The sequence below is a fragment of the Oncorhynchus tshawytscha genome, unplaced genomic scaffold (assembly GCF_018296145.1).
Source record: "Oncorhynchus tshawytscha isolate Ot180627B unplaced genomic scaffold, Otsh_v2.0 Un_contig_1839_pilon_pilon, whole genome shotgun sequence".
NCBI classification, from domain to species: Eukaryota; Metazoa; Chordata; class Actinopteri; order Salmoniformes; family Salmonidae; genus Oncorhynchus; species Oncorhynchus tshawytscha.
The window spans coordinates 132,501-184,449 of record NW_024609470.1 but is presented as its reverse complement, the minus strand read 5'-3'; the positions used below and the strand labels follow the sequence as shown (position 1 = coordinate 184,449).

The following is a 51,949-nucleotide window of genomic DNA, read 5'->3' as shown; positions in this document are numbered from 1 at the left end:
GAGAGAGAAAGGGAGGGAGGGATGGAGAGAGAGAGAAAGGGGAGGGAGGGAGGAGAGAGAGAGAGAGGGGAGGGAGAGAGAGAGCGAGAGAGAGAGGGGAGAGAGAGAGAGAGAGGAGGGAGGGGAGGGAGAGAGAGAGGAGGGAGAGAGAGAGAGAGGAGGGAGAGAGAGAGAGGGGAGGGAGAGAGAGGAGAGGAGGGAGAGAGAGAGAGGGGAGGGAGAGAGAGAGAGGGGAGGGAGAGAGAGAGAGGGGAGGGAGAGAGGGAGGGAGGGAGAGAGAGAGGCGAGAGGCGAGAGAGAGAGAGAGAGAGGAGAGAGAGGAGAGAGAGGGGAGAGAGGAGAGAGAGAGAAAGGAGGGAGGGATGGAGAGAAAGAGGAGGGATGGAGAGAGAGAGAGAAAGGGAGGGAGGGATGGAGAGAGAGAGAAAGGAGGGAGGGATGGAGAGAGAGAGAAAGGGGAGGGAGGGATGGAGAGAGAGAGAAAGGAGGGAGGGATGGAGAGAGAGAGAAAGGGAGGGAGGGATGGAGAGAGAGAGAAAGGAGGGAGGGAGGGAGAGAGAGAGAGAGAGGGAGAGAGAGAGAGCGAGAGAGAGGAGGGGAGGAGAGAGAGAGAGAGAGAGGAGGGGAGGGGAGGGAGAGAGAGAGGAGGGAGGGAGAGAGAGGGAGGGAGAGAGAGAGAGAGAGAGAGGAGGGAGAGAGAGAGAGAGTGGAGAGAGAGAGAGGAGGGAGAGAGAGAGAGGGGAGGGAGAGAGAGGGAGGGAGAGAGAGGGAGGGAGAGAGAGAGAGAGAGTAGGCGAGGGAGGGAGAGAGAGAGAGAGGAGAGAGAGGAGAGAGAGAGAAAGGGAGGGAGGGATGGAGAGAAAGGAGGGAGAGAGAGAGAGAGAAAGGAGGGAGGGATGGAGAGAGAGAGAAAGGGAGGGAGGATGGAGAGAGAGAAAGGAGGGAGGGATGGAGAGAGAGAGAAAGGGGAGGGAGGGATGGAGAGAGAGAAAGGAGGGAGGGATGGAGAGAGAGAAAGGGAGGAGGGATGGAGAGAGAGAGAAAGGAGGGAGGGATGGGAGAGAGAGAGAGGGAGGGAGGGAGGGAGAGAGAGAGAGGGGAGGGAGAGAGAGAGAGAGAGGGGAGGGGAGGGAGGGGAGAGAGAGAGAGGAGGGAGGAGAGAGAGGGAGGGAGAGAGAGAGAGGAGGGAGAGAGAGAGGGAGGAGAGGGAGGGAGAGAGAGGAGGGAGAGAGAGAGAGAGAGGAGGGAGGGAGAGAGAGAGAGAGGGGGTGGAGGGATGAGAGAGAGAACATGGTTATGATTGGAATCTAATCATGGCTTTATAAAGAAATTATCATAATTGGGCACACTGGATATGTTCAGATGTGTGTGTGTGTGTGTGTGTGTGTGTGTGTGTGTGTGTGTGTGTGTGTGTGTGTGTGTGTGTGTGTGTGTGTGTGTGTGTGTGTTCTTACATTGATGATAGCGCCAGTCTGAATGTAGTCTATGTCTGAGTCTCTGATGCCCAGCTCCTTCCCATCTCTCTGGGCCGTGCTCACTACACACATATACACACACACACAAACACACACACAGCTCTCATCAACAACACCACGTGTTCTTTTGACATTTCATATAACTTCTTGAATTGACTGAAGCCGTAGCAACTCACCAATCCCCGTGGTAACGGTGTTCTGAGGGCGAAGGGGCTGCCGATGGCAACCACAAACTCCCTGGTCTCAGATCAGATGACCGACCCAGAGACAGAACAGGAAGCTTCTTCTACACTCAGAGAGAGCGAGAGAGAGAGAATGAAAGGCATTGCTCATGAAAGTATTTCAGAGAGGTGCGAGAACACACATCATACCTCCATCTCTCACACACCCTCTCTCTCTCTAACCCTGTCTCACTCTCACCCTCTCTCTCACTCTCTGTCTCTCACGTTATCTCTCTCTCTCACCCCTCACTCTCACCCTCTCTTTCACCCTCACTCACCCTCACTCCCCACCCCTCTCTCACCCTCTCTCTCACCCTCTCACTCACCCTCTCTCTCACCCTCACTCACCCTCTCTTCAACCCAGAGACCCTATGTACACAAGAAGTATTGCTTGTTTTGGAGAAGATTCTGTCAGAGCTTTGATGACATCATCAGGTATCTATCTCTGGGTTGATGGGTTCTGTCAGAGTTCCTAGAGACATCAGGGCTCTATCTCTGGGTTGATGGGTACTGTAGTTCCTAGAGACATCAGGGCTCTATCTCTGGGTTGATGGGTACTGTGTTCCTAGAGATATCAGGTCTCTATCTCTGGGTTGATGGGTACTGGTTCCTAGAGATATCAGGTCTCTATCTCTGGGTTGATGGGTACTGTAGTTCCTAGAGACATCAGGTCTCTATCTCTGGGTTGATGGGTACTGTAGTTCCTAGAGACATCAGGTCTCTATCTCTGGGTTGATGGGTACTGTAGTTCCTAGAGATATCAGGTCTATATCTTTGGGTTGATGGGTACTAGAGACATCAGGCCTCTATCTCTGGGTTAATGGGTACTGTAGTTCCTAGAGACATCAGGTCTCTATCTCTGGGTTGATGGGTACTGTAGTTCCTAGAGACATCAGGTCTCTATCTCTGGGTTGATGGTACTGTAGTTCCTAGAGATATCAGGTCTATATCTTTGGGTTGATGGGTACTAGAGACATCCGGTCTCTATCTCTAGGTTGATGGGTACTGTAGTTCCTAGAGACATCAGGTCTCTATCTCTGGGTTGATGGGTACTGTAGTTCCTAGAGATATCAGGTCTATATCTTTGGGTTGATGGGTACTAGAGACATCAGGCCTCTATCTCTGGGTTAATGGGTACTGTAGTTCCTAGAGACATCAGGTCTCTATCTCTGGGTTGATGGGTACTGTAGTTCCTAGAGACATCAGGTCTCTATCTCTGGGTTGATGGGTACTGTAGTTCCTAGAGATATCAGGTCTCGATCTCTGGGTTGATGGGTACTGTAGTTCTAGAGACATCAGGTCTCGATCTCTGGGTTGATGGGTACTGTAGTTCCTAGAGACATCAGGCCTCTATCTCTGGGTTAATGGTACTGTAGTTCCTAGAGACATCAGGTCTCTATCTCTGGGTTGATGGGTACTAGAGACATCCGGTCTCTATCTCTGGGTTGATGGGTCAAAGCCATAGTTCCTAGAGATATCAGGTCTCCATCTCTGGGTTGATGGGTACTAGAGACATCAGGTCTCCATCTCTGGGTTGATGGGTACTGTAGTTCCTAGAGACATCAGGTCTCTATCTCTGGGTTGATGGGTACTGTAGTTCTATAGACATCAGGTCTCTATCTCTGGGGTTGATGGGTACTGTAGTTCCTAGAGACATCAGGTCTCTATCTCTGGGTTGATGGGTAAATCTAGTTCCTAGAGATATCAGGTCTCTATCTCTGGGTTGATGGGTACTGTGTTCTTATACCTCATTATAGTAATACCAAGCAGAGAGACATAATACCCATGTTGACCATCAAGCCACGTTGACATTGGCAGTTTGAAGTGACTCAAAGCCATTTTTTCGCTTATCCGGTTAGTATCTTTTTTGTTCCTGGATTCTGAAATCTGATCCCTGGCGATGTGACTCGTGTGTGAACGGTCAAATCTGATCCCTGGCGATGTGACTCGTGTGTGAACGGTCAAATCTGATCCCTGGCGATGTGACTCGTGTCTGAACGGTCAAATCTGATCCCCTGGCGTTGTGACTCGTGTCTGAGCGGTCAAATCTGTTCCTGGCGATGTGACTCGTGTCTGAACGGTCAAATCTGATCCCTGGCGTTGTGACTCGTGTCTGAGCGGTCAAATCTGATCCCTGGCGATGTGACTCGTGTCTGAGCGGTCAAATCTGATCCCTGGCGATGTGACTCGTGTCTGAGCGGTCAAATCTGATCCCTGGCGATGTGACTCGTGTCTGAGCGGTCAAATCTGATCCCTGGCGATGTGACTCGTGTCTGAGCGGTCAAATCTGATCCCTGGCGATGTGACTCGTGTCTGAGCGGTCAAATCTGATCCCTGGCGATGTGACTCGTGTCTGAACGGTCAAATCTGATCCCTGGCAATGTGACTCGTGCCTGAACGGTCAAATCTGATCCCTGGCGATGTGACTTGTGCCTGAACGGATCTGAATGTGATTTATTTACCCTCAAGTGTTTTTTTAGACTGTTATTTTGCACATCTTGTTGCTTTGCAGTTTGACAAGAACATGTGGTAGCTAACTAGTTGACTGCTGTAGCTAACTAGTTGACTGCTGTAGCTAACTAGTTGACTGCTGTAGCTAACTAGCTTGTTAATGTGCTAGAAAGTTAAACAGTTAGCTAGTTGACTGCTGTAGCTAACTAGTTGACTGCTACTATGTCGTTACTATGACAACTAGCGCAGCCATGTCAGCAAATGACCGCTGTCTGAGCACACACAAATCTGATTTGGTCATTTTGTAACTTGCTGTTCGGACAGTCAGTATTCAAACGGATTTAAACCAAACTGTGGTGTGAAAGCTTTGAGTCATTGGGACACAGATGTATGTCAGTTGATTGTTGGTTTGATGTTGGCGATATCAATACTTCCTGTCTACTTCCTCTTTGTCTCTCACCCTCTCATCTCTCTCACCCTCTATCTCTCTCTCTCTCTCACCCTCTCTCTCTCTCTCACCCTCTATCTCTCTCTCTCTCACCCTCTCTCTCTCTCTCACCCTCCTCTCTCTCTCTCTCACCCTCTCTCTCTCACCCTCTCTCTCTCTCACCCTCTCTCACCCTCTCACCCTCTCTCTCTCTCTCACCCTCTATCTGGCCACCTAACCTGTTAAATTAAGGGTAAAGCTACCCTACCTGAGGGTTGACTTTGATGGTGGCGATATCTGACTTCCTGTCGACGTCCCGGACCGTGGCCTCGTACGCTCCCCCGTCATGGAGCTGCACGCGGAGCTGCGGTCGGCCCGTTACCGTGGCAGCAGCGGTTACCACGTGAGCGTTGGTTACGATGAGTCCGGAGTGGCTGATGATGAACCCAGAACCACTAGACAGAGGACATGACGACCAAATAGAGGATGTCTGAGAGAGGAGAGAGGAAAGGAGAGAGGAGAGAGGATAGAGGAAAGGAGAGAGGAGAGGAGAGGAGAGGAAAGAGGAAGGAGAGAGGAGAGGAGAGGAGAGAGAGGAGAGGAGAGAGGAAAGAGGAAGGAGAGAGGAAAGGAAAGAGAGAAGCTGAATTTACATTCAGGATGTGTTCATTTCACACACCTATATACTTAGAAAAAGGTGCTATCTAGAACCTAAATCGGATATTCAGCTGTTCCCATAGGAGGAGGATAACAGTGTGTGTGTGTGTGTGTGTGTGTGTGTGACAAACACAGACACACACAATGACTGTGTGTGTCTGTCTGTGTGTGTGTGTGTGTGTGTGTGTGTGTGTGTGTGTGTGTGTGTGTGGCAAACACACACACACATTATTACACACACACACACACACACACACAGACAAAGGTGCTATCTAGAACCTAAAACGGATATTCAGCTGTTCCCATAGGAGGAGAACAGTGTGTGTGTGTGTGTGTGTGTGTGTGTGTGTGTGTGTGTGTGTGTGTGTGTGTGTGTGTGTGTGTGTGTGTGTGTGCGTGTCAAACACACACACACACACACAGGCAGTGACCTGAGGAAGAGCTCTATGTGAACCACAGCAGGAGCCATCTTTTCCACCACGTCAGCTATGAAGTTGAACTTGTATCTGGGGCTGTTGGGATGGCCAGGAGCAGGACCTATACTGGCAACAAGAACCCATCCTGTTAACACAGAAACACCACCTCTACACTCTACAACACTCAGTCACACTCACAACTAGCACAACCTTGTAGTAAACAGGGCTTAGAATGGAATATTGTTAGATGTTAAAATGGAATGTTTGAGTATGGTGGAATGTTTGAGTATGGTGTGAATGTTTGAGTATGGTGTGGAATGTTTGAGTATGGTGTGGAATGTTTGAGTATGGTGTGGAATGTTTGAGTATGGTGTGGAACGTTTGAGTATGGTGTGGAACGTTTGAGTATGGTGTGGAATGTTTGAGTATGGTGTGGAATGTTTGAGTATGGTGTGGAATGTTTGAGTATGGTGTGGAATGTTTGAGTATGGTGTGGAATGTTTGAGTATGGTGTGGAATGTTTGAGTATGGTGTGAATGTTTGAGTATGGTGTGAATGTTTGAGTATGGTGTGGAATGTTTGAGTATGGTGTGGAATGTTTGAGTATGGTGTGGAATGTTTGAGTATGGTGTGGAATGTTTGAGTATGGTGTGGAATGTTTGAGTATGGTGTGGAATGTTTGAGTATGGTGTGGAATGTTTGAGTATGGTGTGGAATGTTTGAGTATGGTGTGGAATGTTTGAGTATGGTGTGGAATGTTTGAGTATGGTGTGGAATGTTTGAGTATGGTGTGGAATGTTTGAGTATGGTGTGGAACGTTTGAGTATGGTGTGGAATGTTTGAAATAGAATGTTTCAAAATGGAATGCTAGAGTTAGATTTTAGAATGGTGGGATCGGAATGGAGGAGGAAGAGGAGGACTGAGGAGGGGGGAGGAGGAAGAGGAGGAGGAGAGAAGAGGTGGGGAGGGAGGAGGAGAAAGAGGAACAGTAGGAGGAGAAAGAGGAACAGTAGGAGAGAAGAGGAGGAGGAGGAGGAACAGTAGAGAGAAGAGGAGGAGAAGGAGGAGGAGGAACAGTAGGAGAAGGAGGAGGAGGAACAGTAGGAGAAAGAGGAGGAGAAGGAGGAGGAGGAACAGTAGGAGAGAAGAGGAGGAGGAGGAACAGTAGGAGAGAAGAGGAGGAGGAGGAACAGTAGGAGAGAAGAGGAGGAGGAGGAGGAGGAGGAGGAACAGTAGGAGAGAAGAGGAGGAGGAGGAGGAACAGTAGGAGAGAAGAGGAGGAGGAGGAGGAAGAGAAAGAGGAACAGTAGGAGGAGAAAGAGGAACAGTAGGAGAGAAGAGGAGGAGGAGGAGGAACAGTAGGAGAGAAGAGGAGGAGGAGGAGGAACAGTAGGAGAGAAGAGGAGGAGGAGGAGGAACAGTAGGAGAGAAGAGGAGGAGGAGGAGGAACAGTAGGAGAGAAGAGGAGGAGGAGGAGGAACAGTAGGAGAGAAGAGGAGGAGGAGGAGGAACAGTAGGAGAGAAGAGGAGGAGGAGGAGGAACAGTAGGAGAGAAGAGGAGGAGGAGGAGGAACAGTAGGAGAGAAGAGGAGGAGGAGGAGGAACAGTAGGAGAGAAGAGGAGGAGGAGGAGGAACAGTAGGAGAGAAGAGGAGGAGGAGGAGGAACAGTAGGAGAGAAGAGGAGGAGGAGGAGGAACAGTAGGAGAGAAGAGGAGGAGGAGGAGGAACAGTAGGAGAGAAGAGGAGGAGAAGGAGGAACAGTAGGAGAGAAGAGGAGGAGAAGGAGGAGGAGGAACAGTAGGAGAGAAGAGGAGGAGAAGGAGGAGGAGGAAGAGTAGGAGAGAAGAGGAGGAGAAGGAGGAGGAGGAAGAGGATGAGAGAAGAGGAGAAAGAGGAGGAGGAGAATGAGGAAGAGGAGGAGAGAAAGAGGTGGGGGAGGAGGAGGAACAGTAGGAGAGAAGAGGAGGAGGAAAAGGAGGAACAGTATGAGAGCAGAGGAGGAGGAGGAGGAAGAGGAGGAGGAGAGAAGAAGGAGGAAGAGGAAGAGAGAAGAAAAGCTGAGGGCGAGTAGGAGGAACAGTAGGAGAGAAGAAGAGGAAGAAGAGAAGAGGAGGAGGAAGAGGAATAGGAACAGTAGGAGAGAAGAGGAGGAAGAAGAGAAGAGGAGGAGGAGGAACAGTAGGAGAGAAGAGGAGGAAGAAGAGAAGAGGAGGAGGAGGAACAGTAGGAGAGAAGAGGAGGAAGAAGAGAAGAGGAGGAGGAGGAACAGTAGGAGAGAAGAGGAGGAAGAAGAGAAGAGGAGGAGGAGGAACAGTAGGAGAGAAGAGGAGGAACAGTAGGAGAGAAGAGGAGGAAGAAGAGAAGAGGAGGAGGAGGAACAGTAGGAGAGAAGAGGAGGAACAGTAGGAGAGAAGAAGAGGAAGAAGAGAAGAGGAGGAACAGTAGGAGAGAAGAGGAGGAAGAAGAGAAGAGGAGGAGGAGGAACAGTAGGAGAGAAGAGGAGGAAGAAGAGAAGAGGAGGAACAGTAGGAGAGAAGAGGAGGAAGAAGAGAAGAGGAGGAGGAGGAACAGTAGGAGAGAAGAGGAGGAACAGTAGGAGAGAAGAGGAGGAAGAAGAGAAGAGGAGGAGGAGGAACAGTAGGAGAGAAGAGGAGGAACAGTAGGAGAGAAGAGGAGGAAGAAGAGAAGAGGAGGAACAGTAGGAGAGAAGAGGAGGAAGGAGAGAAGAGGAGGAAGGAGAGAAGAGGAGGAAGAAGAGAACAGGAGGAGGAGGAGGAGGAACAGTAGGAGAGAAGAGGAGGAAGAAGAGAAGAGGAGGAACAGTAGGAGAGAAGAGGAGGAAGGAGAGAACAGGTGGATGAGGAGGAAGAGGAACAGTAGGAGAGAAGAGGAGGAAGAAGAGAAGAGGAAGAGGAACAGTAGGAGAGAAGAGGAGGAAGAAGAGAAGAGGAGGAGGAACAGTAGGAGAGAAGAGGAGGAAGAAGAGAAGAGGAGGATGAGGAGGAAGAGGAACAGTAGGAGAAAAGAGGAGGAGTAGAGAGTGAATATTGTTGTTGTAGTAACTCTGCATACAAAGTAAAAGAGTGAAAGGTGAATCACTGCCCTGGCATTTCTCTACTAACAGAAACCACAGAAGAAGTGGCTCAGCAGAACCGTTAGAACCCATTATTCACAGCCCTCCTCATTAGAACCTTACTTCTACATTCCATGGTGGAATACGAAACATGCTCAGATAAATCATCTCAAATTAGGTTTCTATAAAAGGCAATCTCATAAGCAAATAGCCTACAACTTCAGAAAACCAATGTTGAACATTCAAACTCAGCCCTGTTAATGACTGTAGGGCTGTGATAGGCTAATCAAGTATAGCCTAAGAAACAACAGTTCTGATTGGGCCAGAATCCATAGGAGAAATAAATGACATGGGAAGATTGGGTTTTTATAGGGCAAAAACAATAAGCCTAATTTATTGTTATAGTCCTTTAACTGTAGACTAGTTTATTGTTATAGTCCTATAACTGTAGACTAGTTTATTGTTATAGTCTAACTGTAGACTAGTTTAGTGTTATAGTCCTATAACTGTAGACTAGTTTAGTGTTATAGTCCTATAACTGTAGACTAGTTTATTGTTATAGTCTAACTGTAGACTAGTTTTATTGTTATAGTATAACTGTAGACTAGTTTATTGTTATAGTCCTATAACTGTAGACTAGTTTATTGTTATAGTCCTATAACTGTAGACTAGTTTATTGTTATAGTCCTATAACTGTAGACTAGTTTATTGTTATAGTCCTATAACTGTAGACTAGTTTATTGTTATAGTCCTATAACTGTAGACTAGTTTATTGTTATAGTCCTATAACTGTAGACTAGTTTATTGTTATAGTCTAACTGTAGACTAGTTTATTGTTATAGTCCTATAACTGTAGACTAGTTTATTGTTATAGTCCTATAACTGTAGACTAGTATATTGTTATAGTCCTATAACTGTAGACTAGTTTATTGTTATAGTCCTATAACTGTAGACTAGTTTATTGTTATAGTCCTTTAACTAGTTTATTGACTAGTTTATTGTTATAGTCCTATAACCGTAGACTAGTTTAGTGTTATAGTCCTATAACTGTAGACTAGTTTATTGTTATAGTCCTATAACTGTAGACTAGTTTATTGTTATAGTCCTATAACTGTAGACTAGTTTATTGTTATAGTCCTATAACTGTAGACTAGTTTATTGTTATAGTCCTATAACTGTAGACTAGTTTATTGTTATAGTCCTTTAACTGTAGACTAGTTTATTGTTACAGTCTAACTGTAGACTAGATTATTGTTATAGTCCTATAACTGTAGACTAGTTTATTGTTATAGTCCTATAACCGTAGACTAGTTTATTGTTATAGTCCTATAACTGTAGACTAGTTTATTGTTATAGTCCTATAACTGTAGACTAGTTTATTGTTATAGTCCTATAACTGTAGACTAGTTTATTGTTATAGTCCTATAACTGTAGACTAGTTTATTGTATTAGTTCTTTAACTTTAGGCCAATTTATTGTTATAACTTATTGGAAGAAGTTTTGACCCACTAAGACTCAAACACCAAGACACCAAACTGAGCAATCGGGGGAGAAGGGCCTTGGCCAGGGAGGTGACCAAGAACCCGATGGTCACACTGACAGAGATCCAGAGTTCCTCTGTGGAGATGGGAGAACCTTCCAGAAGGACAACCATCTCTGAGGCACTCCACCAATCAGGCATTTATGGTAAAGTGGCCAGACAGAAGCCACTCCTCAGTAAAAGGCACATGACAGCCCACTTGGAGTTTGCCAAAAGGCACCTAAAAGACTCTCAGACCATGAGAAACAAGATTTTCTGGTCTGATGAAACAAAGAGTCACGTCTGGAGGACACCTGGCACCATCCCTACAGTGAAGCATGTGATGGCAGCATCATGATTTAGGGGTGTTTTTCAGCGAAAGGGACTGGGAGACTAATCAGGATCAAGGGAAAGATGAACAGAGCAAAGTACAGAGAGATCCTTGATGAAAACCGGCTCCAGAGTGGTCAGGACCTCAGACTGGGGCAAAGGTTCCCCTTCCAACAGGACAACGACTCTAAGCACACAGACAAGTCAACACAGGAGTGGCTTCGGGACAAGTCTCTGAATGTCCTTGACATCAGCCAGAGCCTGATGGAACATCTCTGGAGAGATCTGAAAATAGCTGCACAGAGACGCTCCCCATCCAACCTGACAGAGCCTGATGGAACATCTCTGGAGAGATCTGAAAATAGCTGCACAGAGACGCTCCCATCCAACCTGACAGAGCCTGATGGAACATCTCTGGAGAGACCTGAAAATAGCTGCACAGAGACGCTCCCCATCCAACCTGACAGAGCCTGATGGAACATCTCTGGAGAGATCTGAAAATAGCTGCACAGAGACGCTCCCCATCCAACCTGACAGAGCCTGATGGAACATCTCTGGAGAGACCTGAAAATAGCTGCACAGCGACGCTCCCCTTCCAACCTTGTTGAATCTTGTTATGTTCATACACATTTTTACACATGTTAAGTTTGCTGAAAATAAACTTGTTTTTTTTGCCGAGTTTATTAGTTTGCAAAAATGTTTTTTTAAAACAGTTTTTGCTTTGTCATTATATGGTATTGTGTGTAGAGTTTAATCAATTTTAGAATAAGGCTGTAATGTAACAAAATGTGTAAAAAGTCAAGGTGTCTGAGGACCTTAACAATGCACGGTATATGCTAGCTCTGGCCCAGAGCTTTACATATGGACAGGGCCTTCTTCAAATACAGCTTAGAGCTGCCATGGTACTCAAAAATAAACGCAACTCAGGCCGCACGTAACGCCCTGGGTGAGAGCTAGACTATAGGCTAACGGATAGGACTTACCTGATGGACAGGGTCCCTTGTGTGCTTGGGTGATGGCCTCCCTTTCCTTCTGAAGAGCTTTCCGGCTGGCAGCCTTCATCCGACACACGTTCCCGCACGTCTTTCCGTCGCTACCACACACCTTATACCCCATCTTACACTGACACAGCCTCCGTTTGGAGCTCCGCTTCCCGACGGGCCTTTGTTAGGAGCGTTAGGAGCGTTAGGGACCTACACTCTAAGCCGTCCCCACACGGCCGGTCGTTTTTCCGGCCACAGAGTTCATCCTCGCCCGGGAACACACCAGGCAACAGTTGCACCGGTCTGGGACATACCCGCTGGGGCAGTTCGGACTAGGACACGCGCTCACGTCGCACTGGGAGGAACACTTTTTGGAGCTGGACTCGGCTACGGACCCGGTGAGCTTGTGCGTTAAAAATACCGTCGCAGCGAACAGGAACACCCGCATCCCGAGAATGCGGTAATAAAAAGAGAGGGAAACGAAAAGCCTGACAGAAAGAGATTCTCGGTAAATGCTGGAACGGAGTTGGGGAGGATTACAGGCACTCCTTTGGATAGTTAGACAGTTGTCTCTTCAACAAGCTTGTGATAGAGTCTCTTCGCGCTAAACCATTTTTTATCACTTGAATATTCTGTTCTTAAAGACTCCACAAATGTATTCTATGTATTATAATCTTTATACTTCAAAATAAAAAAGTAATACAATGTTATAGAAACAAATAGGACTACTGTCTGCGTTGCGTAATGAGGAGTAGAGAGAGCACATCGAAGACGGACAGAGCGACTGGTTCACATACCTGGACACTGTAACAGACGGATCATGATGAATCTCTCCCCCCCCTCCCCCACCCGAGAACTCGATGTGGACACTGGAGGCTGCCCCGCCATGGCAAACCTCCCTCCCGCACACAAACCTGTACGGGCACTGTGTGTCAGGCACACAAACGGACTGCCAGAGATTTGGACAAAGATTATAACTGAGCCGTGCGCCATCTAGTGGAGAATTAAGACAACTGTTACAGTTCTCTTTTCTTTCATTCTTCTTTCTTTCATTCGGTTCTTTATTCCTTCTCTCTAACATGTCCTGTCCATCTTCATGACTTTGAGGCGACTAAAAAGATTAAACAAACAACTGAAACAGTAGGTAGAGTGATGTAGACTGAAACAGGGCCTACAGTAGGTAGAGTGATGTAGACTGAAACAGGGCCTACAGTAGGTAGAGTGATGTAGACTGAAACAGGGCCTACAGTAGGTAGAGTGATGTAGACTGAAACAGGGCCTACAGTAGGTGAGTGATGTAGACTGAAACAGGGCCTACAGTAGGTAGAGTGATGTAGACTGAAACAGGGCCTACAGTAGGTGGAGTAATGTAGACTGAAACAGGGCCTACAGTAGGTGGAGTGATGTAGACTGAAACAGGGCCTACAGTAGGTAGAGTAATGTAGACTGAAACAGGGCCTACAGTAGGTAGAGTGATGTAGACTGAAACAGGGCCTACAGTAGGTAGAGTGATGTAGACTGAAACAGGGCCTACAGTAGGTAGAGTGATGTAGACTGAAACAGGGCCTACAGTAGGTAGAGTGATGTAGACTGAAACAGGGCCTACAGTAGGTAGAGTGATGTAGACTGAAACAGGGCCTACAGTAGGTAGAGTGATGTAGACTGAAACAGGGCCTACAGTAGGTAGAGTGATGTAACTGAAACAGGGCCTACAGTAGGTAGAGTGATGTAGACTGAAACAGGGCCTACAGTAGGTGGAGTGATGTAGACTGAAACAGGGCCTACAGTAGGTAGAGTGATGTAGACTGAAACAGGGCCTGCAGTAGGTGGAGTGATGTAGACTGAAACAGGGCCTACAGTAGGTGGAGTGATGTAGACTGAAACAGGGCCTACAGTAGGTAGAGTGATGTAGACTGAAACAGGGCCTACAGTAGGTAAGTGATGTAGACTGAAACAGGGCCTACAGTAGGTAGAGTGATGTAGACTGGGGTGAACAGGCAGTGGCTCGTAGGTGGTGATGTCCTGAAATCTTTATGGCCTTCCTGTACAGTAGGTAGAGTGATGTCCTGGAGACTGAAACAGGGCCTACAGTAGGTAGGGTGTGCAGTGTACCAGGCGGTGATACAGCCCGCCAGGATGCCTTGTGCATCTGTAGGTAGAGGTGACAAGCCGAATTTCTTCAGCCTCCTGAGGTTGAACAGGCGCCTACAGTAGGTAGAGTGATGTCTGAAACAGGGCCTTCAGTAGGTGGAGTGATGTAGGAACTTAAACAGGGCCTACAGTAGGTAGAGTGGGGGTGTTCCCTCTGCTGTTTCTGAAACAGGGCATCTCCTTAGTTTTGGAGAGTGAGTGTAGATTTTCTGACACCACAGGGCCTACAGTAGGTAGAGTGATGTAGACTGAAACAGGGCCTACAGTAGGTGGAGTGATGTAGACTGAAACAGGGCCTACAGTAGGTAGAGTGGGGCCCCATGTTGAGATCTGAAACAGGGCCTACAGTAGGTAGAGTGATGTAGACTGAAACAGGGCCTAGGGTCTCGAGTAGGTAGAGGTGATGTAGACTGAAACAGGGCCTCTTGTCAGATGGGTAGGTGGCAGTGATGTAGACTGTGGAAACTATTTGGGCCTAAGCAAATAGGGGTGGTCAGGATGTAGACTGGAAATGGTCAGGGCCTACAGTAGGTAGAGTGATGTAGACTGAAACAGGGCCTACAGTAGGTAGAGTGATGTAGACTGAAACAGGGCCTGCAGTAGGTAGAGGATGTAGACTGAAACAGGGCCTGGTCAGTAGGTAGAGTGATGTAGACTGAAACAGGGCCTACAGTAGGTAGAGTGATGTAGACTGAAACAGGGCCTACAGTAGGTCCTCAAAGCGGAAAAAAGTGATGTAAGACATCTGAAACAGGGCCTTCCAGTAGGTAGAGTGATGTAGACTGAAACAGGGCCTACAGTAGGTACTGAGTGATGTAGACTGAAACAGGGCCTACAGTAGGTTAGAGTGGTTGTAGACTGAAACAGGGCCTACAGTAGGTTAGAGTGAATGTTTTAACTGCTAAACAGGGCCTACAGTAGGTAATGAACTGATGTTGTCTGACTGAAACAGGGTCCACGTACAGTAGGAGTGTGAGTCAGATGTAGACTGAAACAGGGCCTACAGTAGGTAGAAAATGGATGTAGACTGAAACAGGGCCTACAGTAGGTAGAAGTGATGTAACTGAAACAGGGCCTGCAGTAGGTAGAGCAATGTAGACTGAAACAGGGCCTTGTAGGTGGAGTGATGTAGACTGAAACAGGGCCTGAATGCAGTAGGTAGAGTTTGATGTAGACTGAAACAGGGCCTACAGTAGGTAGAGTGATGTAGACTGGAGCCACGATGTGTCTGCTTGGGGGATATATACGGCTGTGATTAAACAGGGCCTTGGTAGTAGGTCTAGATTTGATTGTAGACTGAAACAGGGCCTACAGTAGGTAGAGTTCCTGTATGTAGACTGAAACAGGGCCTACAGTAGGTAGAGAGATGTTTGTTTCTGACTGGAAACCGGGCCTACAGTAGGTTGGAGTGATGTAGACTGAAACCGGGCCTACAGTAGGCAGAGTGATGTAGACTGAAACAGGGCCTACAGTAGGTGGAGTGATGTAGACTGAAACAGGGCCTACAGTAGGTAGAGTGATGTGACTGAAACAGGGCCTGCAGTAGGTGGAGGATGAACTCAGGATCCGACTGAAACAGGGCCTATGTAGGTGATCTTATATTGATGTCGGACTGAAACAGGGCCTGGGTAGGTAAGTGATGTAGACTGAAACAGGGCCTACAGTAGGGAGTGATGTAGACTGAAACAGGGCCTACAGTAGGTGGAGTGATGTAGACTGAAACAGGGCCTACAGTAGGTGGAGTGATGTAGACTGAAACAGGGCCTACAGTAGGTAGAGTGATGTAGACTGAAACAGGGCCTACAGTAGGTAGAGTGATGTAGACTGAAACAGGGCCTACAGTAGGTAGAGTGATGTAGACTGAAACAGGGCCTACAGTAGGTAGAGTGATGTAGACTGAAACAGGGCCTACAGTAGGTAGAGTGATGTAGACTGAAACAGGGCCTACAGTAGGTAGAGTGATGTAGACTGAAACAGGGCCTACAGTAGGTAGAGTGATGTAGACTGAAACAGGGCCTACAGTAGGTAGAGTGATGTAGACTGAAACAGGGCCTACAGTAGGTAGAGTGATGTAGACTGAAACAGGGCCTACAGTAGGTAGAGTGATGTAGACTGAAACAGGGCCTACAGTAGGTGGAGGATGTAGACTGAAACAGGGCCTACAGTAGGTGGAGTGATGTAGACTGAAACAGGGCCTACAGTAGGTAGAGTGATGTAGACTGAAACAGGGCCTACAGTAGGTAGAGTGATGTAGACTGAAACAGGGCCTACAGTAGGTAGAGTGATGTAGACTGAAACAGGGCCTACAGTAGGTGGAGTGATGTAGACTGAAACAGGGCCTACAGTAGGTGGAGTGATGTAGACTGAAACAGGGCCTACAGTAGGTAGAGTGATGTAGACTGAAACAGGGCCTACAGTAGGTAGAGTGATGTAGACTGAAACAGGGCCTACAGTAGGTGGAGTGATGTAGACTGAAACAGGGCCTACAGTAGGTAGAGTGATGTAGACTGAAACAGGGCCTACAGTAGGTAGAGTAATGTAGACTGAAACAGGGCCTACAGTAGGTAGAGTGATGTAGACTGAAACAGGGCCTGCAGTAGGTGGAGTGATGTAGACTGAAACAGGGCCTACAGTAGGTAGAGTGATGTAGACTGAAACAGGGCCTACAGTAGTGGAGTGATATAGACTGAAACAGGGCCTACAGTAGGTAGAGTGATGTAGACTGAAACAGGGCCTACAGTAGGTAGAGTGATGTAGACTGAAACAGGGCCTACAGTAGTTGAGTGATGTAGACTGAAACAGGGCCTACAGTAGTGGAGTGATGTAGACTGAAACAGGGCCTACAGTAGGTGGAGTGATGTAGACTGAAACAGGGCCTACAGTAGGTAGAGTGATGTAGACTTAAACAGGGCCTACAGTAGGTAGAGTGATGTAGACATTTAAACCAATCGCAAAATTTACATTTATTGTTTCCAACATTTTTAAAAATACAATTCTACCTTTACAGTCATTATACAGCGGGAATAGAAAATTCAAGATGCATAAATTATGAAAAAAAACCAAACAGTGTCTGTCACCAACGGCACCCTGTTCCCTATATAGTTCACTACTTTTATCCAAGAAAAGTGCACTACTTTGTCCCTATAGGCCCTGGTCCAAAAGTAGTGCACTACTTTGTCCCTATAGGCCCTGGTCCAAAAGTAGTGCACTACTTTGTCCCTATAGGCCCTGGTCCAAAAGTAGTGCACTACTTTGTCCCTATAGGCCCTGGTCCAAAAGTAGTGCACTACTTTGTCCCTATAGGCCCTGGTCCAAAAGTAGTGCACTACTTTGTCCCTATAGGCCCTGGTCCAAAGTAGTGCACTACTTTGTCCCTATAGGCCCTGGTCCAAAAGTAGTGCACTACTTTGTCCCTATAGGCCCTGGTCCAAAAGTAGTGCACTACTTTGTCCCTATAGGCCCTGGTCCAAAAGTAGTGCACTACTTTGTCCCTATAGGCCCTGGTCCAAAAGTAGTGCACTACTTTGTCCCTATAGGCCCTGGTCCAAAAGTAGTGCACTACTTTGTCCCTATAGGCCCTGGTCCAAAAGTAGTGCACTACTTTGTCCCTATAGGCCCTGGTCCAAAAGTAGTGCACTACTTTGTCCCTATAGGCCCTGGTCCAAAAGTAGTGCACTACTTTGTTCCTATAGGCCCTGGTCCAAAAGTAGTGCACTACTTTGTCCCTATAGGCCCTGGCCAAAAGTAGTGCACTACTTTATCCCTATAGGTACTGGTCTAAAGTAGTGCACTATATAGGGAATAGGGTGCTTTATGGGACATATATAATGTTTAGCAAGTGTGCTAATGTCCTTATTTTTCCTTTCCCGCCCATTTGGTGGGAGATTAAACGGAAGTCTCAGCATTATGACATCATCAAACATAGCAGGGCAACTTCCTGTTTACAGACAACAACAAATCACAACAAACAAAATAATACAATTCTGCCAGGAGTTCCACTTTTGGGCTGAAGAATCAGGCCGGGATTGAATCTGATCGTGGGTTTATAGGCTTTGAGGCCTTTTAAAAAAATGGCACATTTCTGACTGAGCCGACGTCCGTTTACTGTGAATGGGGATCTCTGCGAAACGCTGGGACATTTCTGACTGAGCCGCGTTTACTGTGAATGGGGATCTCTGCGAAACGCTGGGACATTTCTGACTGAGCCGCGTTTACTGTGAATGGGGATCATCTGCGAAACGCTGGGACATTTCTGACTGAGCCGCGTTTACTGTGAATGGGGATCTCTGCGAAACGCTGGGACATTTCTGACTCTTTACTGTGAATCTCTGCGGGACATTTCTGAGAGCCGCGTTTACTGAATGGGGATCCCAGCCTCACATTTCTGACAGATTCTAATGTGTCGGATCTCTTTAAACAGCTGGGACATTTCCCTGAGCCGGTGAATGGCTCCGAAACGCTGGGACATTTCTGACTGAGCAGCGTTTACCTTGAATGTTTAAACGCCATTTCTACCCATCCCATAATACTGTGAATGGGGATCTCTGTCAAACGCTGGGACATTTCTGACACATACATGTTAATCAACTAATACATTCATTTCTGACTGAAAAATTACCATGAATGGGGATCTCCCCGAAAAAAAACATTTCACTGAAAGTTTAGTGAATTTGGGATCTCTGCAACCTGGGACATTTTGACCCTCTCGTTGAAATGTCTCTGTATTTAAATTTAAACTGTCAACTGTCAAATTCAAGCATTGTACATTTTATCCAGTTTTTACTGTGAATTAATTCCTTCAAAAATAAAAATAAAAAATGGGGATCTTCATGCTTATATTACAATGATTTTGGCCGGCTGGAATGGGGACAGTAGAATCGAAGACACGGTTCTCTGTATCCCAAATAGCACTATATTCCCTACAATCTGCACAGAGCCCCCTCAATTATGGGGCCTCTGGTCAGACGTAGTCTTTAAACTGGATAGGGAATAGGGTTCCATTCAGCACGTCCTGGGTTCTCCTCTGAGCTCAACACACTCGGGAATTACACCCATATCGAACACTATTCCATTCATTGCTAAGTGCACTAATCCCATTGACCGGGACCTAATGTTGGGGCACTAACCCCATTTTCCCTCTCGGACCTAATTTAAATATAAACTGCACTGTCAATCCCATTGTATTTTACCTAATGTTTAACAGGACTTAACCTTCCAAAAAATAAAAAATAAAAATGACCTAATTACAATGATTTTGGCAGTAGAATCGAAGACCGGTTCGTGTATCCCAAATAGCACTATATTCCCCTAAGTGACTAGCCCCCTTATGGGGCCTCTGGTCAATGTAGTGCAAGACTGGAACCCCATTCAGCACGTCGGGACTCCTCTGAGCTCAACACTAATCCCATTGACACTACCCTTCCCTTCCTAGTGCACTAATCCCATTGACCGGGACCTAATGTAGGGCACTAACCCCATTGACCGGACCTAATGTAGGGCACTAACCCCATTGACCGGGACCTAATGTAGGGCACTAACCCCATTGAACCTAATGTAGTGCACTAACCCCATTGACCGGGACCTAATGTAGTGCACTAACCCATTGACCGGGACCTAATGTAGTGCACTAATCCCATTGACCGGGACCTAATGTAGTGCACTAACCCCATTGACCGGGACCTAATGTAGGGCACTAATCCCATTGACCGGGACCTAATGTAGTGCACTAATCCCATTGACCGGGACCTAATGTAGTGCACTAATCCCATTGACCGGGACCTAATGTAGGGCACTAATCCCATTGACCGGGACCTAATGTAGTGCACTAATCCCATTGACCGGGACCTAATGTAGTGCACTAACCCCATTGACCGGGACCTAATGTAGGGCACTAACCCCATTGACCGGGACCTAATGTAGGGCACTAATCCCATTGACCGACCTAATGTAGGCACTAATCCCATTGACCGGGACCTAATGTAGGGCACTAACCCCATTGACCGGGACCTAATGTAGTGCACTAATCCCATTGACCGGGACCTAATGTAGGGCACTAACCCCATTCACCGGACCTAATGTAGTGCACTATAGGGAGCCAATTGGGATGTTTCCCCAGATGTGTAGGGCACGCCATTTGGGATGTTGAGAGCCATTTCCCCAGATGTGTGACGTCCAACTCCAAACCCTCTGGAGTCTCTTCATTTCCCTCTCTCACACTCACCCTCTACCACCCTCTCTCTCTCACCCTCTACCAGGAGGAAAGATGCTCTGAGAGTCTCTTCATTTCTCTCTCTCACCCTCTCCCTCTCTCACCCTCTCTCTCTCACACTCTCTACCAGGAGGGCAGGGCATTGTGTTGCAGTGGAGGCTCCCTCTCTTCCCTCCCTCCTCATCTCTCCACCCACCCCTGCAGCAGCTCCTCCAGCCATCCCTCCCTCTACCAGGAAGAGAAGAACGGTCTCTTGCAGTGGAAGGTCTGGGTGAAAGCTGTTCCTAATGTCACCACCCTCCCTTGTCCTCCAGTCTGCCGTCTCTCCACCACGACTCTGGGCATCTGGACCAACTGAATGGGAGTTTTATTGTCCTTCAACGCCTGGCTCAGGTTTAAGATCTAGAGAGGAGAGGAGAGGAGAGGAGAGGAGAGGAGACAGCAGGAGAGGAGAGAGGAGAGGAGAGAGACAGGAGGAGAGGAGAGAGAGAGACAGGAGGAGAGGAGAGAGGAGAGAGAGAGACAGGAGGAGAGAGAGAGAGAGAGAGACAGGAGGAGAGGAGAGAGAGAGACAGGAGGAGAGGAGAGAGGAGAGAGAGAGACAGGAGGAGAGGAGAGAGAGAGAGACAGGAGGAGAGAGAGGAGAGAGAGAGACAGGAGGAGAGGAGAGAGAGAGAGACAGGAGGAGAGGAGAGAGAGAGACAGGAGGAGAGGAGAGAGAGAGAGAGAGACAGGAGGAGAGGAGAGAGGAGAGGAGAGAGACAGGAGGAGAGGAGAGAGAGAGAGAGAGACAGGAGGAGAGGAGAGAGAGAGACAGGAGGAGAGGAGAGAGAGAGACAGGAGGAGAGGAGAGAGAGAGACAGGAGGAGAGGAGAGAGAGAGACAGGAGGAGAGGAGAGAGGAGAGAGAGTCTCTCTCAGGAGGAGAGGAGAGAGAGAGAGAGAGACAGGAGGAGAGGAGGAGAGAGAGAGAGAGAGAGAGAGACAGGAGGAGAGGAGAGAGAGAGAGACAGGAGGAGAGGAGAGAGAGAGAGACAGGAGGAGAGGAGAGAGAACAGAAAGAGGTGAAAAGGAAAAGGGAACAATGAAAGACATTCAGGTGGACTGGCCACAGGTGGACTCCATGATCAAAGGAAATTGGATGAACCTGAGCTCAATTTGGAGTGTCAAAGAAAGGTCATACTATATACAGTATGTGGACACCCCTTCATACACTAGGAGAACCTGCCCCAATGCACACTGCCAACTGTAACATTTGGTGGAGGAGGAATAATGTTCTGGGGCTGTTTTTCATAGCTGTGCTTCTAGAACCACCTAGAATCCTCCAGAACACTGTAGAATACTCTAGAACTTTGTGGCAACAGTTTGGGGAAGGTCCTTTCCTGTTTCAGCATGACAATGCCCCTGTGCACAAAGCGAGGTCCATACAGAAATGGTCTGTTGAGGTCGGAGTGGAAGAACTTGACTGGCCTGCACAGAGTCCTGACCTCAACCGCATTGAACACCTTTGGGATGAATTGGAATGCCGACTGTGAGCCAGGCCTAATCGCCCAACATCAGTGTCCGACCTCTCTAATGCTCGTGGCTGAATGGAAGCAAGTCCCCACAGCAATGTTCCATATCTAGTGGAAAGCCTTCCCAGAAGAGTAGAGGCTGTTGTCACAGCAACGAGGGGACCAACTCCATATTAATGCCCGTGATTTTGGAATGAGGTGTTTGACGAGCAGGTATTATTCTGGTATTACATATACACAGTGTCTCGATCAGCATCCTATTCCCTATATAGTGCACTACTTTAGACCAGAGTAGTACACTATATAGGGAATATATTGCCATAGGGCTCTTGTCTAAAGTAGTGCACACTATAGGGAATAAGGCTCTGGTCTAAAGTAGTGCACACTATAGGGAATAGGGCTCTGGTCTAAAGTAGTGCACTATATAGGGAATAGGGCTCTGGTCTAAAGTAGTGCACTATATAGGGAATAGGGCTCTGGTCTAAAGTAGTGCAATTTATAGGGAATAGGGCTCTGGTCTAAAGTAGTGCACTATATAGGGAATAGGGCTCTGGTCTAAAGTAGTGCAATTTATAGGGAATAGGGCTCTGGTCTAAAGTAGTGCACTATATAGGGAATAGGGCTCTGGTCTAAAGTAGTGCACTATATAGGGAATAGGGCTCTGGTCTATAGTAGTGCACAATATAGGGAATAGGACTCTGGTCTAAAGTAGTGCACTATATAGGGAATAGGACTCTGGTCTATAGTAGTACCACTATATAGGGAATAGGGCTCTCATCTAAAGTAGTGCCCTATATAGGGAATAGGGCTCTGGTTAAAAATAGTGCACTAGATAGGGAATAAGGTTCAATTTGTGACGCAGACATAGATGAGCCTCGAGTCTAGAATAATTGTGAGGCCAAACACACAAAACAAGGTGATGTTCCCAGCTGCTCATCCCAGGTTGGTGATGTTGGATCGGCCACCAGGTGGCGCTACGATGCATTGGCCAGAGCTGCTCATCTCCACTCCTTTACTTTATCCACAATGTCAAAGGTAAACAGGAAGAGAACTCACCTGTCCTCTCATGACTGACATCTGCCTTTCAAACATGGTCTTGTCAAAACCTTTATCTGCCTGAAACACAAACAGAGAGACAGAGAGAGAAACGAGAGAGAGAGAGAGAGAGGGGGGGAGACAGTGAGAAACAGAGAAACAGAGAGAGAAACAGAGAGACAGAGAGAGAGAGAGAGAGACAGAGAGAGAGTTTCTGTTGACCACATAGCTAATAGTTGTCGTTGTTTTTGAAATGTCACATGGCAGTGTTGGATGGTGTCAGAGTACCACACTGACATTCTTTGACCTCTCACCTCAACCTCTGGAGAGAGGGAGTGAGCAAGATAGAGAGACAGGACAGAGGTGTGTGTATATATGAGAGAGAGAGAGAGAGAAAGAAATAGCAGTGGATATCCACCATAAACAGTTCGTAGAGGTCTTCACAGAGGTCCTGAACGAAGTTCATGTCTGACAGACGGGACAGCACCAGCTCTCTGGTCTCCTGGGAGAAGGGCACTTTAGCCTGGGGCAGACAGGCCCAATGGAACGGGTCTATAGGGGACAGGAGAGGACCAATAAGGGTGTGTGTGTGTGTGTGTGTGTGTGTGTGTGTGTGTATGTGTATCTGTGTGTGTGTGTGTATCTGTGTGTGTCTGTGTGTGTGTGTATCTGTGTGTGTGTGTGTGTGTGTGTGTGTGTGTGTGTGTGTATCTGTGTGTATCTGTGTGTATCTGTGTGCGTGTGTGCGTATCTGTGTGCGTGTGTGCGTATCTGTGTGCGTGTGTGTGTGCGTGTGTGTGTGTGTGTGTGTGTGTATGTATCTGTGTGCATCTGTGTATCTGTGTGCGTGTGTGTGTGTGTGTATCTGTGCGTGTGTGTATCTGTGCGTGTGTGTATCTGTGTGCGTGTGTGTATCTGTGTGCGTGTGTGTATCTGTGTGCGTGTGTGTGTATCTGTGTGCGTGTGTGTGCATCTGTGTGCGTGCGTGTGTGTGCATCTGTGTGCGTGTGTGTGTATCTGTGTGCATCTGTGTGCGTGTGTGTGTATCTGTGTGCATCTGTGTGCGTGTGTGTATCTGTGTGCGTGTGTGTATCTGTGTGCGTGTGTGTGTATCTGTGTGTGTATCTGTGTGCGTGTGTGTGTGTGTGTGTGTAACAGTAACTTACAGGCTCTCCACTCGTCAGGGTGTTTGAAGGGGAAGGCCAAACCGTTGTCTATAGCTGCTATCTGGATGGCCTGGTAGAGAGATACAACACTTATTGATCAGCTACATATTGTTCAGTATTGATAGAATTGCATAAAACTTTCAAAATGTCAAGGAAATTGTAGAGTGCTGAATGGTAACTAGTCCTCTGAGACGGTCCTATATCATACTGAATGGTAACTAGTCCTCTGAGACAGTCCTATATCATACTGAATGGTAACTAGTCCTCTGAGACAGTCCTATATCATACTGAATGGTAACTAGTCCTCTGAGACAGTCCTATATCATACTGAATGGTAACTAGTCCTCTGAGACAGTCCGATATCATACTGAATGGTAACTAGTCCTCTGAGACAGTCCTATATCATACTGAATGGTAACTAGTCCTCTGAGACAGTCCGATATCATACTGAATGGTAACTAGTCCTCTGAGACAGTCTGATATCATACTGAATGGTAACTAGTCCTCTGAGACAGTCCGATATCATACTGAATGGTAACTAGTCCTCTGAGACAGTCTGATATCATACTGAATGGTAACTGGTCCTCTGAGACAGTCCTATATCATACTGAATGGTAACTAGTCCTCTGAAAGGGTCCTATATCATACTGAATGGTAACTAGTCCTCTGAGACAGTCTGATATCATACTGAATGGTAACTAGTCCTCTGAGACAGTCCTATATCATACTGAATGGTAACTAGTCCTCTGAGACAGTCTGATATCATACTGAATGGTAACTAGTCCTCTGAGACAGTCTTAAATCATACTGAATGGTAACTAGTCCTCTGAGACAGTCTGATATCATACTGAATGGTAACTAGTCCTCTGAGACAGTCTGATATCATACTGAATGGTAACTAGTCCTCTGAGACAGTCTGATATCATACTGAATGGTAACTAGTCCTCTGAGACAGTCTGATATCATACTGCATGGTAACTAGTCCTCTGAGACAGTCTGATATCATACTGAATGGTAACTAGTCATCTGAGACAGTCTGATATGATACTGAATGGTAACTAGTCCTCTGAGACAGTCTGATATCATACTGAATGGTAACTAGTCCTCTGAGACAGTCTGATATGATACTGAATGGTAACTAGTCCTCTGTGACAGTCTGATATCATACTGAATGGTAACTAGTCCTCTGAGACAGTCCGATATGATACTGAATGGTAACTAGTCCTCTGAGACAGTCTTAAATCATACTGAATGGTAACTAGTCCTCTGAGACAGTCTGATATCATACTGAATGGTAACTAGTCATCTGAGACAGTCCTAAATCATACTGAATGGTAACTAGTCCTCTGAGACAGTCTTAAATCATACTGAATGGTAACTAGTCCTCTGAGGCAGTCTGATATGATACTGAATGGTAACTAGTCCTCTGAAAGGGTCCTATATCATACTGAATTGTAACTAGTCCTCTGAGACAGTCTGCTATGATACTGAATGGTAACTAGTCCTCTGAAAGGGTCCTATATCATACTGAATGGTAACTAGTCCTCTGAGACAGTCTGATATGATACTGAATGGTAACTAGTCATCTGAACTGAGACAGTCTGATATGATACTGAATGGTAACTAGTCCTCTGAGACAGTCTGATATCATACTGAATGGTAACTAGTCCTCTGAGACAGTCTGATATCATACTGAATGGTAACTAGTCCTCTGAGACAGTCTGATATCATACTGAATGGTAACTAGTCCTCTGAGACAGTCTGATATCATACTGAATGGTAACTAGTCCTCTGAGACAGTCTGATATCATACTGAATGGTAACTAGTCCTCTGAGACAGTCTGATATCATACTGAATGGTAACTAGTCCTCTGAGACAGTCTGATATCATACTGCATGGTAACTAGTCCTCTGAGACAGTCTGATATCATACTGAATGGTAACTAGTCATCTGAGACAGTCTGATATGATACTGAATGGTAACTAGTCCTCTGAGACAGTCTGATATCATACTGAATGGTAACTAGTCCTCTGAGACAGTCTGATATGATACTGAATGGTAACTAGTCCTCTGTGACAGTCTGATATCATACTGAATGGTAACTAGTCCTCTGAGACAGTCCGATATGATACTGAATGGTAACTAGTCCTCTGAGACAGTCTTAAATCATACTGAATGGTAACTAGTCCTCTGAGACAGTCTGATATCATACTGAATGGTAACTAGTCATCTGAGACAGTCCTAAATCATACTGAATGGTAACTAGTCCTCTGAGACAGTCTTAAATCATACTGAATGGTAACTAGTCCTCTGAGGCAGTCTGATATGATACTGAATGGTAACTAGTCCTCTGAAAGGGTCCTATATCATACTGAATTGTAACTAGTCCTCTGAGACAGTCTGCTATGATACTGAATGGTAACTAGTCCTCTGAAAGGGTCCTATATCATACTGAATGGTAACTAGTCCTCTGAGACAGTCTGATATGATACTGAATGGTAACTAGTCATCTGAGACAGTCTGATATGATACTGAATGGTAACTAGTCCTCTGAGACAGTCTGATATCATACTGAATGGTAACTAGTCCTCTGAGACAGTCTGATATCATACTGAATGGTAACTAGTCCTCTGAGACAGTCTGATATCATACTGAATGGTAACTAGTCCTCTGAGACAGTCTGATATCATACTGAATGGTAACTAGTCCTCTGAGACAGTCCGATATCATACTGAATGGTAACTAGTCCTCTGAGACAGTCCTATATCATACTGAATGGTAACTAGTCCTCTGAGACAGTCCTATATCATACTGAATGGTAACTAGTCCTCTGAGACAGTCTTAAATCATACTGAATGGTAACTAGTCCTCTGAGACAGTCTTAAATCATACTGAATGGTAACTAGTCCTCTGAGACAGTGTGATGTCATACTGAATGGTAACTAGTCCTCTGAGACAGTATTAAATCATACTGTAGTGTGTTATAAGTATGAGTCATGGTACAGAGTACACAGTCCACGTGTCACTCCTTTCAAAACACACATGATCTATGGACTGCAGTTCACACACACACAGCTCACCTCTCTCCCTCTCCTTCCCCTGGCTTCTCATACTTGATCAACCAGTTGTCATTCCCTCGGTCTGATGGAGAGAAAGAGGGAGGGAGAGGGAGAAGAGAGAGAACGGAGAGGAAAGGTGAACGGGTTAGACTCTGCATAGGAACACAATGCAAAGCTATAGGGAGGTGTTCCAGGGCATGAATGAACTGTGTGTTCCTTATAAAAATCTGTTTTATTTTTGGCCTGATTCCATTCTGTTCTCTCCCATTCTGTTCTCTCCCATTCTGTTCTCTCCCATTCTGTTCTCTCCCATTCTGTTCTCTCCCATTCTGTTCTCTCCCATTCTGTTCTCTCCCATTCTGTTCTCTCCCATTCTGTTCTCTCCCATTCTGTTCTCTCCCATTCTGTTCTCTCCCATTCTGTTCTCTCCCATTCTGTTCTCTCCCATTCTGTTCTCTCCCATTCTGTTCTCTCCCATTCTGTTCTCTCCCATTCTGTTCTCCCCCATTCTGTTCTCCCAAGTTTTCACTCTCAAAAATCTCACTTTAATACTACAACAGGAGACCACTTTTGTGGTCTGGGAAAAAAAATAATAAACGAGGAATGTTTGATTTTTTTGGATGTAGATGCCCTGTAATTCAGCCGCCCTGTAATTCAGCCGCCCTGTAATTCAGACGCCCTGTAATTCAGACGCCCTGTAATTCAGACGCCCTGTAATTCAGACGCCCTGTAATTCAGACGCGCTGTAATTCAGATGTAGATTCCCTGCCAAGTTCAATACATCTAGTTGATTCCCTACCGAGTTCAATACATTGTTGATTCCCTACCGAGTTCAATACATTGTTGATTCCCTACCGAGTCCAAAACATCTAGTTGATTCCCTCCCTAGTTGATTCCCTACACAGTTCAATACATCTAGTTGATTCCCTACCCAGTTCAATACATCTAGTTGATTCCCTACACAGTTCAATACATCTAGTTGATTCCCTACACAGTTCAATACATCTAGTTGATTCCCTACCCAGTTCAATACATCTAGTTGATTCCCTACCGAGTTCAATACATCTAGTTGATTCCCTACCCAGTTCAATACATCTAGTTGATTCCCTACCGAGTTCAATACATCTAGTTGATTCCCTACCCAGTTCAATACATCTAGTTGATTCCCTACCCAGTTCAATACATCTAGTTGATTCCCTACCCAGTTCAATACATCTAGTTGATTCCCTACATTCAGTTCATTCCCTACCCAGTTCAATAGTTGATTCCCTACATCTAGTTGATTCCAATACATCTAGTTGATTCCCTACCGAGTTCAATACATCTAGTTGATTCCCTACCGAGTCCAATACATCTAGTTGATTCCCTACCCAGTTCAATACATCTAGTTGATTCCCTACCCAGTTCAATACATCTAGTTGATTCCCTAGTTGATTCCCTACCCAGTTCCCCGAGTTCAGATACATCTATACATCTAGTTGATTCCCTACACAGTTCAATACATCTAGTTGATTCCCTACCCAGTTCAATACATCTAGTTGATTCCCTACCCAGTTCAATACATCTAGTTGATTCCCTACCCAGTTCAATACATCTAGTTGATTCCCTACCCAGTTCAATACATCTAGTTGATTCCCTACCCAGTCCAATACATCTAGTTGATTCCCTACCTAGTTCAATTGATTCCCTACATCTAGTTGATTCCCTACCGAGTTCAATACATCTAGTTGATTCCCTCCTAGTTGATTCCCTACCCAGTTCAATAGTTGATTCCCTACCCAGTTCAATACATCTAGTTGATTCCCTACCCAATACATCTAGTTGAATCCTACATCTAGTTGATTCCCTACCCAGTTCAATACATCTAGTTGATTCCCTACCCAGTTCAATACATCTAGTTGATTCCCTACCTAGTTCAATACATCTAGTTGATTCCCTACCCAGTTCAATACATCTAGTTGATTCCCTACCCAGTTCAATACATCTAGTTGATTCCCTAATACATCTAGTTGATTCCCTACCGATAATAATCTAGTTGTGTTCGTTCAATACATCTAGTTCCCTGTTGATTCCCTAACCCCCCTCCACCATACATCTAGTTGATTCCCTACGTTCATACATCTAGTTGGTTCCCTAAATATAAAACAAAAAGTTGGTTCCCTTCTCCAGTTCAATACCATCTAGTTGATTTTCCCTACATCTAGTTGACTCCCTAACTGCAATACATCTAGGTGGTTCCCTACCGAGTTCAATACATCTAGTTGATTCCCGACATCGGTTTCTGATTTGTTTTCCCTACAGTTCAATACATCTAGTTGATTCCCACAGTTTCAATACATCTAGTTGGTTCCCTACCGGTCTCAGTTGGTTCCCAACCGAGGTCAATACATCTAGTTGATTCCCAATACATCTAGTTGGTTCCCACCGAGTTCTGCCGTACATCTAGTTGATTCCCTACCGAGTTCAATACATCTAGTTGATTCCCTACAACAGCTCTGGAGTTGATTCACATTCCTGCAGTCAGCATTCCAATACATCTAGTCCCCAAAAAGTTAAGACATCTAGTTGACATTTTACCGAGTTCATACATCTAGTTGTTCCCCCAGCACAAGTTCACATCTAGTTGACCATGCTGTTTAATCCCTTCTTCATACATCTAGTTGGTTCCACATCTAGTTGATTCCCTGGATGGATTATCTTACATCTAGTTGAAATGCTCAATACATCTAGTTGACTCCCTAAAGAGTTTTACATCTAGTTGACTCCCTACAGAGTTCAATAGATTTAGTTGTGCGTATGGAACATTTCTGTGCATTTTAAAAATCTCCATCGATAAAATGCCTGTGGGCAAATGTGTTCCCGTACCGTGCACTGTGTGTACAGTGTGTGATCTGTGTACTGTGTGTGTGTGTGTGTGTGTGTGTGGTGTGTGTGTACCGTGCACTGTGTGTATGTGGTGTGTGTGTACCGTGCACTGTGTGGTGTGTACTGTGTGAGGAAGTCACCAGGAAAAGTCTAAACACTACAGATACTCCTTCCTGTGAGCGCACACACACACACACACCTACCTGTGTTTCTGATGACGTAGTCCAGAATGACGAGCCTCTCAAACTGAGACTGGAGCTGTTTCCTGATGTTCTCTGGGAGAGGCTCCGCCTCAAAACGTCTCAACCAATAGTCAGCCTCATGGTACCCTTCCACGAACAGCTGGAACGAACCAAGCTGACACACCCACAGACAGAAAGATGCAAAAACACACACACACACACACACACACACACACACACAGGGGTCAGGACACCTTGGGGGTTAAGACATAGGGTCAGGAATAAATGGTACGGGTCAGGGTCAGGGGTCAGGGTACCTTGGGGGCTAAGACATAGGGTCAGGAATAAGACTGGGTAGGGTCAGGGACATAGGGTCACCTTGGGGTGGGTAAGACATAGGGTCAGGAATAAGACTGGTAGGGTCAGGGTCAGGGTACCTTGGGGGCTAAGACATAGGGTCAGGAATAAGACTGGTAGGGTCAGGGGTCAGGGTACCTTGGGGACATAGGGTCTAAGACTGGTAGGGTCAGGGGTCAGGTACCTTGGGGGCTAAGACATAGGGTCAGGGTACCTTGGGGGCTAAGACATAGGGTCAGGGGTTAGGGGTCAGGGTACCTTGGGGGGCAGGCCCACTCTGTGGAAGTGTCGTCCCACTTTGGGAACCATCTCCAGGGCGTATTTCTTCCCTCTGGACTTGGCCCTGTCGATAGTGTTGTAGTGAAATGTCTCACTGACTAGATACACAGCCTGTAAGACACACAGCCTGTTATATTATCACTGACTAAACACACAGCCTGTTATTATCACTGACTAGACACACAGCCTGTTATATTATCACTGACTAGACACACAGCCTGTTATTATCACTGACTAGACACACAGCCTGTTATTATCACTGACTAAACACACAGCCTGCTATTATCACTGACTAGACACACAGCCTGTTATATTATCACTGACTAGACACACAGCCTGTTATATTATCACTGACTAGACACACAGCCTGTTATTATCACTGACTAGACACACAGCCTGTTATATTATCACTGACTAGACACACAGCCTGTTATTATCACTGACTAGACACACAGCCTGTTATTATCACTGACTAGACACACAGCCTGTTATAATCACTGACTAGACACACAGCATGTTATTATCACTGACTAGACACACAGCCTGTTATTATCACTGACTAGACACACAGCCTGTTATTATCACTGACTAGACACACAGCCTGTTATTATCACTGACTAGACACACAGCCTGTTATTATCACTGACTAGACACACAGCCTGTTATTATCACTGACTAGACACACAGCCTGTTATTATCACTGACTAGACACACAGCCTGTTATTATCACAGCCTGTTATTATCACTGACTAGACACACAGCCTGTTATTATCACTGACTAGACACACAGCCTGTTATTATCACTGACTAGACACACAGCCTGTTATTATCACTGACTAGACACACAGCCTGTTATCATCACAGCCTGTTATATTATCACTGACTAAACACACAGCCTGTTATATTATCACTGACTAGACACACAGCCTGTTATTATCACTGACTAAACACACAGCCTGTTATTATCACTGACTAGACACACAGCCTGTTATTATCACTGACTAGACACACAGCCTGTTATTATCACTGACTAGACACACAGCCTGTTATTATCACTGACTAGACACACAGCCTGTTATTATCACTGACTAGACACACAGCCTGTTATTATCACTGACTAGACACACAGCCTGTTATTATCACTGACTAGACACACAGCCTGTTATTATCACTGACTAGACACACAGCCTGTTATTATCACTGACTAGACACACAGCCTGTTATTATCACTGACTAGACACACAGCCTGTTATTATCACTGACTAAACACAGCCTGTTATTATCACTGACTAGACACACAGCCTGTTATATTATCACTGACTAGACACACAGCCTGTTATATTATCACTGACTAGACACACAGCCTGTTATTATCACTGACTAGACACACAGCCTGTTATATTATCACTGACTAGACAGCCTGTTATTATCACTGACTAGACACACAGCCTGTTATATTATCACTGACTAGACACACAGCCTGTTATATTATCACTGACTAGACACACAGCCTGTTATATTATCACTGACTAGACACACAGCCTGTTATTATCACTGACTAGACACACAGCCTGTTATTATCACTGACTAAACACACAGCCTGTTATATTATCACTGACTAAACACACAGCCTGTTATATTATCACTGACTAGACACACAGCCTGTTATTATCACTGACTAGACACACAGCCTGTTATATTATCACTGACTAGACACACAGCCTGTTATTATCACTGACTAGACACACAGCCTGCTATTATCACTGACTAGACACACAGCCTGCTATTATCACTGACTAGACACACAGCCTGTTATTATCACTGACTAGACACACAGCCTGTTATATTATCACTGACTAGACACACAGCCTGTTATATATCACTGACTAGACACACAGCCTGTTATTATCACTGACAGACACACAGCCTGTTATTATCACTGACTAGACACACAGCCTGCTAGATCACTGACTAGACACACAGCCTGTTATTATCACTGACTAGACACACAGGAGACAGCCTGTTATTATCACTGACTAGACACACAGCCTGTTATTATCACTGACTAGATACACACACACACACACACACACACACACACACACACACACACACACACACACACACCACCCCCCGCCACCCCTCCCACCTCACCTTGGTTTTGGGGACCACCCCAGTCCTAGCCTGGTATCAACGAGGGAGAGGCAGCAACCTCTGAGAGATAGCCCTGGTTGGGGATCAGGCAGCCACGGCCAAAACAACAAGGACAGCAGAGCTACACAGAGAGAGGAGGAGGGGGGGGGGGAGGAGGGGGGGACGGGGGGAGGACAGAGGGAGGACAGAGGGAGGAAGGGTAGAGGGTGGGGAGAGTTAAATTAACTGTTAAAATGAATGTAAAAATAGAGAGAGAAAGGGAGGAGAGGAAGAGGAGAGGGGGAGGAGAGAGAAAGAGGAGAGGGAAGAGGGAAATAGGACAGGAAGATGAGAGAGAGAAGAGGAGGGAGAGAGAACAGTAACAGACAGAGATAGAAACAGAAACCAGAGCATAGTGAGACCTAGGGACAGACGAGGAGAGAGGAAGAGGAGAGACACAGAGATAAAGACGGAGATAGTAACAGACCAGACAACAGTGAAAGACAGATAGTAACAGACCAGACAACAGTGAAAGACAGATAGTAACAGACCAGAGATCAGTGAAAGACAGAGATCATAACAGACCAGAGATCAGTGAAAGACAGAGATCATAACAGACCAGAGATCAGTGAAAGACAGAGAGAGTAACAGACCAGACAACAGTGATACCTTGTGAAAGTATTTGGTCCATTTAGGGTTGAGGTGACCGTAAGGCTCTTCAGACTTTGGTTTAAAAACACCGAGGATTTTCTGGATGGAAAAAAAGGGAATCAACAGTATTTAATAAAGCCCTGACACCATCAGCAGTTATCACAGAGAGATTTACAGTAACCCGGACTATCAGCAGTTATCACAGAGAGATTTACAGTAACCCGGCCTATCAGCAGTTATCACAGAGAGATTTACAGTAACCCGGACTATCAGCAGTTATCACAGAGAGATTTACAGTAACCCGGACCATCAGCAGTTATCACAGAGAGATTTACAGTAACCCGGACTAGACCCTAATGAAAGAGATTTACAGTAACCCAGCCTAGAAGCTAATGGAAGAGCTTTACAGTAACCCGGACCATCAGCAGTTATCACAGAGAGATTTACAGTAACCCGGACTAGACCCTAATGAAAGAGATTTACAGTAACCCGGACCATCAGCAGTTATCACAGAGAGATTTACAGTAACCTGGACCATCAGCAGTTATCACAGAGAGATTTACAGTAACCTAGACTAATGAAAGAGATTTACAGTAACCCGGACCATCAAGTTAGAGATTTACAGTAACCCGGACTATCAGCAGTTATCACAGAGAGATTTACAGTAACCCAGCCTAGACCCTAATGAAAGAGATTTACAGTAACCCAGCCTAGACCCTAATGAAAGAGATTTACAGTAACCCGGACTATGAGCAGTTATCACAAAGAGACTGAGGACCACATCAGGGGCAGCAAGACAACTCCATCACCTGGCATCACAGACTACAGAGAGACTGAGGACCACATCAGGGGCAGCAAGACAACTCCATCACCTGGCATCACAGACTACAGAGAGACTGAGGACCACATCAGGGCCAGCTGGCATTGACCATCACCATCATGTAGTTCAACTCCAGCAGGTTACCAGACGCGCCAGTCTCTGCTAGGAGTGGGTTCAACTCCAGCAGGTTACCAGACGCGCCAGTCTCTGCTAGGAGTGGGTTCAACTCCAGCAGGTTACCAGACGCGCCAGTCTCTGCTAGGAGTGGGTTCAACTCCAGCAGGTTACCAGACGCGCCAGTCTCTGCTAGGGGTGGGTTCAACTCCAGCAGGTTACCAGACGCGCCAGTCTCTGCTAGGAGTGGGTTCAACTCCAGCAGGTTACCAGACGCGCCAGTCTCTGCTAGGTGTTGGTTCAACTCCGTTGTGAAGGAACTCCCTGAAGCTGGCTTCCTCCCCATCCACATGTTCATCTACTTTAATGGTTTCTCTCCATCTGTAGGTCTATACTAGAACTCAGCTGTTAGCTGTGAAGGCTACAAGATTCAAATTAACCCATGAAACAATAACTTGTTTGCGTAGATACTGCAGAAGTTAAACCACAGTGGCTCAGAAAAACCAGAAGGACTTCCTGGACATAAAGAACAGGAAATGGTTTGTTGTTTAAAAGGTTAGTGACTGTTAGAACAAAGCCTAGCTAGTAGTGATGAGGGATGACGCTCACCCCCTCCACCTCTGTGGTCTTTGACAAATTACCCCCCTCCTCCTCCATACCTTCCACCTCGTCCCCCCCCCCTCCCATACCTTCCACCTTCCACCCCTCCTCCTCCATACCTTCCACCTCACCCCCCCCCCCCCCTCCCATATACCTTCCACCCCTCCTCCTCCTCCATACCTTCCACCTCACCTCCCCCACCCCTATACCTTCCACCCCTCCTCCTCCATACCTTCTACCTCACCCCCCCTCCACCCCTATACCTACCCCCCCCCCACCCCTCCCCTTTCCTCACCCCTTTGGAGTCTTTAACGGAGTAACTCCCGCTAGAACCCTGAGAGATTCTCTCTGGGAAGACTCCGCCCTCGATGGCCTGCTCCGCCCTCTGAATGATGTCACCAAACTCTGGGTCACCGGGGAAATGGTTAAAGTCTCCACTACTGTTACCTGAATGGAGGGGAGAGAGAGAGAGAGATTTTGACTTGTTTCTCTTTAAAATAGGCCATCGTCATTACATTAAAACAAAATAAACACATGTTTCCCATTACAAATGTATATTTTAACATGCCCTCTCCACAGAGAGAGAGAGTAATGTTTTCTGTACATTTTTCATTGCTTATTTCACTTTTGCTTAATATCTAGGTCACTTGCTTTGGCAATGTTAACATAGGTTTTCCATGCCAATAAAACCCTTAAAATGAATTGAGAGAGACTGCGAGAGCTGAGACATTGAGAGAGAAACAGAGAGACAGAGAGACTCAGTGAGCATAGCCTTGCTATTGGGAAAGGCCGTCGTAGGCAGACATGGCTCTCAAGAGAAGACAGGCTATGTGCTCACTGCCCACAAAATGAGGTAGAAAAAAAACTGAGCTGCACTTCCTAACCTCTTGCCAAATCTATGACACATATTTCCGTCAGATTACACAGATCCACAAAGAATTAGAAAACAAATGCAATTTTGAAAAACTCCCATATCTACTGGGTGAAATTCCACAGTGTGCCATCACAGCAGCAAGATTTGTGACCTGTTGCTACGAGAAAAGGGCAACCAGTTGAAGAACAAACACCATTGTAAATACAACCCCATATTTATGCTGATTTCCCTTTTGTACTTTAATCTATTCGCACATCATTACAACACTGTATACATATAACATTTTGGAAAGTCTGAGTGTCATGTTTGCAGTTCATTTGTTATTGTTTATTTAACTTTGGTTTATTATCTATTTCACTTGCTTTGGTAATGTTAACATATGTTTCCCATGACCAACCCAAAAAAGGCCCTTAAATTGCAAGTGAAATTGAATTGAAACAGAGATCAGTACATGTGCATGTAACTAGCTAAAGCAGCATCTGCAGCTGTGGTATCAGATCAACTCTGCAGCGTCAACATTTGTTTGCTTTGGTTGTGGTTGACTCTGGTGGAGGGTGCCTCCCAAACCCTATTCCCTACATTGGTCCCTGGTCAAAAGTAGGGCACTATGTAGGGAATAGAGTGTTGTTTGGGAGGCAGACGCACTGTGAGCTAGGTGCAAAGTCAAGAGAAACATGGCTCCATAGTTCTATGGAGGTTAAACACACAGGGCCACACACACACACAGAGAGCCCCCACACACACACACACAGAGAGGCCCCCACACACACACACACACACACACACACACAGAGCCCACACACACACACACACACACACACACACAGGCCCACACACACACACACACACACAGAGGCCCCCCACACACACACACACACACACACACAGAGGCCCACACACACACACACACACACACACACACACACACACACACACACAGAGGCCCACACACACACACACACACAGAGAGGCCCACACACACACTGTGTAGCTGTCTAAGTAGATGACACTTCCTTTACCCCATTTAGAAAGCAAAGGAGAACAACTGATGACATCAACAACACAGCTTCATATATCCCCATCAGACAGAGAGGGGAGGAAGAGAGTGATGGGGACAGAGAGAGCTGGGGGGAGAGAGAGAGCTGGGTAGAGACAGAGAGGGAGAACTGGGTAGAGACTCAGGACAACAACACAAATTGACCCAACGAAATCATAAGAAACCAAAAAGATAATGAGTCAAGTAAAAACTGAGCAAACTAGAATGCTATTTGGCTCTAAACAGAGAGTACACAGCGGCAGAATACCTGACCACTGTGACTGACCCAAACTTAAGGAAAAGAGGAAGGCCGCCGTAGGCAGACATGGCTCTCAAGAGAAGACAGGCTATGTGCTCACTGCCCACAAAATGAGGTGGAAACTGAGCTGCACTTCCTAACCTCCTGCCCAATGTATGACCATATTAGAGAGACATATTTCCCTCAGATTACACAGATCCACAAAGAATGTCCCATATCTACTGGGGTAGCAAGATTTGGGTGAAATATCACAGTGTGTCATCACAGCAGCAAGATTTGTGACCTGTTGCCACAAGAAAAGGGCAACCAGTGAAGAACAAACACCAGTGTAAAAACAACACATATGCATTTTCCCTTTTTGCACTTTAAATAGTTAAAAAAGCACAAAATAGAGAGAGAGAGAGAGAGAGACGCCATGTCTAGTACATTATTGTATTCTCCTCCGGTCACCACCGGCTCTTTACCTGGCGAGGTAAGGTTATCTTTATCCGACGATGAACTCCGTCGGTTCCGCCTCGTCCTCTTCTGCCTCTCGCCCCGAGGTGACGACGTGCCTCCGGATAAACACGGTAACAACAGAGTCTCTTCCCCAGAACCGTCCGTCTCCAATTCGGTAAGAACACTTTCACACGAACCCGAGATCCGAATCGCGACCCCCGGGTTTGTCCCAGACCCGACTGTGTTCCTGTCGAACAACGTCGACAGTGGCTCCTGTGACCGAAAGTTAAGATCCGTGGTAGAAGCAGCAGCAGCGGCGGCGGCTACCGGGGCTATGTCATCCGCCACCACCGGATCGGTCTCGTTTGGTTCGCATTCCGACATCATTGTTGATCGCTTATTTATTTTTATTCCAGATCTTACAAATTTAAAAAAAAAAAAAAAAAAAATTGTTTAGTTCAAACGCTACATATGTTCATCGCTCCATTGTTAAAAAAAAATATATATATATGTATTTCTTTGACACCGGCTTGCTCGACTGTCACTAGTTACTTAGAGGGAGATTATTTCACCCGTTAATTTGTCCACATCAGCCAAAGATCGCTTCCTGTTTCTACAGCGCATGCGCGTTGATACCAACGCAGCCTGAACCAGATTTAAAGGGACAGTGTAGCAAATGTCTCTCTGCCTGAGGGGAGGAGGAAGGGGGGGGATGAAGAGAGATGAGAAGGATGTGATTGCAGCCCGTAATTTGGGGTGTTCCTATATGTGGGCATTACTGCATATGCAGGAAACAATTTATACTTCTATTGGTCCATGTTTAAACTAGGATGGAGGCTGGGGAGACACTGCTAGCTAGCTAGGAGTCTGGTACATACAGGATGGAGGCTGGGAGACACTGCTAGCTAGCTAGCTAGGAGTCTGGTACATACAGGATGGAGGCTGAGGAGACACTGCTAGCTAGCTAGGACTCTGGTACATACAGGATGGAGGCTGAGGAGACACTGCTAGCTAGCTAGGACTCTGGTACATACAGGATGGAGGCTGAGGAGACACTGCTAGCTAGCTAGGACTCTGGTACATACAGGATGGAGGCTGAGGAGACACTGCTAGCTAGCTAGCTAGGAGTCTGGTACAAACAGGATGGAGGCTGAGGAGACACTGCTAGCTAGCTAGGACTCTAGTACAAACAGGATGGAGGCTGAGGAGACACTGCTAGCTAACTAGCTAGGACTCTGGTACATACAGGATGGAGGCTGAGGAGACACTGCTAGCTAGCTAGGACTCAGGTACATACAGGATGGAGGCTGAGGAGACACTGCTAGCTAGCTAGGAGTCTGGTACATACAGGATGGAGGCTGAGGAGACACTGCTAGCTAACTAGGACTCAGGTACATACAGGATGGAGGCTGAGGAGACACTGCTAGCTAACTAGGACTCAGGTACATACAGGATGGAGGCTGAGGAGACACTGCTAGCTAGCTAGGACTGGTACAGGTAGGCTGAGGAGACACTATTTAACTAGGATGGAGGGAGGCTGAGGAGACACTGCTAGCTAGCTACTCTAGTACAAAACACGATAGGCTGAGGAGACACTCTAGGTACAGTACAGGATGGAGGCTGAGGAGACACTGGAGGCTGAGGCTGAGACACTGCTAGCTAGCTAGGAGTCTGGTACACACAAGATGGAGGCTGAGGAGACACTGCTAGCTAGCTAGCTAGGACTCTAGTACAAACAGGATGGAGGCTGAGGAGACACTGCTAGCTAACTAGGACTCAGGTACATACAGGATGGAGGCTGAGGAGACACTGCTAGCTAACTAGGACTCAGGTACATACAGGATGGAGGCTGAGGAGACACTGCTAGCTAGCTAGGAGTCTGGTACACACAAGATGGAGGCTGAGGAGACACTGCTAGCTAGCTAGCTAGCTAGGACTCTAGTACAAACACGATGGAGGCTGAGGAGACACTGATAGCTAACTAGCTAGGACTCTAGTACAAACAGGATGGAGGCTGAGGAGACACTGCTAGCTAACTAGGACTCCGGTACATACAGGACATAGGCTGAGGAGACACTGCTAGCTAGCTAGGACTGTGGTACATACAATATGGAGGCTGAGGAGACACTGCTAGCTAACTAGCTAGGACTCTGGTACACACAAGATGGAGGCTGAGGAGACACTGCTAGCTAGGTAGGACTCTGGTACACACAAGATGGAGGCTGAGGAGCCACTGCTAGCTAGCTAGGACTCTGGTACATACAAGATGAAGGCTGAGGAGACACTGCTAGCTAGCTAGTTGAGAACACCTTTATTTAACCAGGTAGGCTGGTTGAGAACACCTTTATTTAACCAGGTAGGCTAAGATGGAGGCTGAGTTGAGAACACCTTTATTTAACTAGGCTAGTTGAGAACACCTTTATTTAACCAGGTAGGCTAGTTGAGAACACCTTTATTTAACCAGGTAGGCTAGTTGAGAACACTTTTATTTAACCAGGTAGGCTAGTTGAGAACACCTTTATTTAACCAGGTAGGCTGGTTGAGAACACCTTTATTTAACCAGGTAGGCTAGTTGAGAACAAGTTCTCATTTGCAACTGCGACCTGGCCAAGATAAAGCAAGCAGTGTGAACAGACAACACAGAGTTACACATGGAGTAAACAATTAACAACAATTAATTAACAATTAATTATTTTATAATTTAATTGAGTATACCATCAACACCACAGGCCCGTTTGGGTTGGACGGTTTGTAATTTGTCCTGTAACTCATTCAATGTAATTGGAGAATCCAGTGGGTTCTGGATCCTTTAATAGCTGATTCTAACATGGGTATTTGATCATGTTTATGTTTTTGCTGTTTGTTCTTTGTTATAGAGCCAAAAATATTAGATAAGTGGTTTGTCCATACATCTCCGTTTTGGATAGATAACTTTTTGTGTTGCTGTTTGTTCTTTGTTATCGAGCCAAAAATATTAGATAAGTGGTTTATCCATACATCTCCGTTTTGGATAGATAACTTTTTGTGTTGCTGTTTGTTAGTGAGTTCAAATTTTCCCAGAAGTGGTTAGAATATTTTTTATTGTTTTTATGTGTCCTTTATTTAACAAATTCTTGTTTACAATGACAGCCTACTCCCGGACAACGCTGGGCCAATTGTGCACCACCCTGTGGGACACAGCCAGATATGATACAGCCTAGAATCGAACCAGGGACTGTAGTGACGCCTCTTGGGCTGAGATGCAGTGCCTTAGACCCCTGCTCCCTATACTCTATATTCTTCAGTTACATGAGCTGATTCTTCAGTTACATTGTTCAGCTGATTTTCTGTCTCTCTGTACGTGCCTCTCTCTTTCCGTATTGTCTCTCTGTATATCTGTATTGTTTTAGTGATTCACCGTAGTGAAGGTTTTCTGTCTCTCTGTGTTTTTGGTTGGTATTGTTTTAGTGAGGTTTCTCAAAAAAATATATATATATTTTTTTTTTGCGTTCTTCATCAAACCATTTGTCATTGTTATTCATTTTCCTATGTTGTCTGCTTGGAAATGTTAGATTCTCCTATGTCTCTCTCTCTCTCTCTCTCTCTCTCTCTCTCTCTCTCTCTCTCTGTCTCTCTCTCTGTCTGTCTCTGTCTCTGTCTCTCTCTCTCTCTGTCTCTCTCTCTCTCTCTGTCTCTCTCTCTCTCTCTGTCTCTCTCTCTCTCTCTCTCTCTCTCTCTCTCTCTCTCTCTCTCTCTCTCTCTCTCTCTCTCTCTCTGTCTCTCTCTCTGTCTCTCTCTCTCTCTCTCTCTCTCTCTGTCTCTCTCTCTCTCTCTCTCTCTCTCTCTCTCTCTCTCTCTCAGATCTCCAGGCTCAAAGCTTCAGCCCACCAGGTTGGTAGAGTATAAATCTACAGTGATTATAGCAGTTCTATATGAGTCCACTTTATACCACATGGAGAATATCCTGGGTCCATACACACCATCCAGTCCATACAAAACAACACTATGAATACGTCCTGTTCCATGGAACTACTAACACTTGTCAACCACAAAGCATTACTGCTGCTAGAATAACAGAAACACTGTCAAATCAAAATCAAATTAAATTTATTTATATAGCCCTTCTCACATCAGCTGATATCTCAAAGTGCTGTACAGAAACCCAGCCTAAAACCCCAAACAGCAAGCAATGCAGGTGTCCTCACCACTGTGTTTCACTCTCTGCTGTTTACAGCTGAACACTCAGTCAGACTGGTGAATGGGACCACTTCCTGCTCTCTCTCTCTCTCTCTCTCCTCCAGATCTCCCGAGCTTCAGCCCACCAGGTGGCACAGCGGAAGTCTTCTACAGAGGAGAGTGGTCGGGTCTATGTACTGAGTGGTCGGTCGGGCATGATGAGAGAGGCTAAGAGTGTGTGTAGAGAGCTGAGACTGTGGGAATGATGTAGCTGAATCTAGAGGGCCTCTGTTTGAAAAGAGAGAAGAGGAGTCAGACTAGGGGTTGTTATGCAAATGAGTCTTCTAACAGAGTGTGACATCATAAGAAGAGGACGTAGTGTCTGTGTCAGACTAGGGGTTGTTATGCAAATGAGTCTTCTATTACAGAGTGTGACATCACAAGAAGAGGACATAGTGTCTGTGTCAGACTAGGGGTTGTTATGCAAATGAGTCTTCTATTACAGAGTGTGACATCATAAGAAGAGGACGTAGTGTCTGTGTCAGACTAGGGGTTGTTATGCAAATGAGTCTTCTATTACAGAGTGTGACATCACAAGAAGAGGACGTAGTGTCTGTGTCAGACTAGGGGTTGTTATGCAAATGAGTCTTCTATTACAGAGTGTGACATCACAAGAAGAGGACGTAGTGTCTGTGTCAGACTAGGGGTTGTTATGCAAATGAGTCTTCTATTACAGTGTGACATCATAAGAAGAGGACATAGTGTCTGTGTCAGACTAGGGGTTGTTATGCAAATGAGTCTTCTATTACAGAGTGTGACATCATAAGAAGAGGACGTAGTGTCTGTGTCAGACTAGGGGTTGTTATGCAAATGAGTCTTCTATTACAGAGTGTGACATCACAAGAAGAGGACGTAGTGTCTGTGTCAGACTAGGGGTTGTTATGCAAATGAGTCTTCTATTACAGAGTGTGACATCACAAGAAGAGGACGTAGTGTCTGTGTCAGACTAGGGGTTGTTATGCAAATGAGTCTTCTATTATGTGACATCATAAGAAGAGGACATAGTGTCTGTGTCAGACTAGGGGTTGTTATGCAAATGAGTCTTCTATTACAGAGTGTGACATCACAAGAAGAGGACGTAGTGTCTGTGACTAGGGGTTGTTATGCAAATGAGTCTTCTATTACAGAGTGTGACATCATAAGAAGAGGACATAGTGTCTGTGTCAGACTAGGTGGTTGTTATTAAGCAAATGAGTCTTCTATTACAGAGTGTGACATCATAAGAAGAGGACGTAGTGTCTGTGACGGTGAATATTATCATCATGTGGTTGTTATGCAAATGAGTCTTCTATTACAGAGTGTGACATCATAAGAAGAGGACGTAGTGTCTGTGACGGTGAATATTATCATCATGTGATCTGTTCAGGTAAGATTTATTTGTACATTATGCAATATCTAATTTTAAATAGAGGGAGAGATGTCAGATGTATTTTAAACATTATATTTGTGTTTGTCATATTGGTTTATGGGAGATGTTCAGGGGCAGATCATTGTAGTTCAGATGGTACTGAAGTGAAGCTGACTGATGGACGTCCAGCTGTTTATTTACTATAAAGTGAAGTAAACTTATTCCTGTCTCCTGCCTGCATTATTCCCCAACCCGATCCTGAGTGACTAAGAACCCATTTCTACCTCTTACAGTATCAAACATAGCAAACTACAATCTTTTATCTAACATATTTGTGTTTAGTCCTCGACAGTGTCATCAACAAAACAGATTGAATGTTCAACCAACTCTTTTTCTCCAGCGTCTGTGCGGCTTGTGGACGGAGCTGGTCTCTGCTCTGGGAGAGTGGAGGTGAAGTCCAATCAGTCCTGGGCCTCAGTGTGTGAAGCTGACTTTGACCGGCTGTCAGGGATTTCCTCCTCTTCAACTGAAGAGGAGAGGTGAGAAGGATCGGAGGACCAAAATGCGGCGTGGTTCTTTTAATATGTAAATGTACACATGAACACTACAAAACAATAAACATGGAACGTGTGAAACCCTAAACAGTCCTATCTGGTGCAAAGACAGAGACAGGAACAATCACCCACAAACACACAGTGAAACCCAGGCTACCTAAGTATGATTCTCAATCAGAGACAACTAATGACACCTGCCTCTGATTGAGAACCATACTAGGCCGAAACATAGAAATACCCAAATCATAGAAAAACAAACATAGACTGCCCACCCCAACTCACGCCCTGACCATACTAAATAATGACAAAACAAAGGAAATAAAGGTCAGAACGTGACACCGGCAGGATGCAGAGGTAGTCTGTAGGGATGTTGGCTGTGGGGCTCCTGCAGCTCTACAGGGGGGGCTCTATGGAGAAGGTGAGGGTCAGACCTGGGATAAAGAGTTCCAGTGTCAAGGCAAAGAGTCCCGTCTCCTGGACTGTGACACCTCAGACAGAGAGAACAACACCTGCCTACCTGGTAATGCTGTTGGACTCACCTGCTCAGGTAAGAAACAGTTTGTCACTCAGTCAACATTGTTTCTCACCTGGAGTGAAGAATATGAGAGACAATATAGGTGTGTTTTAGTAAGATTACTGTCTCTCTCTTTTCTTTTCTCAGAGCCTGATGATGTGAGGCTGGTGGGAGGAGGCAGTCGCTATGCTGTCGACCAGGGAGATGGAGGACGGTGGGAGCTGACGACTGGGGCTTGGCCAGGACGCCTGCAGCTGCAGTAGTGTGTAGACAGCTGTGTTGTTTAGTGGTACGACCAGGACAGTGGCCAGGACGCCTGCAGCTGCAGTAGTGTGTAGACAGCTGTGCTGTTTAGTGGTACGACCAGGACAGTGGGAGCTGACGACTGGGGCCTGGCCAGGACGCCTGCAACTGCAGTAGTGTGTAGACAGCTGTGCTGTGGCTCCACTGTTTCAGAACTACTTGGAAACATCACTACATGGTTTGGAGTTTACTGTTATGGGATCTGAACCTTCACTGAGGAAATGTTGAAGAACACCTGAACTCCTTCGGTGGACTCACAGTGATCTGCTCAGGTAATAACAAAGATATTATCATTGATATTCATCTAATTTCCTTCATTCATACAACTTCCTCTGCAAAACAGTGACTGTTTAGCTCTTCAGTGGGAATCAAATGCAACTTAAATATCCCAGAATGCTTATCTCAGTGAATGTCTCTACTCATCTCCACGGTCTCAGTGACTGTAGGCCCACTCCTCATGTTGCCCTGTGAGGGAGGGTGGCTAGCAGTGTTACATGACCACATCACATCACCACCTCCTAACTTAAATATCCCAGAATGCTTATCTCAGTGAATGTCTCTACTCATCTCCACGGTCACATGTCATGTTGTTGTCCTATCTAAATGAGGGAAAGTAGTTGAGGAGCTACGTTTTCTATTTCTCTCCTGTTGTTCCAGACGTCCATCTTAAACCTGATATCAACATATGTTGTCTCAGTGACTGTAGGCCCACTAGACCACCAGGAGGCAGAAGAGAGTGAACAGGGTGAGCAGCATGGATCTTTATGTCAATGCCATGGAGATGGTCTCTCTGAGCTCCAGAGCTGAAGCTGGACCGGGAGAGGAGAGAGCAGCCCAGGGGACGGAGTAGGATGAAGCTGACCCTACATGCTGATCCCAGGTCAGTTTTATGTTTTAAATAGGAGTAGGATGAAGCTGGCCCTACATGCTGATCTCAGGTCAGTTTTGTGTTTTAACATCAGAGTAGGATGAAGCTGGACCTACATGCTGATCTCAGGTCAGTTTTGTGTTTTAACATCAGAGTAGGATGAAGCTGGCCCTACATGCTGATCTCAGGTCAGTTTTATGTTTTAAATAGGAGTAGGATAAAGCTAGCCCTACATGCTGATCTCAGGTCAGTTTTATGTTTTAAATCAGTAGGATGAAGCTGGCCCTACATAATCTCAGGTCATTTTGTGTTTTCAAATCAGATGGTCAGGAAAGTAATGGTGCATGAAATGTTTTGTGTTTTATGGTAAACCTTTTATGTTTTAAAAGGAAAACCACCCCAAAATATATTTTTTGTGTTTTCAAATCGATGGTATTTGTTTTATTAGTCCATTGTTGATATAGTCCCTAAATTTTTTTTTAAGATATGTCAGCAATCAAGTTTTTAAGATATATAACTTTTGAAAGATATGGCCTTATGGGGTTAACATGGGGTTTGGGGTAACATGGGGTTTGGGGTAACACAGGGTTTTGGGGTAACACAGGGTTTTGGGGTAACACAGGGTTTTGGGGTAACACAGGGTTTTGGGGTAACATGGGGTTTGGGGTAACACAGGGTTTTGGGGTAACACAGGGTTTTGGGGTAACATGGTTTGGGGTTTTGGGGTAACACAGGGTTTTAACACAGGGTTTTGGGGTAACACAGGGTTTGGGAACACAGGGTTTGGGGTAACACAGGGTTTGGGGTAACACAGGGTTTGGGGTAACACAGGGTTTTGGGGTAACACAGGGTTTGGGATAACACGGGGTTTGGGGTAACACGGGGTTTGGGGTAACACAGGGTTTGGGGTAACCATTTGGGGTAAGTTTTGGGGTAACAGGTAGTCCATTTTGTGGGTTTTGGGATAACACGGGGTTTGGGGTATAATCACAGGGTTTGGGGTAACTTTTGTTTATTTTTGGGGTAACTTTGGGATAACACGGGGTTTTGGGGTATTCACAGGGTTTGGGATAACACGGGGTTTGGGATTGGGATAACACAGGGTTTGGGGTCTCCTTTCCAGTCAGGTAGTCCATGTAGATAATCACCTGATTCAGCCTGAGAGAGGTCTATAGACCAGCCTGAGGAGGTCTATAATCAGCCTGAGGAGGTCTATAATCAGCCTGAGGAGGTCTATAAACAGCCTGAGTAGGAGCCTGAGGAGTTCTATAATCAGCCTGAGGTGGTCTATAACCAGCCTGAGGAGGTCTATAATCAGCCTGAGGAGGTCTATAATCAGCCTGAGGAGGTCTATAAACTAGCCTGAGGAGGTCTATAATCAGCCTGAGGAGGTCTATAACCAGTCTGATGAGGTCTATAATCAGCCTGAGGAGGTCTATAAACCAGTCTGAGGAGGTCTATAAACCAGCCTGAGGAGGTCTATAACCAGCCTGAGGAGGTCCCAGCCTGAGGAAGTCTATAAACCAGCCTGAGGAGGTCTATAACCAGCCTGAGGAGGTCTATAATCAGCCTGAGGAGGTCTATAAACCAGCCTGAGGAGGTCTATCAAAAGCCTGAGGAGGTCCCAGCCTGAGGAGGTCTATAACCAGCCTGAGGAGGTCTATAATCAGCCTGAGGAGGTCTATAAACCAGCCTGAGGAGGTCTATCAACAAGCCTGAGGAGGTCTATAAACCAGCCTGAGGAGGTCTATAACCAGCCTGAGGAGGTCTATAAACCAGCCTGAGGAGATCTATAAACCAGCCTGAGGAGGTCTATAACCAGCCTGAGGAGGTCTATAATCAGCCTGAGGAGATCTATAAAGCCAGCCCTGAGGAGGTCTATAAAACCAGCCTGAGGAGGTCTATAAAACCAGCCTGAGGAGGTCTATAAACCAGCCTGAGGAGGTCTATAAACCAGCCTGAGGAGGTCTATAACCAGCCTGAGGAGGCCTATAAACCAGCCTGAGGAGGTCTATAAACCAGCCTGAGGAGGTCTATAAACCAGCCTGAGGAGGTCTATAACCAGCCTGAGGAGGTCTATAAACCAGCCTGAGGAGGTCTATAAACCAGCCTGAGGAGGTCTATAACCAGCCTGAGGAGGTCTATAAACCAGCCTGAGGAGGTCTATAACCAGCCTGAGGAGGTCTATAATCAGCCCGAGGAGGTCTAAAAACCAGCCTGAGGAGGTCTATAAACCAGCCTGAGGAGGTCTATAAAGCCAGCCTGCCCGAGGAGGTCTATCTCTATAAACCAGCCTGAGGAGGTCTATAACCAGCCTGAGGAGGTCTATAACCAGCCTGAGGAGGTCTATAACCAGCCTGAGGAGGTCTATAAACCAGCCTGAGGAGGTCTATAAACCAGCCTGAGGAGGTCTATAACCAGCCTGAGGAGGTCTATAACCAGCCTGAGGAGGTCTATAACCAGCCTGAGGTCTATAAAGCAGCTGAGGAGGTCTATAAACCAGCCTGAGGAGGTCTATAAACCAGCCTGAGGAGGTCTATAAACCAGCCTGAGGAGGTCTATAATCAGCCTGAGGAGGTCTATAAACCAGCCTGAGGAGGTCTATAAACCAGCCTGAGGAGGTCTATAAACCAGCCTGAGGAGGTCTATAACCAGCCTGAGGAGGTCTATAAACCAGCCTGAGGAGGTCTATAACCAGCCTGAGGAGGTCTATAAACCAGCCTGAGGAGGTCTATAAACCAGCCTGAGGAGGTCTATAACCAGCCTGAGGAGGTCTATAAACCAGCCTGAGGAGGTCTATAAACCAGCCTGAGGAGGTCTATAACCAGCCTGAGGAGGTCTATTACCAGCCTGAGGAGGTCTATAACTCCATTCCTATTATATTCACAGTTTAGAGAAATTGATCTAACTGGAAATGAGCTATAATCAGGCTGGTTAATCTGGTGCATGTCTGTTGAATTTGGAAAAATCCACTGGCACTCGGTCCCGCCCCACCTACTCAGCCAATCAGGAGCCGCTACTGCGTAACATTTGCTAAACGGTACGTGCTAAATAGTATGCAACGATGAGTGCATAGTATGCAATTGAAGTATGTAGTACACTGGTATGGGTATTCAGACCTCCCTCTCTCCCCTCCTCCTCTCCTCTCGTTCTCTCCACTGTTCCCTCTGTCGGTCACTTCCCTCTCATCACCTGCAGTGGGCGGAGTCGTGACTGAGAGCTGTGCTCTGGTTGGCTAAGCTGGAAAGAGGCTGCAGCGACAGAACCACAGCATCCTCTACTCTCGCTTTCTCCCTCTCTCCTTTTTGCTCATCCCGCCACCCTTCTCTCTCTCTCCTTCTCTCTCTCTCTCTCTCTCTCTCTCTCTCTCTCTCTCTCTCTCCTTTCCTCTCCACACAGAGACACACGTGCCCCTGCCTGCCTGCCTGCTCAGTGACACTGCAGTACAGAGGACATAGCAGCAGCAGACAGGCAGACAGACAGACAGACAGGCAGACAGACAGACAGACAGGCAGACCGACACGCAGGCAGAGAGCCAGGCAGGCAAAACAAGCCGACAAGCAGAACATAGGAAGGTGTGTCGAGGCCTTGTCTCCTCTTCCTCCTCCTCCTCGAGTAGCAGAGATCCTGTTCTCCTGCGCTCTCCTTCAAGGACTTCCACACTCTGAGACCAAGAACTACTACAATTCCTGTTCCTGTTTGTTACCAAGGAAATACTGCTGCTACTACTGCTGCTACTATAATTCCTGTTCCTGTTTGTTACCAAGGAAATACTGCTGCTACTACTACTACTGCTATAGTTCCTGTTTGTTACCAAGGAAATACTCCTGCTACTACTGCTACAATTCCTGTTCCTGTTTGTTACCAAGGAAATACTGCTGCTACTACTGCTACAATTACTTTTTGTTACCAAGGAAATACTACTGCTGCTACAGTTCCTGTTCCTGTTTGTTACCAAGGAAATACTCCTGCTACTGCTGCTACAATTCCTGTTCCTGTTTGTTACCAAGGAAATACATCTGCTACTACTACTACTACAATTCCTGTTCCTGTTCCTGTTTGTTACCAAGGAAATACTTCTGCTACTACTGCTACAATTCCTGTTCCTGTTCCTGTTTGTTACCAAGGAAATACTACTACTGCTACAGTTCCTGTTCCTGTTTGTTACCAAGGAAATACTGCAGCGCAGTGGATATTATCACGCACACGGAGGAGTGCTACTCTCTCCCTCTCTTTCTCTCACAGTCACAGGCAGACAAATGGACGACTCTCTCTAACAGCGTATCAGTGGACTTCTCATTATTTCGGGACTTCTCTTGCTGGTCTGGTGTGTGTAGTGGTGTGAGTAGTGGTGTGTGTAGTGGTGTGAGTAGTGGTGTGTGTAGTGGTGTGAGTAGTGGTGTGTGTAGTGGTGTGAGTAGTGTGTGTTTTTATCAGAGGTCACGCCGCGTACTGTGGGAGTGTGTGTGGGCGATCCACCTTCTCTCAGGTCCCCTCCCCTCTCATCCTTTTCTACCTAATCTCTCTCTCTCTCTCCACCCCCCTCTCCTGTTCACCCTTCCATCCCTCTCCGCACCTCACCAAACTCCTTCCCTCTCTTCCCCCTCTCTCTCCATCCTCACCACACCTCTCCCTCTCTTCCCTCTATCCTCTCTATTCCTCCGCCCCTCCATATCCCATGATGCCTTGCCCCAGGCCACTGCGCTAGGCCCCAGCAGTATGGGCAGAGCCTGGGAGGGGAGAGAGAGCTCTGATTGGTCCAGGTCGGGTCCCCCTTCCTTTGCTTCCAATGGGGGAGGACACCGAGAGCTCCAAAGTCAACCACAGCTTCCTGCGAGACTACGTCACCGAAGGTAGGCTTATAACACCTCTGTTATCTTAAGTAGGTTTATAACACCTCTGTCACCATATGTAGGTTTATAATATCACTATGTTACTTTACATAGGTTTATAATAGCTCTATGTCACCTTAAGTAGGCTCATAACACCTTTTTTACCTTAAGTAGGTTTATAACACTTCTGTTATCTTAAGTAGGTTTATAACACTTCTGTTATCTTAAGTAGGTTTATAACACTTCTGTTATCTTAAGTAGGTTTATAGCACCTCTGTTATCTTAAGTAGGTTTATGACCTCTGTTTTCTTAAGTAGGTTTATAACACTTCTGTTATCTTAAGTAGGTTTATAACACTTCTGTTATCTTAAGTAGGTTTATAACACTTCTGTTATCTTAAGTAGGTTTATAACACTTCTGTTATCTTAAGTAGGTTTATAACACCTCTGTTATCTTAAGTAGGTTTATAACACTTCTGTTATCTTAAGTAGGTTTATAACACCTCTGTTATCTTAAGTAGGTTTATAACACCTCTGTCACACTATGTAGGTTAATAATATCACTATATTACCTTACATAGGTTTATAACAGCTCTATGTCACCTTAAGTAGGTTTATAACACATCTATTCTACCTTAAGTAGGTTTATAACGGCTCTATGTCACCTTAAGTAGGTTTATAATACCACTATATAATCAAAGCTTGTAATACATATATTTGACCTTAAGTAGGTCTATAATGGTTCTATGTCACATTAGGTAGGTTTATAATACCTCTATGTTAGATTAAGTTTGCGTATTATAACTCTGTCAAGTTACGTAGACCTAGAGCGCCACTTAGTTTCCAAAGGTAGGCTTCCAACATATCTCTGTTACTGAAGGTAGGCTTCCAACATATCTCTGTTACCGAAGGTAGGCTTCCAATATATCTCTGTTACCGAAGGTAGGCTTCCAATATATCTATGTTACCGAAGGTAGGCTTCCAACATATCTCTGTTACCGAAGGTAGGCTTCCAATATATCTCTGTTACCGAAGGTAGGCTTCCAATATATCTCTGTTACCGAAGGTAGGCTTCCAATATATCTCTGTTACCGAAGGTAGGCTTCCAATATATCTATGTTACCGAAGGTAGGCTTCCAACATATCTCTGTTACCGAAGGTAGGCTTCCAATATATCCCTGTTACCGAAGGTAGGCTTCCAATATATCTCTGTTACCGAAGGTAGGCTTCCAATATATCTCTGTTACCGAAGGTAGACTTCCAACATATCTCTGTTACCGAAGGTAGTCTTATCTCAAAATATCTCTGTTACCGAAGGTAGGCTTCCAACATATCTCTGTTAACGTAGGTAGGCTTCCAATATATCTATGTTACCGAAGGTAGGCTTCCAACATATCTCTGTTAACGTAGGTAGGCTTCCAATATATCTATGTTACCGAAGGTAGGCTTCCGAAATATCTCTGTTACCGAAGGTAGGCTTCCAACATATCTCTGTTAACGTAGGTAGGCTTCCAATATATCTATGTTACCGAAGGTAGGCTTCCAATATATCTCTGTTACCGAAGGTAGGCTTCCAATATATCTATGTTACCGAAGGTAGGCTTCCAATATATCTCTGTTACCGAAGGTAGGCTTCCAATATATCTCTGTTACCGAAGGTAGGCTTATAGCATATCTCTGTTACCGAAGGTAGGCATCCAGCACCTCTTTTGTCAATTTAGGTAGGTTTATAATACCTCTCTGTCCACTTAGGTACACTTATAATGTAGGCGTACAACGGCACAACATGACAAAAGATAGGCCTACAACTAGTTTAGAATCAGAGATGTTTGTTTGAGAGAGAGAGTTAGGGGTTCAGAGCTGGACTCCTCCATGTTGCTGGCTGTCTCTGAGCGTACATTATTAAGTACATTACCAGATATAGAGGTAATGTACGTAAAACTGAGCCCAGAATAGACCTGCTTGTTGAAGCTCATTGGGACTGTGTGTGTTTTCTAGTCTACATCTGTGTGATGTGTGATC

At 45.9% G+C, this 51,949-nt stretch overlaps 2 protein-coding genes, 2 long non-coding RNA genes and 1 pseudogene across 5 annotated transcripts in view; 2 read left to right on the top strand and 3 right to left on the bottom strand.

Annotated features, from left to right (window-relative positions):
• Positions 1–1,454: 1,454 nt before the first annotated feature.
• Positions 1,455–12,303, bottom strand: LOC121844929 (annotated as a pseudogene).
• A 7,090-nt stretch (positions 12,304–19,393) lies between these two features.
• On the bottom strand, positions 19,394–19,768 carry LOC121844934. Its single transcript, XR_006082222.1, has 2 exons — positions 19,678–19,768; positions 19,394–19,614 (listed from the first exon to the last, which is right to left on the bottom strand). It is a non-coding gene; the product is annotated as an uncharacterized LOC121844934 (long non-coding RNA).
• A 126-nt stretch (positions 19,769–19,894) lies between these two features.
• LOC121844933 (phosphatidylinositol 4-kinase type 2-beta-like) lies at positions 19,895–37,911 on the bottom strand. The gene is given in 13 exon segments (XM_042315462.1): positions 19,895–20,314; positions 22,482–22,541; positions 22,879–23,012; positions 23,627–23,715; positions 26,708–26,768; positions 29,755–29,908; positions 30,349–30,480; positions 32,524–32,543; positions 32,546–32,570; positions 32,573–32,644; positions 33,172–33,252; positions 34,983–35,134; positions 37,321–37,911. Coding segments are annotated over 13 exon segments (1,515 nt in total). The 5' UTR covers positions 37,682–37,911; the 3' UTR covers positions 19,895–20,140.
• A 5,818-nt stretch (positions 37,912–43,729) lies between these two features.
• On the top strand, positions 43,730–45,103 carry LOC121844935. The gene is made up of 3 exons (XR_006082223.1): positions 43,730–43,958; positions 44,073–44,500; positions 44,926–45,103. It is a non-coding gene; the product is annotated as an uncharacterized LOC121844935 (long non-coding RNA).
• Positions 45,104–48,476: 3,373 nt separating this feature from the next.
• LOC121844930 (serine/threonine-protein phosphatase 2A 55 kDa regulatory subunit B gamma isoform-like) overlaps positions 48,477–51,949 on the top strand; it is a 42,825-nt gene continuing 39,352 nt past the window's right edge. The window contains exon 1 of one of the 2 annotated variants that reach the window (XM_042315458.1): positions 48,477–49,949. In XM_042315458.1, coding sequence (XP_042171392.1) covers positions 49,886–49,949 — 64 coding nt within the window. In that variant the 5' untranslated portion in view covers positions 48,477–49,885. The remainder of the gene's footprint in view (positions 49,950–51,949) is intronic. The other variant, XM_042315457.1, reaches the window with a different exon arrangement.